Source organism: Wolffia australiana, chromosome 5 (genome assembly GCF_029677425.1).
Source record: "Wolffia australiana isolate 7733 chromosome 5, ASM2967742v1".
NCBI classification, from domain to species: Eukaryota; Viridiplantae; Streptophyta; class Magnoliopsida; order Alismatales; family Araceae; genus Wolffia; species Wolffia australiana.
Genome location: NC_135839.1, coordinates 15,099,833 through 15,169,619, shown reverse-complemented (window position 1 = coordinate 15,169,619; position 69,787 = coordinate 15,099,833). Strand labels below are relative to the sequence as shown.

The following is a 69,787-nucleotide window of genomic DNA, read 5'->3' as shown; positions in this document are numbered from 1 at the left end:
ATCTGCTGGGTCGCCGTTTTTGATGAAGAGGAAGAGAGAGAGGTTATCCTGGGAAGAGTGTTGGAGGCCATGGCCGAAGAGAGGATGGGATTACTCTGAAAGGGATGAGTAGAATTGTCGAAGGGGCTCGTTGCTATTTAATGGACCCTAAGGTCAACGAAACGGTGTGTTTACATGGCGACGTTTCTATCTTTTTCACACGTGTTTTTCTTTCTCGAAGGTCAAATGAGGTCGGCGTAGAGGAATCCTCCCTTTTACTCTCGCTGCCGACAACTCGCATGAAAACCTGAGGAACACGAATCGTTAGGCATATCCGGGGCGGGACGGACAGAAACTGGACGGCGCGCCAGACCCCCTCATTTAAGGGCATTTTATATATAATATCTTCTTGTTTGATACTTTAATCTAGTTTTCTTATGACATGCCATATGATTTACTCTAATTTACGCCAGTTAACATCACTAGAAGCTTGAAGTCGTGGTGGCAAATTGATATGAAAGAATAAGTTGAAATTGAAAGTATCATTGGAGGGCCATTAGAAGTCATTTTGAAAATACCGAGGAGTCCGTTCGAGAGTCAGTAAAACCAAGGGGGAGAATGTAGGAATTTAACTTGTGGAACCCCGCCCCAGGTGCTTATTTTAAACCATTTATGGACTTCCAAAGGCAACAAACCTGAGTGGTAGAGTTGGTCGTGCGGTGTGGTGCAAAGATTCGCACTGAGTGTGCAAATTTTCGCATGCACAAACTGGCCTGTGCGATGTGCGGTGCGCATTTGTGCGGAAAAGCGCACCGCACAGCGCACTAAATTCGCACATTTTAAAGCATTCTAAAGATGTTTTTAAATGTGATTTGGAAAATAAAATAACTGTTTAATTCTTAATATAAGTGGTAAAATTACTATGTTTAATTATTAATATAATTAATAATCAAGAATTGAAATTACTATGATGGGGCGGCACCATCAGACAGCGGGCCAGGGCGGTGCCAGAGAAGACGGTGCCGGCGAAGTCGGGGGGTAAAAGGGGGGACGCAGGCGGAGGAGGGGTGGAGAGAAGGCGGCGAGGGGGGAGGGCAGCGGTCGAGCTGCGAGAGCGCGATGAGGGGGGGCACGGCGCTCTCCTGCAGCACGAGGGGCACAGCCAGGTGCTTCCCATGCAGAGCTTCAGCAGCACGGCAGCAGCATTCTCCTTGGCCTTGTTGGAGCCCGTCTCAGCCAGCTCCACGATGAGGGTCACCCCCCACCTGAGCAACCGCCGTCCGCCCCTCCCCGATGGCCAAGTGGTTGGCCAGCAGCACCACCGCCTTGTCGGCCATTCTGCCCTCGAGGTCCAGCAGCCGCACCAGGTGCCCCATCGCGCCCGCCTGCACGATCTGCGCCTTGTTCTTATGCGCAATAGACAGGGCAAACAGCGCCGCAACCGCGTCCTTGCTCCCTCGTAGCGTCGCCTCCCCTCGTAGCAGGTCCAGCGCCTGCACTGCCCCCGCGCTGTGGCCAATACCCCCCGGGAGCTCCTCCATCGCCTCCAGGCTCGCCAGCATTGCAGCGGCGTTCTCCTTGGCCACCGCGCTTTTCGTTAGCAGCACCCCCACCAGCGCCTCCACAGCCCCCGCCTCCGCCACCGCCTTCTTGTTCCTCTCGTCGATCAACATGTTCAGCAGCGCCATCTCCGCGTCCTCCTGTCCGGCACCCCCCGCGCCCAGCAGCGCCACCAGCGGCCCAATGGCACCATACCTTGCGATGGCCACGCGGTTCTCCGCACTATGCCTGGCCAGAAGCCTCAGCTCGCGAGCGGCCGCTGCAGCCCTGTCTTGGTCCTCCTCCCAGCTTCGCAAGTCATCTACCAGCCGCTCTACGCAGAGATCCGTCACCCCACCGCCACATCTTCCCACATTTTGGAGTGCGGGGTCGAGGACGGCGTCCGCTCCTCGAACCCCACAGTCCACCAACCCTCTCATCGCACCAGGGGGGGCGCGGGGACGGGTAGGGGCACCTTCAAAAATCCGCACATCCGCACAAAACCGCACCGCACCGACCCTTGCGCGGTGTGCGGCGCGGTGTGCGAATATTGTCTGCGGTTCATCACACAACCGCACTACACAACCGCACGAGCGCAAACTGCTCGCACGGTTTGGACCATCCCTACTGAGTGGGGACTATGTGTTTGTATGTTTGGGCCTTTGTTTAGCCCTATATGTTTGTGTATGTGTGGCTATGTGGGCTTGTGTGTGGGCCTCTCCTTTCTAGAGGGGTCCATTGTACCCAAGATGTGGGCACTCTCCCTTTACTTCTAATAGAGGCGTGCTGTCGTTGCTGCTTGGCTCTGTTGCCTCTAGTGCATCCAATGCCGCTGTTCATGCTTGACGTCGTTCGTTCATCTCAGCCTGCCGCCACTGGACTCGCCACCTTCTCGTGCCAACCTGCCCACTGCCAAACCGCATATAGAGCCGTCGCCGAGCTGCCGAATGCTGCCTTGTCTTGCCGCGCTGCAAGATGCCGCCTCACCATGTTGCCGAACACCGCCTCCCCTCGTCACGCCCCAAGACACTGTGTCGCACTCACTGTGTCGTTGGACGCAGCCTCACCTTGGTGCACTGCAGACGCCGCCTTGCCTCGTCGTGCTGCGGATGCCGCCTCACTGTTGAAGCCGACATCAAGGATGCCACGTCATCGTCATCATTACAGTCAGCATCAGCCTCGCCGCCCGATGAAATCTCCCCGTCGCCGTCGTCTGCACCAAAGATATCACAGGGTCCCAAGACAAAGCAACGGCTCACCAGCTGTCAAACCAAACCAGCGGTTTCCAAAACCTCTGGGTGGTCTTCCGCGGCCTATAATTAGAGGCCAATGTATCTCTATCACTCACTCTCGATCTATTCTACTTCTCTTTATTTTCATTTTATCTTCACATGTCTTCTTCTCAGTTATTCTCTCTCTCAGTGTGTTCTCTCGAAGAACTTAGCCTCATCTTCTCGATCCTTCTTCAAGAGCCAACTTTCAACACTCGCCTCATCATGTCACTGGACGGCATCTCGGCCTTGTCGCACTGCCGGTTGCTACGTCATCCTCACCACATCATCTGGCACCCCTCGTCGCCCTCATTGTGGTGCCAGACACCCGTCTCGCCGGTGTCGTTGCGTTGCCACCACCACCACGCCGCTCACCTTGCCATGCCATGGCCACCTGTGGCCACGCTGCACCGCTGCCGTTGTCGCCTTTGTCACCGCCACATAAGCATCTTCTCCACCATGACCGCTACTGACCGCGACGAACCAAATCGTCGCATGACAAGAGAGGCAATGAGATTTCCCTCTCAGAACCCCAACCCGCGACCCCGGTAGCCAACCCCGTCCTACCGCATGTCGAGGCTACGCGGATTACACCCGACGACACGGGTGCTCCTGGCACATCGGGCCCACTGGAATTTCTCGGTGCGCCACGCGAGCCGGAGCACTCTCCACGCGGCTCACCGCGATTCCTCGACGATGCCTCGCCGAGTGATTACGAGGATAGGGCTACGGTAGATCGACGCCCACACGGAAAATCTCTCGTTGTCGAATACACCCCCGAGCGACCCCCACACGGGGTCGAGGACGACGACGAGGAGGAGCCTCTCGTCAGTACCCGCCAAGAGAAGAACTTCCGGACGACCAAGGAGCTTACTTCCGCGCCATGGCTGCTAGGATGGAACGCATGGAGCGCATGTTCGCCGACCAACAGGCGTCAGAGCACGGAGTTGAGGTGGGACCGGCCGCCCGAGGGCGACCTCGCCACGCATTAGGGGTTGTTCGACAAGGACCCCAAGGCCGACGTATCCACGACCTCAATACCGATTAAGAGGTTTTTGACCATCGATCAGACGGCGCCCCTCCGCAGGGACGCCTAGTTAGTGAACCAACGCGAGAGCCCAAGGATATCCGCGCTTGGGATATGCAGCACTCGCGGGACGACTTTGCCCACGGGTACGACGTGGACCGACCAGTTCGCCCGGACCCTTACGCTTGTCAGTATGAACGAGATGTGGGCCATGACTACCCGGTCCAACGATATGACCCCATCTCGCCCCGAGATCCACGGATTGTTGACCCACCAGCGCGCTGTGACGACTATTTCCGGCCGCCTCCACCACGATACTATGGGGTTGACGACGTCCCCCTACCTCCACATCGCAGGATGCACATCGACCGCGCACCTCGGGACGGTCCTCCCCACCTTTGGGATGACCGCGGTCACGAGCCGATCCCGCCCCGTCGTCACTTGGACCTGCAACGAGGAGACTATGCCGTGCCCGAGTGGCACTTTGACGACGATGAACGTCGGCGAGAGGAGCACCGTGCGCGCATCCAGAGAAGCGTGTGCGCCGACATTGCCATCTTTGAGGGCTCTCGGAAGCCCAAAGAGTTCATCGACTGGGAGTCGAACATGAACTCATACTTCAGGTGGTATCGCATGGATGACAACCTATGTGTCGAGTACGCGGAGACACGACTTGGCGGACAGGCCAAGATCTTTTGGGAGAACGAGCGAGTCGCCGCCGAGCGACGAGGACGACCCATCACGTCCTGGGTGGAAATGGCGCAGAAGCTAAGGAGCAAGTACATTCCTCTGCAGTACCAGATGTCCGTCTTCCTCTCGTGGCTCGACCTCAAGCAGGGTCGACTCGCGGTGACAGAGTACATCGAGGCTTTCGAGGAATGTCGGATGCGCTGCCGCTTCGTGGAGGACCCACGAATCATCATTGGACTCTTCACCCACGGCCTCCGGCCGGCCTTGCGCAGCAAGGTCCTCAAGTGCCAACCCGCCGAAGTCGACGCGGCATATCACTTAGTGGAGCACATGGATCCACCCGTCGACGACACCCCGGCACCTAGCGCGAACACCGTGCCACGGACCCCACCCGTTCGGACAGTACCCGCTCGTACCACACCACCCGCGACCACACGGGTCACCCCGACCACCGGGGGGCAAGGGACCGCCCCCGCCACTTCTGTGGGGTCCAGCCAACTAGCTCGGGCCGTCGCTAGCGACTTACCGGCCCAGAGCGCCGCCACAAGCCAAGCACACATAACGTGCTACAAGTGCCAAGGACGAGGGCACCGGGCCAACCTATGCCCCTCAGCACTTTTGATCAACGTCGGCGATGTCGAGCAGGATCATATTGATGGAGCGGACATACCGCAGGAGGACCACTACCACGGAGACGAGGAGTATGCCCTCGAGTATGAGGAGCCCGATGTTCAGATCGGATATATACAGATCATCGAGGCACGAGGGACCCCCTCCGTGGCATCCAATGTGTCCACCCGGCCGTTGGCCAACATCGTCGTCGACACGCCCGGCCCTAGCAGAGCTCGACCATCTCCGCGGGTTACCACTCCCGCTAGGACACCCCCAGTTGCCCCACCGCCGACACCGTTCGTTGATGCGGCCCTCCGCACCTCGATCTTCTATATGTACGTCAAGATCAATGGCAAGGCGTGCAAAGTGATCATAGATAGTGGCAGTTGCATCAATGCCATCTCAGACACGATGGTCACCGGACTAGGGTTGGCAGCGATAGAGCACCCCACGCCATATGATGTCTCATGGATCGACGCTTCTTCACTACCCGTGAAGCGTCAATGCCACGTCCCGTTGAAGGTGAGCACTTATGCCGAGGACGTCCTCTGCGATGTACTTCCCATGAAAGTGGGGAGCATCATCCTAGGCTGCCCATGGTTGTATGACCACGATGCCACCTTGGCCGGACGTGCGAACACCTGTTCGTTCATGTACCAGGAACGACGGGTTACATGGCACCCATATGCCATGAAGCCAGCGAACAAGCCGGCCACGACCAAACCCGTAGGGTTGATGGTCGTTCGAGGACCCTTGTTCACCCGTGACCTGGGTCACGAGGGTGACGACACGCCCTTGTGTCTCGCCGTTACCCTTGACGTCCTCGCCGACCCTCCAGTTGCCCCTCGTTCACCTGAGGTCGAGGCTCTCATATCGGAGTTCGGAGATATCTTCCCGGACGAGCTACCAGGTGGATTGCCCCCAATGCGGAACATACAGCACACAATCGACCTAGTACCTGGTGCATCGCTACCGAACTTACCGCATTATCGGATGGAGCCGCCGAAGTATGAGGAACTACTAGGCAGGTCAGGAAGCTCTTAGAGAAGGGCCTTATTCAGGAGAGCCTTAGCCCATGCGCGGTTCTGGCCCTCTTAGCTCCGAAGAAGGATGGCACGTGGCGCATGTGCTGCGATAGTCGTGCCATCAACAAGATAACGGTCAAGTACCGTTTTCCCATTCCACGAGTCCAGGACTTATTCGACATGATGGCAGGATCTACTATCTTCTTCAAGATGGATTTGATGAGCGGATACCATCAGGTTCGGATTCGTCCCGTCGACGAATGGAAGACCGCCTTTAAGATAAAGGATGGTTTATATGAGTGAGAGTCATGCCACTCGGCCTCTCCAACGCGCCTAGTACTTTCCGGCGCCTCATGAATGAGGTACTACGCGCGTTCATAGGGAAGTTTGTAGCCATCTACTTTGACGACATCCTCATCTATAGTCAATCGAAAGACGAGCACCTTCACCATCTCCGGCAGGTTTGCACAGTCCTGCGGCGCGAGCAGCTCTACGCTCACCCAAAGAAGTGCAGCATCCTCACCTCGGAGGTTGCCTTCCTCGGCTTTATCGTCTCTGCTCAGGGCGTTGCTGCTGACCTGGAGAAGGTCCGGGCCATCACGTCATGGCCAAAACCGGCCAATATGCACAACGTTAGGAGTTTCATAGGTCTTGCGACCTTCTATAGGCGATTCATACAGAACTTTTAGTTCCGTCATGGCACCCATCACCGACTGCCTCAAGGAGGAGTCGTTCACTTGGACATCGGCAGCAGAACGAGCTTTCCAGCAGATAAAGCTCATGATGACACATGCGCTGGTACTACACCTTCCCGACTTCGGGAAGGTATTCGAGGTCACATGTGATGCCTCTGGCATCAGGATCGGAGGCGTCCTCAGCCAAGAGGGTCGCCCAGTCGAGTTCTTCAGCGAAAAGCTGAATGACGCCAAGCTGCATTACTCCACATATGACAAGGAGTTCTACGCCGTCATACAGGCCTTACGGCATTGGCGGCACTACCTCCTATCTTCGGAGTTCGTCCTCTTTTTGGACCATGAGGCGCTGAAGTATCTGCAATCACAGCAGAAACTGAGCGACCGACACGCCAGGTGGGTCGAGTACCTACAGGACTACACGTTCGTTATCAAGTACAAGAAGGGCAAGGATAACGTCGTCGCCGACGCCCTTAGCAGGAGAGCCCACGTGCTGAACGGCATGAAGGTGACAGTCCTAGGGTTTGAGACTGTCCGAGACGGGTACGACAACTGCCCCAATTTCAGCTCTATCATTGCCGAGGTTCGACGAGGCCCGTCCCAGGACTATAGGGACTACTTCATCACTGATGGATATCTGTTCTATAAGAACAGATTATGCATGCCACGCACGTCACTGCGTGACTTCCTCACTTGGGAGTGTCTCGCCGGGGGACTTAGCGGCCATTTTGGCCGCGACAAGATGATAGCGGCCATAGAATACCAGTTCTACTGGCCTTCTCTGAAGCGCGATGTCGGCAACATAGTTACCCAATGCCGCGTATGTGCCTTGGCCAAGCAGGTCAAGAAGTTACTTATATTAGAATACGCCCTTATAAAATTATTTCTATTTTGATTTAATGTCATGCACTTTCTCTGCAATTTCAATTCAATCAACTCCTTTCTCAGCCCTCTTCCAATGAATGAATATCCTTTACAACACACCGTTCTAAAAATATTATTAATGTTTTCACTCTGACAGTTAAAAACTCTGCATTTCTTAATCGCTCGAAGCAAGCGATAACCTCCTCTTATTTCAATCGCTCGGAGGTTGATGTGATTCATTGTAAAAAATGATATGTTCATGGTTTTGTTTTTAAATATTTTTTTTTTTTACCTCGGCATGTCGGGGTATGAGGATTTTTTCCCCTAAAGAGAGCCAAGAGTTATAGGTGTATTTTTTTGCGCCGGATTGTATACCCCACTACCAACGCCCAAGCGTCCGTGGTATGACGTGAGCATGGATTTCATCTTGGGATTGCCTCGCACCGCGAGGCACCACGACTCCATCATGGTAGTCATGGGCAGGTTTTCGAAGATGGCCCACTTCGTGCCTTGCGCGAAGACTTCGGACGCCGTGAAGGTTGCTCAGCTCTTCTTCCGGGAGATTGTGCACCTTCACGGCCTGCCATCCTTGATCGTGTCCGATCGTGACGTACACTTCACAAGCTACTTTTGGAGGACCTTGTGGAGCCTTTTGGGCACAAAGCTCAAATTTTTTACTGCCTACCATCCGCAGACCGACGGTCAAACGGAGGTAGTCAATCGGAGTTTGGGCAACCTACTCCGTTCCCTAGTTGGCGAACATCTCGCGTCATGGGATCTTATCATACCACGCGCTGAGTTTGCATACAACTCCTCGGTGAACCGTACCACCGGGTTGAGCCCATTCGAGATCGCCAACAGCCAGGCACCACGTCGACCACTAGACCTAGCTCCTATTGGTCCGCATGTTAGGGTTTCCAAAGACGGTCTTGCATTTGCCCAGCATATTTCTGCATTACATCATCGCATTCATGATAGGATCATGCAGAAAAATGCATTGTACAAGCAAGCCGCCGACTTGCATCGCCGACCCATAGAATTTGACGTGGGAGACTTAGTGATGGTTAGACTTAGGCCAGAGAGGTACTCTCCCGGGACGACTACGAAGCTGCATACTCGTAGTGCCGGCACGTTCACGATCCTCCAAAGAGTGGGCGACAACGCGTATGTCGTCGAGATTCACCCCACTTGGGGAATAGGCTCAACATTCAATGTGGCGGACCTAGCTCCGTATCAGGCCCCTTCTCACCCCCCAGACCCAGCCTCTCTAGACCCCATCAGCGTGAGTGAGTTCTTCGCGACCACTCCCCCGATTGTTTCACCCGATAGGCACGAGGCAATCGGTTGTGTACTACAGGAGGTAATTGACCACGCAGATGAGGGGATATCGAGGAGGTTCCTGGTGCGCTGGGCGGGGCGGACTTGCGCAGACGACACTTGGATTACGGAGCAGGAGCTCCAGCGCCTTCGGCCAGATCTTCTTCACCCGCTGCCGTTCATCCACCCTGACTCGCCGGAGTTGAGTCCTTCCCACCCCGGGATGGTTGATGGCGCGGCATCACCCGACACCGCAGAGCCATCACGCGAGGAGTCAACACCGTCATCAACCCCGCCACTGACACGTGTCCAGCCAACACGACGAGCCGCTGCATCGACGCGCGACCCCATGTTCAGATACTCGGCATGACGACGCGCCACCCCATCGTCGGAGCATCCTACTTATCTGTTTTTATATATATTTAATTTCCTTTCGTCGCTCTTTGTCTTTCATGTTTGTCGTTGTAGTGAGGGGAAGAGCCCATATGAGGACATCTTCCCCTCCCACAAACCTTGATAGGCCTGACAAGCCCTTATTATCCTCTCATTTTCCCTTTCTTTTTGTTGCTTATGGGGGCCCATTTTCATCCATCCTATATAAGGAGGGAGGGGTGCCCCAAACACTTTACTCTTGAATTTATGAAATTATAACATATTGAGAAGTTGAAGAATCACGTACGTGAGAAGAGGAAGAAGAAGAAGAAGAAGAAGAAGAAGGAAGAGGAAGAAGGAGAGGAGGTAGAAGAGGGGAAGGGAGAAAAGAGGAGAGCTCCGCCGCACCGCCGCCCTCTTGCCGGATCTCCGTCGTGCCGCCGCCCCGCTGCGCCGACGCCGCCCCTGCCGGAGCTCCGTCGCGTCGCTGACTCTCCTCCAGAACCCAACTACGCCGCCATCCTCCCGCCATCACCGACCGCTCCTGCTGCCGCCCGAAGAGCCTTCCACCGCCGTTACCGCTCCCGCTATCCTTTGCCGACTCCACGCTGTCGTTCAGTATCGCGCACCTCCGTCACCTTTTCTGCCGCCCACCAACGCTCCTCGGACGCTGCCATCGACCTGCCGAGCGCTGCGCTTCGCCAGCACAAGCTGCAAACCGCCGCGCGCCCCCGCGCTGTGGACGACGCCTCCGGCTCGCGCAGGTCAACCGTCGACGCTCGCGCTCGTGCTGCTGACCGCGCCTACCTGCTCGCGCAGACCATCCGCCGCCGCACGCCCCCACGCATCAGTCAGCACCTGCCCGCATCGCCCACCCGCAACTACTTCGCGCGGTGCTCAAACCCCTCAGTGTCGGAGCCTCGCCCTGCGGCACACCGCTAGTACCTAGCCGCGCCCACCTAGTTCCTCACGCCGCCTGCGTCGTCTCAGATCCGGGTGTCGTAGCCTGTGCCGTGCCCGTCACCAGAATACGCTCGGACTATGCCCATCACTGCTCCTGCTGTCGACCCTAGTGCTGCGCGGCGACCACGCCCCGCACCGCTCCTTCACGCTGCCACCTAGTCGTGCCACCGCTGCAACTTCCCCTCCGTGCCACTCCATCCCCACGCCCTCGGTCTTACGGCTCCTCGAACTCCTGTGTTATGATATTGATATTGCGGTTGCTGGACGCGACAAAGGTACTCCTCCACCCTGCTCTTTACGTCTCTTACTTTCTTCAGTGCTCTTTCGTATTGCCTCCTCCACGCTCGGGTTAGATAGGTGAGAGCGAGACAGGTTGAGAAAACGACGCATCTTGCGAGAGTCTTACCTGCCCGGTACGAGTAGGGTTCTCCCGACGCATGTGAGCATTTCAGCGGGGTTTCCTCGTTCGGCGACGTACTCGCCCTCGACCCTCTCGGGCGAGGTTCGGGATGTCCGTTTGACCTCACCCATAGCGACACCGTCATTCTCTGGAACGGCAACACTGCTCTTCGGCGCACGCACGTACTACACGTAGGTTTTCTCGCATTCATGTCATCATCCTTACCTGTCCACTAGCATTCTCGGACGACACTGCCCGTCGACGTCCGATTGAGATCCAGATTCGATACCCTCAGTGTCGACCGGACGACGTCTTGACGACGTCCAGCATCAGAGAAGGTTTTTCATTGATTGATTTTCACATGTCTTGATCGTAGTAAGACATTCTTCCATTTCAAGAAACAAGAGTGACCCCGACCTGATATGGGAAATAAAGCAACTAAAATGGAAAGAACCACTGATATTTGCAGCATATCAGTAATTCTTCATTATAAACTTCACAATCAAGTGACCATGAATTAATATTGTATTCAATGAACTTATGTAATATATATTCGTGTGATTTGTCTTTAAGGTCACATATTAGCCATCAAACTATTATGCTAATGAGAACACAACTTAGATATGACTCCCAAAAAATAAATGTGATAGCGAACAAGACAAGATTACAAGTCACATGAGGAATCAAACATGTCTCTAGTGACCAAGAGCTCCCCAAAAGAGGAGAGAATGTTTTCCATTGATTGATTTTCACATGTCTTGATCATAGTAAGACATTCTGATGGCGCAGCCCCGGCGACAGCCCCGGACACGCCTTCGGAGTCGTCACTGTCGCCCCCGACAGCACCAGCTCCAGCCCCAGATACGTCTTCGGAGACGTCAGCACCGCCCTCGACAGCACCGGCTGTTCACGTTCAGCCCGCTCGGCAAGCCAAGGCAACGGTACGCACGCCCGGATTCAAGTATTCCGGGTAATGGACATCGTATCGCTATCTTTACGTCTTTTCTTTACTCGTCGTTTGCTTTAGTCTTCAACATTCGTCGTTTTAAACTCGTCATGCTCACATGTACGGCGAGAGGATACTCCTGTCTGGGTCCCCTCTCCCTTCCCTCTCGTTCAGTCTCTTCTTCCTTGTTGTTCCATCTCCTTGGTCCTAGGTCATAGGGTTTCCCTTTATGATTGGCCTTGGGTTTTCTTTTCTTCTTTTGGAGTAAGCAGGTCACCCCACTTCCCCGCCTATATAAGGGAAGAGGGTTGCCCTAAACCAGACTACAATGTTTTTTTTTATGAAAGAAAGTTTCCCCTCGTTGGGTTTGAGAAAAAAGAAGCTGTAAGCAAACGGAGGCAGACAGGAAGGGTGGAAGAAGAACCCCTCCCGGCCATCGAGCATCGGCGGTCCTCGCGCCTGCCCCGGGTGCTCCTGCGCTGTGCGAGCCCGCCGTTCTCACGCCTGCGTGACCGCGCGAACTCTTGCGCTGCGGCGCGTTCCCACGCCGCTAGCGCGCAACCGTTCCACAGGAGGCCGCCCGCGTACTCTGCTGGATCCTTCTGTTGAAAGAGCCGCGCCCCGAGTTGTGCTGGCTCCAAGCGCCTCCTCCCCTCGCCTGGAAGCTCCTTTGCAACCACCCCGGCGCCGCCGATTGCACCACCGGCTTGCGAGCTCTCCTCGACTGCTCCCTCGCCCACCGCGACCAGTTCACACTGAGAGCACTGTGCCTGCACCCTGCAGCCCTTGACGGCGCCGATTCTCACTGCCCACTGCGCCACTGCTCAGGGTCACTGCCGTGCACCAGTCGGTGGAGTCGTCACCACTGTCGAGCTCCCGCGGCGCAGCGACTACAGTTACACCCTGCCAACTTCTCCGCCGTCACTCACGGGGCGTACCGGCCTTCCGCTGCAAGTCCCCTCGCGCGGCATGCTCCTCTCACCTGCTCCGATCGGTCCTCACTCACTGTCGTGGTCTCGTGTTGGCACACCCTAGCCGGAGCCCCCGATCAGTCCCGGCACCTCGCGGCTTCCCTAGCCGTCTCCTAAGGTGCAGTCAACCCGTAGGCCCTACCGACGGAACGGTTCAGAGGTTTCCCGCCGCGACGCCCACCTCTCGCTTGCGACAGGGGCCCACTGAGCTCTCTTCCCGCCAGCGACGACGAGGTACGCCGCACTACTCCGTCTCTTATTTCTTGCAGTACACTTTGGTTTGCCTCCACCGCGCTCGGGTTAAACGTAGGGAGCGAGACAGACTGAGTGAAAACGGACGCCTCTCGAGTGTCTCTCCTGGTTTGGGAACGAGTCGGTTTGCCCGCCCTGTGCGAGCAACCTCCGACGGAACGCATCCCGTTCGGCGTCGTAGCAGCCTCGTCCATCTAGACGAGGGTCGGAAGGTCCCCTACCCGTCTCGGGGCGACCCCGTCAACCCCCCCCATCGTCGGCCCCTCTCTGTTCGTCGGCAGCTGCACGTATTACACCCCCGCCTGATCCTTCCATCATAGGTCATCCTCGTAGGAGACCCGTGCCCGACGAACCCTCGGGTACTCGTCACGCACCGACGCGCCCTCGACACCGAGTACGAACCCTTGGTGACGGCAGGACTTCCTCTCGGACGTGGTCCTACATCACATTCTTCCGTTTCAAGAAACAAGAGTGACCCAAACCTGATATGGGAAATAAAGCAACTAAAATGGAAAGAACCACTGATATTTCCAGCATATCAGTAATTCTTCATTATAAACTTCACAATCAAGTAACCATGAATTAATATTGTATTCAATGAACTTAAGTAATATATATTCATGTGATTTGTCTTGAAGGTCACATATTATCCATCAAACTATTATGCTAATGATAACACGACTTAGATATGACTCCCAAAAACCAAATGTGATAGCGAACCAGACAAGATTACAAGTCACATTAGGAATCAAACATGTCTCTAGTGACCAAGAGCTCCCCAAAAGAGGAGAGAAGGTTTTTCATTGATTGATTTTCACATGTCTTGATCATAGTAAGACATTCTTCTGTTTCAAGAAACAAGAGTGACCCAAACCTGATATGGGAAATAAAGCAACTAAAATGGAAAGAACCACTGATATTTCCAGCATATCAGTAATTCTTCATTATAAACTTCACAATCAAGTAACCATGAATTAATATTGTATTCAATAAACTTATGTAATATATATTCGTGTGATTTGGCTTGAAGGTCACATATTATCTATCAAACTATTATGCTAATGAGAACACAACTTAGATGTGACTCCCAAAAAATAAATGTGATAGCGAACCAGACAAGATTACAAGTCACATGAGGAATCAAACATGTCTCTAGTGACCAAGAGCTCCCCAAAAGAGGAGAGAATGTTTTCCATTGATTGATTTTCACATGTCTTGATCATAGTAAGACATTCTTCTGTTTCAAGAAACAAGAGTGACCCAAACCTGATATGGGAAATAAAGCAACTAAAATGGAAAGAACCACTGATATTTGCAGCATATCGGTAATTCTTCATTATAAACTTCACAATCAAGTAACCATGAATTAATATTGTATTCAATGAACTTAAGTAATATATATTCTTGTGATTTGGCTTGAAGGTCACATATCCTAAGTCTCCAAGTGGGCCCTTATCTGAAGACAACCTTGGCTTTTTAGAGAATCCCGCTCCTGTGTCGTAGGACTTGTAGCTCGGCAGTCCACCGGGGGGGTTTGTTTATCCTTCCAGTTTCGAGTGTCTTCTTGGATAGTTATAGCGTCCCATAGGCGCGAGAATTATCCATATAGTTTAGGGACGGGGACGGGACGGGACGAGGACGGTTCGGGACAAATTTTGTCCTATCAAAAGTCCTACGTTAGTGTTAGGATGAAGGACGGGATGATTTTTTGTCCCGCGACAGAAAAACCGTCCCGTCTAGTAATGGCGGGACGGGTTTTCGTCCCGTCCCCGCACAAAATCGTCCCGTCCTTCGTCACAGGCAAAAAAATATATCGCGGGAAAAATGATAAATCACCCGGCGGGACCAGATTTGGAGCCCTAGATCTCCAATCTCCGATCTCCGCTCTCCACTCTCCACTCTCCCGCGCCCGACAGATTTAGGTCATCCGCTGGAAGGCTGTAACTCTGAAGGAAGGAGGAAGCACTCTCGAGGCTGAACTCGGGAACTATCACCCGTCGTCTTATTCTGAAACGTGAAGCCTCCCAACAGGCGCAGGGCGCTCTTCCGCCGCTTCTTTGACGTCAAGGTATGTTCTCATCTCTTTCTCTTTTAATGGCTTTATTATAATGTCGTTGTGTTGCATCCCATTTTTCTTAGCTTGATTGATGTCATTTCTTTGCACCATTAAGTGCATTTGTGTTGTGAACTTGTGATAATCGCCTATGTGCTGTGCGTAACGCCTTTCTGTTGTGTAACGCATTGGTTTTCCAGATGTCGTGCTCACAGTTAGCAAATCCATTTTTCTCCTGCGTTGGCCAGAAAAATGGGTCTGGAAAGCTTAGAACGGTTGTGTAACGCACTCGTTTTCCATTTGATAGACCCCTATTTCCTTAATAGCTAATTAATTATTTGAGGGGATGGTTGTGCATGATGGGGGCTTTCTTACATGCCAACGGTGAGGTATCGCTTAATTCCGACTCGTAGAATAAAAGATTTCTTGATTTCTCCAATTCAATTTCCATGTAAGGTTCTAGGAAATACCCCTTATCCACTGAATCTATCTCCCTTCTAAATCCATTGAATCGATCTTCCGACTTTATCTCCTATCAAACTCTATTGAATCTATCTCTGGACCAGTCTTCTTCCAAAGTTTACTCAATCCGTCTCCTATTCCTCACCATACAATAACTACCGCCATGACCAGGATACAGCTGCGCCCATGGAAATTGAATTTTATTTCCCCTCATATGTACTCCGTTAAGGAGTCATCCTCAATATGCATGCATCATTATGAATTTTAGCCGTTGTTTATGATTGACTTTTCTGTACACACCAATTTATAGACTCCTTAACATTCAGCTATGAGACTGTCTATAATAAGCATCGTTACTTTGCTGAGCCAAACGACAACGAGGAGAGAAAAATAACAGCTTTTCTTCTACGGTCATCAGCTCCGTCCCACTATCTTTGCTGCTGTTGTAAGTGTCTGTGATCTTGTCCATGACCACTCTTTTTTCCCCTTGTCCATATCTGATCCCAGTTGAACAGATTTCCTATAGTGGATAATAAAAAAATTGGGAAGTTGAAGAGTATTTTAAACTTCATTTAAATATCCTAAATCTGATTTTTACAACCCTAAGTCCCATACAGTCTAGAGATCTTCGTATCCTTACTCCTCCTCTGGATAAGATTTAATTATGTTGTGTAAAAATCCTTTTCCAATATTGGTCTGCTCAGGTAGATATGTCTTATGCGGAGATCGATCGTAGGGGTAGAGGAGTGTTTAATCATTGCGATACGAAATTACTCTCTTCTCACTAATTCCCAAGTCTGGTATATACTACAGAAATCTTTTTTTAATCCCTATAAAATCTTGAAATGAATGCTCCGTAGTATTTGTGATGGATCCCTTTGTCTTCAACAGTCTATCTTGTCTCTCCTCCTCCATCGCATCCCTCTCTTTCTTCATCATTCTATCTTCTCTCTCTTATTTCTATATCTCCCTCTTCTCTCTAGATTGACCCATCCTAGCCTCGGCTTCCTCCGTAGAAAGCCCCCCTGGAAGTTCTTAGTCGCTCCAAAACTTCCTCCAAACGGAAGGCTCTATTGCTCATCAGATTCACCAAAACTAATCAGTTTTACTCCAACAATTCATCCAATGGAAGGCTCCCATGCTCATCAGATTCACCAAAACTGGTCAGTTTTACTCCAACAATTCATTTGATGGAATCTTTAGCAGAAGGCATCCAGTCTCGCCACACGATTGACGGCCGATGTTTTAACACTTGCTCCCCATTTGTGGGACGAGTACTTTGCAGGTACACTGGAGTCGCGGGCTAGACCAACAGCTATGCCACAATCATCATTGACACCCCAGCACCACGCCAAGTCATGCGAGGATACCCTGCATCGTAGTCGATCCGCGCCGTAGTGTTTGTCTGCTCCTCCAACGCCTGGCCTATCATCACCCAAATGAAGACGTCATCGACATTACCTCGGATTCGGACTCCGACACCCCAAAGCCTTCCTCGAAGCCACCACCGGCTGAAATTTTCCTTCCGTCCCCAATGTCCTGCTTCCGCATGGCACGCACCGACAGCACGCCCTTATCATTGAAAGTTCACATCGCATTCTCTCCCGTCTGCGTCCTTTCATTTTCGGGGTTCCAGATCCCCCCCAAAAGGTACCAGAAAATTGTTTCTCGGATACAGCTTTTTGGGAAGCCCATAACTTTTCTCAAGAGATGATTGCCATTGTACGAGTTATGGTAGCCCAACATTTTCGCGACCACCATGTCATCACCAGTGCTCATACAACTACAGTCCCCTTGGCGGATAGCGGTGGCAATGGGTGACTAGTCAAGTAACGACCATGCCATGTTCAAAACCAAGCTTAGTTGTTTAAAACTTTTAAGACTACTATTTCTTTAAATATCTCCAGTAATGGGGAAGAACACAGTTGTTGTTGAAGTGAAAGTGTTTTCCTATGTCTAGTGTTCTCCTCTCCTTATCTAGCGTTCTCTCTTCTCTCTATCTTTATCTTTAGCGTTTTAAATGGAGTTACCTATTGGGACAAGGATATAATGATTATTTTTTACTAATGTTTTTACTCCTTTACTGCGTTTGATGGATAGCGACGGTATGAATTATTTACGCCGATATATTATTCGACTTTATGGATTGCGGAGTTTGATTTTGGTTATGGAATTCCAGGGATTTTTGTAAATGTTCATTAAGCAACCATGGTAATGGAAAATTTATTTATGTATGAGGAAAATATCTGCAAGTTTTTATGTGATTGCAAATATTTACTGAATTTCCTGGTCGACCGAATTTACTCGTTACTGTAACTCACACGTACTTTATAAATGATTGCGTCTTATTAATTGCCCAGGTAGAGGAATGGAATCCACTTTTGCTACTAACCCAAAATCGACGGCTAAGGCTACGCCGTCGATGTCCGCAGATTGCATCGCAATCGAGGTTGATGATAACCTATCAACTCGTAGCGGCCAACGTAATCGGTCAAAAGTTTTAGATCATTTTTTTGAAGTTGGCCCGGACGAGTATCAGTGCACGCTATGTCAAGCAGAGAACCCTATCCGTAAGGTCGTCATCAAGAGGAATAAAGACAAGAGCACAAATGTATTTTGGAGACATCTAGAGAAGGTACACCGCAGATTTCACAACAAAATTAGGGGACGCAAGCTGAAGCAGAAAACCATTCTCCACTACGAACTACTCTCGCGTAAGTTATACTTACGCGACATCAGCATGGAGCAGACAAAAGAAGAGTTTGTTAGGTTCATCTGCGACAACGATCTTCCTTGGCGTATTATGAAGAAGAAGTCGTTCCGAAGGCTGTGGTTCTATGGGACACATGTGGTGGGGGACATCCCTGGTCTGGATGCGGTCAAGGCGACGGCCGAAAGGATGTACGCCGATGTCCAAGGGAAGACGGTGGAGATGTTTGCGGATGCCTCCAGCCTATCACTTACCGTGGATGCTTGGACATCCCAAAACAACATCACCCTCTTAGGAATCACTACCCACTAGATCGACAACGACTAGAAGCTATGTGAGCTTCTTCTAGGATTGCGAGAGATCAAGGGATCACATAGTGGCTCGAACTTAGCGACGATCATCGTGGAAGTTGCATATCATTACGGCATTGAGTCGAAGATATATGCCATCACCACGGACAATGCGTCCAACAACAGAACAATGATTGCTTCCATTGTGGATCAGTTGAAGACAGCAAACCCCCAATTCACCATGGACCGACATGTACCATGCTTTGCCCATGTCCTGAACCTCGTCGTCCAGGCTGGGCTCAAAGTCATTCGCAATCTAGAACACCATACAACTAATTTACTACGTGTCCGAGATTTTCGCCCAATAACACCATTGGACACAGAAGACCCGACTGATTCACATGTCGAGGAAGATATTGCGGCACTAGTTGCACCTTTGGGGGAAGTTGTTTCACGCGTGAGAGCCATTGTGAATGCCATTCAAGGATCCACGCAGCGTATGGAAAAATATGTTGACATGTGCAAGATGTTTGATTTGCTGGATTCGAACAAGATAAAGATCGACTGCCCAACGCGCTGGAACTCAACCTTCACGATGTTAGAGCGTGCTCTTGGTACGAAAGATGTCCTGGACCACATGGCTATGCGGTTCCTTTCCACGCCCACCAGAGATTACGGCCTGTGTCAGGAGGAATGGGAGTTGATAGACGAATACATGAGCGTCCTTGGGCCACTATGCTAGGGAACTGACTTTGTGTGCTCGGCGAAGAAATTGCCAATAACTGAAGTAACGTCATAGACGCACCTTGAGCATGCCACAAACAATGCAGGGGCAGCATTGGATGCCGATCGCCAGAATGTCATGCGGTCAGCGTGTGGTGCTATGCATAGCAAATTGACACAGTATGCAACGGTACTTTGGGGCAATAATACCTCGCTACAACAGCGTCATTAGATCAGTTCTCAAAATTAGATGTGGTTCATCTTTCGTGTAGACAGAGTGTGCTTTCCTATCTTGGCAGTCTATTGGAGTCTACAGCTACGACGCAAGCAGATGAATGCAACCCAAAGCGGGTAATGTTGTCGCTAAGTCGGCATCCAAAGCAAAATTCATCCAAGCGGCAATATATGTGTCCGTGTACTCGTCAACGGCCACGTTCAACGCCGAGGCAAGAGCTGGATACATATATTAACATCCCATGCAGTGAGGAGGAAGACAACCCCCTAGGTTGGTGGAAGGATGTTGGGATGCGGTACTTACCAAATCTGACAGTAATTGCTCGCCAATTCCTCGCCGTTAGTTCGACCAGCGTACCGGTGGAGCGACTTTTTTCAGTCGGCCGAGGCATCACAACGTACCGAAGATCACGTCTTGATGCGGAGAGCATTGAGATGTTGATGATGCTTCGCGCATGGTTCCGTCATGTAGAGAGGGACTCCGACGAATCTGATGATGACTCTGACGATGATGACAGCTCGGGTGATGGTGGGTTATGCTCTATCGCTTTCCATTTTTTCAGAAACATGTTTCTCTTTTATTGACTCTCTACGTTTCATGTTACAGAGTAACGGGGGAGACAATATGATCACGTTGTGTCATTCATTCACAACACATATCGTCATTGTAAGTACACTATGTCTACAAATTACTAATTCAATCTCTCTCTCTACCAATTACTATTTCAATTTTGATTAAAAACAAATACTAAGTTAAATTTGCCTCAGCTTTGCTCTGTGAATTTTGCCATATACATGTTCTGATTATTCTTGAGCACCTACGGTGTACAGCAGTGGAACGTGGCGTTTAATTTTTCCTTAACAACTAGTTGAAATATGTTGATTTGTCTTATTGCTCAAAGTTTATATTCTTCGGCATGACTCCATGACATTTGCATTTTCGTTAAGATATTCCAGCATGAATTTATCGCTCAAATGAATTACACACTTTTCAATGCAATGATCAACCTCCTATAGAAGTACATAAACTCCATAGAAACAACACATCATCATGCAATATTCATAAAAATATAGCGAGAACAAGATATTGTTCTTGTTTCCCCGAGCTGGTAGATTGATAAGGGCGCCAGATTCAATCAAGAAGGGCACAAGCTTTCCCCCACCGTGTATGGCGGTCAAAGCTACAAACAAGTCAAAGGCAATGCAATAAGACGAGTCAAAGTCAATGATCCTAGCACATAAGAACATGGGGGCCAACGGTGCTTATTGTCGCACCCACCAATGTGCTTCCCTCCGATGAACACACTCCGAACTATTGAGATATATTTTGGTTCAGAATTATTTTGTCATATACTTTAGTTCTTACTGAACAGTCAATTATAGCTCACAATTATCATTCCATGTACTTTCAGGAAGTGGCTGGCCTTTGGTGGGGGGGAGGCGGCTATGGTGTGGGTACGGTGCGGCTACGATGCATTTACGGTGCGACTACGGTGCGGCTTCAGTGCTTACCAGTCTTCTGCGTCGTATTATTCGTCCACTTCCTTCGTACTGAAAATACTATAAATACTTTTTGAACATTTAAGTTGCTGTCTACAACTTTTTTGACTTGGAGAAATTAAGGGTTTGCCATTTTTATTTTTATTTACATACTCAGATCGAGTGATTAAATTGAACAAGGAGCAATATAAAAAATAATTAGGGAACCACCCTTCTAGGTATCGGCTATCAATATTAGTTGACTTAAGTAATCAAAATTGAACCCATGAACATAATATTTTAATAGGTCAAGAATAATAAGTAATAGTGCAATTTCTTAGTTTTATCAGCAATACTACAATTAATTTCAAAGTATATATAATTAAGCATTCAAAATTCAACCCATACACATAATATTTCTCCAGATCTATAATTAATGTTCATTTAGTAAATTACCCAAATTAATTTGATTCAATATAATGGAACTGAACTCAATTCTAATAATAATTAGTTTGCTGTATTAGGAAGTTTAGTTTAAATCATAAACCTTACTTTTCGTAGGGGATTAAATATTCTGTTTTCCTTTTTTTTCCTTCCAAATTCGTCCGTCAACCGTCCAAGCCTTTCGGACGAACGAATTTTTCGTCCAAGCCTTTCGGGCAAATTCCCAAGTGATGTATCGTCGACCCGATCGGTCAACGCACCCGCATCGCGGTTCCATGCGTGCGCGGACCGCATTCCAGCTGTTCGGCCAGTTTTTCCTATGACTCACATTGCGACCGGCAAGCGCGGATATGAACCATTACCCGGTCGTCCTCCACTGCCGCACGCGATATTCCATCGGTCGACCTAGCCAGTGTGCTTCTACCACACCCTACGCTGCAAACCATCGCGCTATCTACATGATTCAGGCAATGCCGATCACCTGCACAGGCTCTCGGGGCCAACCTGCACATCCGCCCAATGACGTCTCGCCCCCACGGGAGTCTGTCCAACTGACGTCACTAGTGCTACTGTCTCAGTCGATTGGCCACGCTTGCACTTGCATGGTATGGCCTACGCAAGACCACCTTATCGTAGCTGGTGCATGCTACAACTGATACGGTTGCTCGGGGCGCTGTCTACTCGACTGTTGCGAGTGTGATCTCGCTCGATGACAAGAACGTGCACCCTACGGATCGTTGTGCTCAATTTTTGGTGCACCAAGGAGCCTAGGCACTGCCCATTTCTGACTCCCTCCGGTGCGCACTGTTGGTTGTGCCCTACGATAACGTCCTACATGCCTACCAATCTCGGCACCGTGAAGATTCAGTCCGAGCCTTCGATCTCCATCCTCCTCCCGGTCTATTCCTCACCTCCAGCCTTTGGTATTATGCTCCTGCACAGCGACTCCGCCGCCAGTCAAGCCAAGCCGTGCCCATTAATGGCGCGCCTTCGCCTACTTGCTCGCACCGGCCCATACACCAATGAGACCACGACGACGAACGCTGCCACCGATGATGTATGTTTCCCTTGCTTGTCAGTTATATTACGTCTTTCAGTATATTTTTGGCTGCACTCCACCGCACTCGGGTTAGAATTAGGTTAGATAAATATCTATCAAGAATACTATGTCACAAGTGCATACTTAGATACGGGTCGAGTCCATCCATTACGTGCTAGCTTCAATGAAATTATTCCATTCGGCGCTGTAGTCACCGTTGTCGCACCGAAAAGGGTTAGAAGGTTACTGCCGTCGTCACTGGCCACCCATCCCAGAGCTTGGAGCTCGGCAAAATCCCACGAGTCAGGGCTTGCACGTACATCCACCTAGGGTTCACATCGTCACGTAGTTACATATCCCGTTATGGAATTATCCGCTGGACAACATCACTGACAACGTCCGGCACCTCCCTCTCCCTCCCTCTCTATCCCTCCCCCTCTCTCTTTCTCCCTCTCTGTCCCACCCTATATCTCTCTCCCTCTCTCTCTTACTCTTACTATCTCTCTCTCTCTTCCTCTATCTATCTACCTATCTATCTATATATAGTATATGTTAGGTTCCGACACTGAAAATATTTTACATTAACTGATGTCCATTAAATAGATAAAATAACCCTTGTTATATTGATTTGGCTTATTTCCCTATCTATTATTTAAGGGCTAACCAACAAGTTACCTAGTATTATTTACACAAAATAATATATTTTATGCTGTAAAGATTACACAAACATACTCTTGAACACGCACACACTCATAATGTGAGATCAAGAAATTTCATTAAACATGCTTTTCGAAGCCACACCATATTAAAAATAATGTAAAATATTTGATGTCTTGGTGATAAGCAAATAGAAGCATGTTTCTGAACATCAAGTTACTGCAAAAAAACTTGTGCGAATGAAGATTCAATAAAAGGATGCTGAGTGACCAGTCAATCTGGGGCAAATATATGGCTAAAAATCACCAATAAATTAAGGTATGCAAATGAGGATTAATTGATGAGGATAGAGAAATTAAGATATCTATGATGTAGGAAATGCATTAATAATATGTTCAAGGTTGTAAGTAAAATAGTTTTCTTCAGTCCATATGGAAACATTATAATGTTACCATTACAAAAAATTATAAATAATACTTTGATTTCAGGTGGCATCTGTAATTTTTAATGTCAAGATATATCTCCAACTATTTTTTGAGGGTGGTTGGTTGATGATAATGTAAATATTAAGATTTATAATATGTAGGAGAAGCAATGATCGTGAGGTCTAGCTTTTGAGTAAAACATTGTCTTTGATACATACTCAGGGAAAAATTTATAATTTTACCAATACATCATACTCTAAATAATAATTATATTTCAGTGGCCACCTGCACCTTTTAATATGCAATTATATCTTAAATTATTATCATTTTAAAAGTAAGATATCTATGATATACGGAAAGCATTTATCATAAGGTCAATGTTCTAAGTAAATTATTTTTTCTTGGATACATACTCATGGAAAATTATAATGTTACTGATACATCAAATTCTAAATAATGATTTATTTTAGTGGTCATCTACCTTGTTAATGAAAAAGTATGTCTTATATTTTTTATTAAAATAAACAAAAAAATTATGAGTAGATATATATGTAGGAATTTGTATCCATTTTTAGCTGTGTTATCATCATTAGTGGTGTTATCTACTTACATATAAGTATACCTTTTGTCTTCTAGGTTCTTGATTAACAATGAGGGTATATTCAATTTTTTAATTTCAGAAATAATTGTTTTTCAACTTTAAAAATGAGCATCTTACTTCCTTGTCAAAAAGACCTCATCATGGAATTATATTTTCTATGCTATTAAATGAATACAATAATTCTTAAAAAAAGGAACTATAACTCTATTATTCTCTATTTTTTCATTGATATGTATTCTTCTTGAACATTCTTTGACAGTCTTCTGCAGATATCTTTTAAGCTCATTTGAAAACAGTGATGAAATACATCAACGCCAATGTCTGTCATAGATTTTCCAGTAGTCTATTTGATCTGAAAGGTAAATTAGATATTCGTTTCAATTCAAAATCATCAAACGTGTTTTAGGTTTATATCTTTATACTCTTTGGGTTTCAATACAAACAAATACCAACTGAAGATCCTCAATTTACACATAAAAATAATTTGACAAGTTTAGGAAAGTATTTCTAGTATTTGTTCTAATGATATCTGGTAAATAATACAAGACAACTTCAGGCTGTTTGATAGCATAGATTTGTATCAAATATAAGTCAATGCAATCAATGAAATCGTTGATCATTAAAATTCTTAAAAAATAAACATTAAATCATCCAATTTAAATCACTTTGTTTGTGTCATCTTAACATAAGAATAAATATAAAATACTTTATGGGGAAATATATCTGACTCAACATTTTTCTAATATTGAAAACTCATATAATGTATATAATGGCCTGCCATAGATTTGGATAGGAACATAGTAAATGGTCAAATCATATGAACAATATAAAGCTGGTTAGTCTACTCTTTTGAAAAATGTATATATGTGAATCAAACTGAGTGTGAGAAGTTTATCCCAAGCAAAAATTTACAAAATATCTACTGCCTTACACAAATGGTAAAAAAGCATTTTGTGTGCTGAAATTACATCATCATAGTTAACTGATGCCTCTATGTGCCGAAAGAACTTAGATGTACAAGGGTTCAGACAATAGGCTAATGAGCTGAATAAATAAAAATGCCTTCTTTTGCTGCACATTAAAAGCATTTTTCCATGTATTTTACTTAGTCCGACTTTGAAGTTCACTATTCTTAAAACCCTTAGTGTGTCAAAAAGCTACATCAGGTATCGAGTCACTAGCATTTCCAAAACCAAGCTAGAATCGGAGGGCCATCGAGGAGACCAAGGGCCTATTCAGGCCGGCAACCTTAGGTGACTTGTAGTTTCAACATGGGGGAGATTCAAAGGTTCAACTGTTTTAACTAACAATCTAATTGTTTCAAAGTATTCCAATCAATACTAACCTTCTAATTGTTTCAAAGCGTGCAGGGTGATTGGGCTTTGGTGGATACTTCTCACTGTTAATACATTGTTATTAGTGAAAATACTCAGACAAATTATTGGGATTATAGTAGGATATATATGTATGAACTAGTATAAAAAAGTTTTTTTTGGAAGTAGAGACTTTGGTACAAATACATAAACGAGTACAATAACAAGTGATGAAAGATTAATGCAAAACCTTTTTGACATTCTCAAAATTATTTCATTAGACACCAGAGTAAAATCAAGCAATGGTATTTGCGACCTCTGACTCCTCTAGCTCAAGAATTTTATTGAGGAGCATCGTCTCTACTCAAACTTTACTATAATGTCCAGCGAACCAATTGTTCCATTCAATCTCCAATATATAAATCAATTTGATGATATGGATCATATTCATGTGTAACATGCATGGAGCTTATCCTACATGTGCTCCAACTTGAGGCCATAAGTTGATAGGTTTTGTTGGATAGTTTAGCTCTGAGGCTAACCTATCCACCAACTTGAGTCCAGTTTCTTCAGTTAGCTCTAAGGCTACTGCTTTTCTTCAAGTGCTAGGCTCACAACAGTCAAAAGGACAACAATCTCTTTCATTTTGATAAATAGGAACATTCAAAACTTAAATCAAAGCTATGTTCTAATAGTGCTAAGTCGCAATATTGGACATGAAGAATAAGAAAAGAAAATCAATAAAATGGAGTTATTATTGGCAATTTATTAAGTTTTTTGGGCACAAATGCTGACTAAAACATACACAAAATCCTAGTTTTTCCTCAAAAGTTGCCACTTGAGAAGAGAAAGCAGGAAAAAGCAAGAAGCAGTGATACAACCTCAACAGGGTTCTACGAGGGAGCGCCAAGGTAGGAAGCCAGCCGGAGGAGGTCACAGAAGATGCCTCCAGCGGTGACCTGAGCTCCGGCGCCGGGCCCTCGGACAATCAGAGGCTGCTCCTTGTATCGCATTGTGGTGAAGGCAATGATATTATCAGACCCTGAGAGCTGCGCAAATGGGTGGCTCTTGTTGTATCTTCTGAGCTCCACTCTACCTCTACCACTGCTCACCTCTACTACTCCAACATACCTCATAACCTTCAAAACCATAAACCCATGGAGAGGGATTTAGTTTCATAAGTGTCGAGTAGTTCAAAATGGATTTCGAAAATTGCTCTGTGGCTACCTGCCCTGAAGCCTCAGCTTCAACGCGTTTCTGTGACATTTCTTCATCAAACTCTGGGAGCTGGCTCATGAATTCCTCAGCTGATGAGCTCGACTGCAGACCCATCATGAAGGTTAAATTAAATAACTAATTTACTTTCCCAGAGATTATTTATCAAAAATGATACTCACCCTCAAGCGCTCTGGTACGAGATTCTCTACTGATATATCAGTCAACTCCAGCTTTAGACCACATTCTCTCGCAAGGATAATGACCTGAAAGAAGAAAAGTCAACAAGGCAAGAGAGAAGAATGCAAACAAAGCCAGTTTCTCTAAAGATCACTCACTTTTCTTGCCACATCGGTGCCTGAAAGATCATCTCTCGGGTCAGGCTCTGTGTAGCCGGACTCTTTCGCTTCTGTAACGACAGAACTGAAAGTCCCATCCCCGGAAAAGTTGTTGAAAATGTAACTCAATGTTCCACTGTTCCAGAAAAAAAAGAAACAATTAGAAGACTAAAATAAAGGATGAGAAAATAAGAGTAAGAGGCTTGCCTGAAGATCCCCTCAATCTGCAAGATCTTGTCACCGGTTTCCAGAAGACCACGCAAGGTGCTGATGATTGGGAGGCCGGCACCAACAGTGGCCTCATAAAAGTAATGGGTGTAGGACCGCCTTTGCAGCGCACGCAGCTTCAGATACTGTGAGAGGAGGCACATTTATACTTTAACCTTTAGATTAATTGTCTTTATTGTCAACTGCCACTCACGTCACAATCATCATTCCCGTTGAAATTAGGATATGGACAATGATATCATCATCGTCATCCTGGCTATGAACAAATGAGGATGTCAATAATGAAGTCGACATTGTCATCATGCACACCAGACCAATTATGGGGAAAATGATGAGTCGTATCATTGTCTTGTCATCAGAAAAGGGTGAGACGGAGAGTCAGATTTGGAAGGAAAAATCTACAGCATACAAAACAAATTCTTCCTCTACTTGTCATGATCTAGTCCCTGACATTTGTCTGCCTTAAGGATCTGAAGGGCAAAGACGACTTCTCCACATCAACCTCTGTGGATGAAGGACCATGACAATGTCCTTGTTGTCATCATCTTTGAGGTAAAAACGAATGAAGAGTAAGTAACTAGGGTATGCTTACCCGATCAAGGGGCCCGGAATTAGCCTTCTTGTTTGGAGTTACTACGTTTATTCCTTTACGGAGCCAGTCATAATAGTGATTTGCTATGTGGGTGGCAGCAGTACAGTCGATGAAGACTGTGTTTGGGATGAATTGGTTTCCATGAACGTGGCTGGAGAATTTCTCCAGGTTGGCCTCTTCTGCGTTCTCGCTGAGGATTTCCCTCCATCTGGTCAAGTCTAGCCCCCTACACAGAGACGGAGGAAGGAATATTTAATGAGTCACCAAATAATGTACGGACTAAAAAAGGAAATATATATCAGCTTACGTGTCGCTCAAAACCATGCTTCTGGAACCCACAATTCCCATAACCCGCAAATCAATGTTGAATTCCTCCTTAAGAACTGCCGTCTGCCATGGAAATTGTTTGGAAAATGCTCAAGCATACTCTTTTTAAATCAGAAAGAGAGTTTTCAAACCCTATAATAAATACAACAAAGAGGTAGAAAAATAAATGGAAAAAATAAGAGAGCTTTCCGTCCCATTTGCACCTGATCACGAAGTTGATCAAGAAGGGTACTCCCAATCAGACCCGGTCCAATGACTCCAACCGCTATTGTTGTCTTTGAAAGGTAAAATCGCGAGTGAACAGCCCGCAGAGCCCTAATCCGGTCGTCACCCTTGAGCACCACCGTGATATTATACTCGGTGCAACCTTGAGCTATAGCTCGTACATTTATGTTAGCCTGAAAGTAATTAGAAGTGAATATAAACATCAGGTAACACTAATTTCCACAACGCATGTTCTAAGTAGAAGCAGAGTAGCAGTCATACCTTTGCTAATGCATCAAACAGTGTGGCACAAACACCCGGGGTGCTTGCCATTTTCTGCCCGACAGCAGCCAAGATGCTACAATTTGGGATCACCTCAACCTAAGAAGAGTTGCATGTGAGAACATATTCATCGCTTAAATTTCAAAAGAATCACTGAAAAAACCTATCCTCATTAAAATTTCACAAGAGCTAAGAGGAATAATTGCAAGAGTGAAAGAATGAAGAGTTTTTTTAAGCATGAAATCAGGGAACCCAGATCTTTACAGCAAGCCTCCACAAAGCAGTTCAAGCACAGAGATCTTAGGTCTACATGAGAGCAGCTTTGAGAGAGTGAGAGATAAAGGCAAAATAATTGAGCGATGTATACTTTTGGAGAAAGCCCTAATTAATACAGGGAACCGGGTTCACTATCCGTTAGTGAGATATGTGTTCAACAGTCACAAGATTATACAGTCAAAAAATGGAAACAAGAACTGTAGACTTTATGTATAGTTTATGATAAAAAGGTAGAGACAAGGAAAAAAATTATTTGTCAGCACTCCACCACAACACATGCCACTATCCTATTTATGGCCCACGTGTGCAGTGTTTTAGTTCTGGGATTTGAACCTGCTACCTGTCTCTGATAACATTTTGGATTCAAGCGCTTACCAACGGTGCTAAAAGCTATAGCTGATAACATGGCCACTCCTTTCATCTTTAAGACGGATGGTGTACTTTACACTCCCCCACACACCTGCCGCAGGCACATTTATGGCCCAAGAGTGTGCAATGTGTTGCTTCTAGAATTTTTAACTGATTCTTCAGGAGGTGAGAGCATTGGTGCACCAAGTTTGTATCTCAAGAATTAACCAAAAATCATGATCCGTATGCAATATCCAAAACAGCCACAAATGCCCAAATGTCTGGATAAAATCCGTCTGATGAATGAAAGGTAGATGAAGAGAAAGAATATGGACTGCCCTTGATGGACGAGTCCCCTCCATCTGTGGATGGTCCCTCCACTGCTCCCTCCGCATTCTGGTAGACTTCCAAGAAATGTGTGATGCCTTTCCCGCACAGGTTGCCTTCTCTTTTAAACTGGTTCACATGTATTCTGTTTGGCTTTCCTTTTTTTTTACTCCGGTGACAAGTTCTTGTAAAGAAAGTATCAAGACCAATAACATGTAAGAACAAATACGACACGAGGTTAAATTCAAGCTCTTACCAACTTAGCTAAAATCTTACAACTGATAGCAAAGGCTCTGCATTTCAACTATAAGCAGGATGTTGTACTTCAACAAGATGAGACCGTGAAGTGTATGAGTATGTAGGTCGTTCCTTAATAAAGTGTGTATCCACCTCCGACTGCTTGGTTCTGTTGTGTTAAACTGGATTCCAAACAATCTCGTTGTTGCAGAATAGCTGAATATGAGTCTTTAATAAGATCGTCAGTTCTTTCAGGATGGACAGGGAGGGCTTCATAGATGCCATGTGCCATGGCCCTGAACTCTGCCTCCACATAGTACTGCGAAATAACAGGTAGCTTTTATTCCAACCGATCAGGTTCCTTCCTAAGAAAGAACAATACCCCACAGTAGATCATCAGTCAATGATCTTCTCTGCATAATCAACATCAGCATAAATTTTGAGATCAGAGTGAGTACTTTTCTCTAAAGTAATCTCATATGCTAGTGCCCCCTTTAGGTAGCTAAGTATGCGAGAAAAGCTTTTTCATGTATTTCCCTGGGTTCTCGCATGAATTGGCTGAGAAGACTGATAGCATGTGGAATGTCAAATCTGGTGAGCAAAAGATTATGTCTTCCCACTTGGCATTGACAGATGCCCTTGTCAATATGTGTGTCATCCTTCTCTAACCCCAGTTTAAGGTCAGTGTCTACTATTGGACATGCAGTTTTGCACGAAGCATCCTGATAAGATCACCCAATGGGTGCATGATAAATATTTCAGCAAGGCATACAAAAGACGACGATTCCGTAGGGCGGGAAATGACGCAGCACATAAATTTTAAAAAGACATGTGCGCCTATAAATAAGACTGCAGGGGGAAGAAGGCAGTTGTGAGAAGTCATTTTCCTCAAGAAATTATCAAATTGTGGGAGCAGGAGCTGGAGCAGTCGGAAGGGACATTCCCGACAACCAGGAGGGGGAGATCCTGACCGGATCTCCATCGTTCCATCTTTTTTTTCCTATCTTCTTGTTCTACTCTGATCAAATATCCTTCATTTGAATCAATAACGAACTGCTGGATCCGTTGTTACACTGATGCTATAACAGTGTATCAAAGGAAGCAACGAGAGACGGCTATAACTAGCAAAGCTGAGAGTAAAGAAAGGCAGGAAGTAAATCTTGGTTATGTTTACTTTTCCTCTCTCTCTCTCCCAGATCTCTCTCTTTCCCTCATCCCCTTCTGCTACTTATTTGACCTCCTTTCCCACATCATTAGGAGATACCATCAGCAGAAATCTCCTTCGGGCAAACATATCTCCAATCACAGGAGTCTCTGTCCCTTGTCTTGCCGTCCTCTCATCTTCTACCTCCTCTCATCATCCCTCTCATGCTACGTGGAATCAACACATCCTTGTGAACTGCGGATATCTGGGATCGTTCCAGGAATGCATCACATTCCAGTCTCATTTAAAAGATCCATCATTTATTTAACCAACGATAATACTATCTTCCCCTTTGAATGTGACAGCTCTAATCCCAGAAAGTATTGTAGTTTACCTGATCTCTTTTTTTCAAAGTCTTTGCCAATCGATCATTTAGCCTTTCTATTTGTTTTCTATCAACTCTAATTAGAACCATGTCATCCACATAGACTAGCAAAAGTGCAATAATAGTTGACATATGCTTCATAAACAAAGTATCCAAATAATTATATCAGCAGATTCCAACTTTTCTAGCATTAAGTATACCCATTTAATTTCAGTACAGTCATCTATAAAGGTGATACACCATCCATCGCCTCCGGTAGTCAGCCCTGGAGAAAACCTTCTGAAACAAGGATATAGCCATAAGTTAATTCAAATGGATGCAATCTTCTGAAAATGAAATAGGAAAATGAGCACATATGTGCTTCCCCTAGTTGACAAGTGTCAAATACAAGATTCAAATCACTTCGTTGACTGATGGTACATGCCAGAGCTTGCACCTGCGGCAACCTCCATGGGAGCTCCACATGCATCTGACTAATAAAGACTTTCTCCTGTGGCTGGGGCTTCTGGTGGAGTTTCCAACATGTTTCCTTAGGGCGTAGTCATTTGCCGCAACACCAGAAGTAGGCCTTTGGATCATTGTCTGTAGGGATCATGGCCCCTCAACTCAATGGGCCCATTACGAGGAGGTTTCTTAGTAAATGTCTTGATCCCAAAGGTTATAGTCTCCTGGGCAGTGTCCATGTTCACAGGTTGCAGGCAAGTCTTCTATCCAATGGCAATTCTAAATGCTTCCCCAAAAATAGGGATCATTTACTAGTTGATCAGTAGCATCTTGAGGGTGCAATAATGTGAGTTAAGTCCCTAGATAAACTTGTGAACTGAATCTTCTACGACATAAAGCCACAGATAAGTCACAGTTCTCCCCCTAAACACAGATTCAGGTGATTGAAAAAAAGATCATGGATTCATATAAGATCAAAACAATCAAATTTGGCCTTCCCACTCTGATACCATGAAGGAACGGAGAGTTTTGTTGAGCATCAAACCAGGGAGAGACCCCAGATCTTCACAGAAAGACTCCACGAAATAGTTTGGACACCGAGATCTTATATCAACATGAGAAAAGCTGAGAGAGAGAGAGAGGCAAAAGAATCGAGTATTGAAGTCCTTGCATGAAATCCCTATCCATTTGTGAGACCCATGTCTAATAGTTACGGCGGTAAAAAACTGAAAAAAGGGACAGACAATTACATGCACTTTAGGAGAAAAAATTGAAGAACAAGGAAAAATTGACTTCGCCAACAATGAGAGAATGATCTCATTCTGGTTTTCTTGTTTTAGGGATGAAGATACGGGCATTCCCCCCAAAACGGAAAACTTTAGCAGCAGAATTCTTATAAACAGTAGCAACACAGTACTCTTCGGAGCATGGTTACTGAATAGACTGAATCAGAAACTGTATAAATTGAATTTCTAATCTACAGACAAATGACTAAAATAATCTTGGCAGGGATTCAGGATGAACATTTAGCGCAGGATTACCTTTGAAAGTCGACCAGCATCCAAAGCCTGGGAAAACTGAGACTTCAGCAAATCTTCAACGGCCTTCACCTCCTTCTCTGGGACCGCAAAGCATATGGAATGCTCGCTACTTGCCTAAAATTAGGATAAGCGTATTTAAAACATCTGTCCTCGGAATGATAATCCAGGGTAGTGAGACACCTGAGATATCATGATGACATTTGCTCCCACATCCTTCACCGCACTGAAAATTGCACTGGCAGTGCCCGGCACACCAGCCATTCCAGTTCTGTGGTAGAAAACCCTCGTAATACTTAGATTTTGGAACAAAAACAGCTAATAAAAAATCAGGAAAACAGGGCCAACACCTACCCCTCCACGTTGACGAGGGCCACATTGTCAATTGTTGCAAACGCCTTCACAAAAGAATCCAGATTATGTGTGTCGGTGTTCTCATTTTCTGGTTGACGACAGATCATTGTTCCAGGGGCAGAGAGATTGAAAACGTTTCTTATCATGATGGGAATGTTATATCGCATCACTGGGATTATAGTACGCGGATGCAAGACATTTGCACCAAAATAAGACTGCAAAAACAGTGCCAAAGCAAAACATCAGGGACATTGTTCTATAGAGAGCTACAATACATAAAGAAATGTTGTTCCAAGCGATCACCATTTCCCAGGCCTCTTGATAAGACAAAGTCTTCAGAATCACTGCCTCACTAACTGCAAAAGGTTCATACACATCAATTAAATTGATGTGGGAAAACAGATTATTAACCAGAGAGAGCATATTGTATTTGGCCCCCAGGATGAAGTCATCGTCGACATGCATAAATCATCATCATCATTATCATCCTGCCTCAGACGAATGAGGATTCATCATCATTATCATGCCATTTTTAACAAGGATAAGAAGCCTTCAGGAGCAGGCAGATGGGGGATTTGTCCCTCCATCACCATTGTCATCGTCATTGTCAACCGATCAGATGATGATAATGTTGATGATCATCCTCGTCGAAGATGACTAACACTGATGGAGATGACTCTAGACTGCCTTCTCATTACCATCATTGAGGGTGGCAAACACAACATGCATAGGATATCACAAGTACCGAACAGGTGAAAGAATACAATACCAATTGAAATGTGAATTAAATCGGATGTAAAATCAGGTCAATCAGTGATCACCTTTTCTGGGATCTGCGCTGTATACACCATCAACGTCAGTCCAAATTGTGACTTGACCGGCCTTAAGAAGAGCACCCATTATAGCAGCAGAGAAATCGCTTCCATCTCTTTTTAGAGTAGTTGGGATATGCTGAGGAGTACTTGCAATAAATCCAGTAGCAACTATTGTATCCACTGAATTATGCTGGAACCAAGTTTCGAGTCTTTTCTCTGATTCCAAGTAGTCGGGATCAGCTTGATTTGAACCAGTTGGATTAACGATGATGACTTCCCTGGTATCCATCCAAGTGCAATCTCTTCCACTCTACAACGCATACTTCAAATCTTACACATCTTCGAGCTATAAAAGAACAAAAAACCCTAGACGTCATCATGCAAAGAACAGAACCTTTTTAATGACGGCCGACAACAGTTGAGCAGACCACAACTCTCCGTGTCCCACAACGAAATCAGTGAATGATTCGGTGGCATGCCCAGCTTGAACAAAAGTTATCATTTCAGTTTGATACTGAGAAGTACATGAGTAAATTAGGACAAAGTCATGAGAATTAAAGAAGAAACCTTACCTATGTAAATGGCACGTAGCATTGCTTTGAGGTTGCTGATATCTTGATGTAGTTGAGATAAAAAGTGCTCCAGAACGTCCCCATCTAAAAGATCCTTCGCAGTCAGAAGATGCTTCTCGTACACATCATCCACAGCAGACAAGTAAGTGTCATCCCTTGACTTTGCCTTGTCAACGAGATTGTACATCATATCTGTGACTTTAGACATAGCGGAGACGACAACCAACTTCTTTTCCGAAGAATCATTCAGAACTATATCTGCAACACTCTGAATTCTCTTTGAAGTACCCATGCACGTTCCTCCAAACTTATGAACAGACCATGCGTGGCCTTTGGGGAGAGCCACATCGTCGACAGAATGTTCCACAGAGATTTCTGAAAAGACACGGATAATGAAAAAAAAGCAAATTTCATGCCTCTTCCGAATTCTATTCACTGACACAGGTAAGAGATTCAAACGAATATCAAAGGAATAAGTCCAAAAGACAAGGAAACAGATTATAAGTAGGATACCTGCCACGGATGCAAAGATTCGGTTCCCAGATGCATTACAAAACAATTCCTTTGACCTCTTCGATGAATAACCATCTCTGGAAAAAGAGAATATTCAAACATTAGATCAACACAGCGACCCAGTAAAAACTTAATTACAATCACAGATCCAACAAAGAAACCAGTATCCAAAGATGTCATGTTCATGACAACCCCTTAGTAAACAAAAATTAGTTCATCTCCCTCAAATATTTCACTTGAATAGACGTTCGACGAATCACGGTTTCTAACTTCTCCTTTGAACCCTTCCAATCAGAGAGCTCAGAGGAACACAAGAAACCGGGAAGAGAAATCATGAAAAAGAAATAGAATTCTACCCGCATATAATAAGAGAACTAGCATATATTAAATCAAAAAAGAATTAAAAGCCAAAAGCACGGTCAAAAAAAAGAAAACCAACACATCCGTACTTGAAAAAAATCTTCGACGTGAAATCATCAGAAACATTCTCCATCACTACTGTGACAGGGATAATATTGGAACCTTCCCCCAAAAACACGGACAGACTTCATTCAAAAAAAAAAAAACACGGACAAAGCAAGGAGAAAGAGAACGACGTTAAACGCGGGATGAATCTTCAGAACCCATTAGAATAATCAACAACAACGATTGAAAAACAACCTCTTATCCCGCAGAAATGTAGGAAGAGAAGAGGCTCCAGCAGCACAAGCACTCAATCGGCGACGCGGGAGCAACGAGCCACGGGGAACGCATTCCGAGAAGGGCACAGTCAGGGAAGCCATCTGCAATCACCAACGCGCAAATAGGTGGAGGAATTGACCAGCCAAGAAGCAATTTGAAGGCTCAGAGAGCGACTGGATACGCTACAGCTGCCGGCCTCCTCGGCGAGGCAATAATGCTTGATGAAGTAAGCTCGAATCTGAGAACCTCCAAGCCGAAAGTGAAGTTTTTGGAAGATCACACCAGGCAGAGCAGAGAAATATCTGCCCCTCCTTCACTGTCGTCGACAGCGTCACCAACGGCGAGGAACGCGACGAACTGCACTGAATAACTCGTCTCTTAAATTTTATCATAAATAAATCAATAAATTATACTCTCCCCCTTTAAAATATCAGTATTGTTACTATGGCCCAAATTCGACCGTACTCGAAATTAAGGCTCAAGGACAGTCCGTCATCCCATCCGTCCTGTAGCGTCGTCCGTCATCCGTTTCGTTTCGTTCTTTCCGTTTCTTTTCATCATCGGGTGCAGCTATAGTTCTGGATCGTCCCCAACGTGGACGATGGATGGGAGGGGACCAATTTCTTCCCGTCCAGATTCAGTGCAGGGACGAAGGATGGGACAAATTTTCGTCCGACGGTTAAAAACCCGTCCCGTACAGTCCTCCTGGGACGAATTTTCATCCCGTCCCTCATCCCGGACGAAAAAAAACCCATTTTATATTTTGAATATATATTAATATAGATTTTTCTAAGTTTTTTTGGGAATTACGGAGGAGAGAATGTGAAGGGCCATATGTACAATTATTTCTGAGTGGCCTACGTTTGCACGCACGTAAAAAACAGGGACTTTCATGCAAATTATCATTGTGAGGCCACGTGGCTACATGTCAACTGTCGGATGTGAATCCGGCGGTTTTCCGTCCAATGTCCGAGACCTCCGGACGGGCAGTTTTTCGTCCCATGGGACAAACACCATTCCGTCCCTTGGTCCCCAGGATGAATTTTCGTCCCGAAACTCGTCCATATCTTTGGACGGGATGATTTTTTCTTCCCGGGATGAAAAAGTCGTCCCATCCGCCTCCCTGCACTATATGTGCAGCTGAATTACTCTAGTTAAGGCTTGGTGCACATGCTTCGTGTCCCATCCAGACCTCGGGGGGGATGATTTACTTTTTAAACGTGAAATATCTCACCCCACCCCCAATGCCTGAGATACATAAAACCCTAACATATAAACCCTAAAATTATAAGTTTACGACCATTCTCTACAAAATACACCTTATGTTCTGACCAGCATTTAGAAACAAAAACCTTTCAGAAACTAGTGTCTCAGTTTTTGGTTCCCAGGTTCTTAACTTACCTTATTTTATCCTAATGGACTATAGTTAAGTATCCTGATTATATATCAAGTAGGTCATTTTCCATCATACTTAACATTTTTTATTTTCAAGTATCATCCCAATGTTCATTGGTATACCATCATTTTCTCTTTTACACTCCATGGACGAGGTAGTAGTAAATCCAGCCATTACTTTAAAAGCTATTGAACATGAATGGATTGGATTTAAGAGCAACAAAACGGTACTTCGCGAAGCATCTGGCTCACCTGTAATCTCCCATTCGCACCGTCGAGAGAGAATAAGAAGTATAGCATGCCAGAAACGGCTGTTAGTTTAAAAGCTATTAGTTTATTTTAAACTAATATGAAAAACATATTTAGAATATATTGTAATTATTAATTTCAATATTGGAAAAAAAAACTACATCAGCGACCAATCGAAGGAAGACATGACGGGTTGGGCAACACTACACTCAGATGGAAAGGGAACGAAACTACAGACTCTATACAGATAATGGACGAAACTGGGATCCGTCAAGTTCCGTCCGTCCAGTACCGTCATCCGTCTTCACCCTAGAAAGGACTCTATAATGGGCTTACAAAACGTCGGCCTATTGGGCTTTTGCTTTAGCCCGGCCCAGGGAATCTTTCCAACAAAGGCAATCCAACGTGGCAATGGCTACTTTCGGCAGCCGTGGCAGCGTCCTCGCCGACCAGCGACGTCGCATCTCTTAAAGAAGAACCTTTAAATAAAATAAAATATAGTCATCCGACAGCTCCGTACCGTCAGATCTCTAGCAGCGAGAATCGAACGGCGAAGATTAAATCCGTTGCATTCCGACGGTGTTCGCGGCTAAAGTTCTTGCCTATACATAGTGCTTGCTGGTCGATGGTCTGGTGCGAAGTGACGAGGCGTCTGCGCTCTGCAGCAGTCGTGGCGGATCGGTTAGGGTTAGCGAGCGATCTTCCGGGAAGGTCCGGCCATGGCGGGGCACGTCGAGGAGTCGGTTCATGCCGAGGAGCCGGTGGCGTCTGACGTCGAAGGAACTTGTGATTGCCTTCACTCTTCATCGTCCGATTCAGAGGATGAGAAGTTCGAGGCGTTGGCGACCATCGCCGAGGAGATGATCTGGCGTTTTTTCGGCCGCCAGCGTCCCATCCACCATGTTCTCGGCGGCGGCAGATGTAAGAGAATAAATTGTTTTGTTTTGTCCTTGACGATCTGTTTCTTGTATGATGTCGGATTTTCTGTTCCTGATGACCTGATGATATGTTGAGGATTTGAGGATATGTTTTCTTATTTGTTGATGTCCGTATAAACAAGCTGCGGACGTTTTTTCTAACGATCTGCTTCTTATTTGATTTCGGATTTTCCATTGTTTCCATCTCGGTAGTAATTCTTCTAGACAACTCGAGGAAATGCCAAGGATTTGAATAATGTTTTCTAATTCTGTTGATGTCCGTATGAACAAGCTGCGGACGGCTTTTCCTAACGATCTGTTTCTTATTTGATTTCGGATTTTTCCATTGTTTCCATCTCGGTAGTAATTCTTCTGGACGACTCGAGGAAATGCCGAGGATTTGAATAATGTTTTCTAATTCTGTTGATGCCCGTATGAACAAGCTGCGGACGTTTTTCCTAACGATCTGTTTCTTATTTGATTTCGGATTTTTCCATTGTTTCCATCTCGGTAGTAATTCTTCTGGACGACTCGAGGAAATGCCGAGGATTTGAATAATGTTTTCTAATTCTGTTGATGCCCGTATGAACAAGCTGCGGACGTTTTTCCTAACGATCTGTTTCTTATTTGATTTCGGATTTTTCCATTGTTTCCATCTCGGTAGTAATTCTTCTGGACGACTCGAGGAAATGCCAAGGATTTGAATAATGTTTTCTAATTCTGTTGATGTCCGTATGAACAAGCTACGGACGTTTTTCCTAACGATCTGTTTCTTATTTGATTTCGGATTTTTCCATTGTTTCCATCTCGGTAGTAATTCTTCTGGACGACTCGAGGAAATGCCAAGGATTTTGAATAATGTTTTCTAATTCTGTTGATGTCCGTATGAACAAGATGCGGCCGTTTTTCCTAACGATCTGTTTCTTATTTGATTTCGGATTTTCCATTCTTTCCACCTCTGTAGTAATTCTTCTACACGACTCGAGGAAATGCCAAGGATTTGAATAATGTTTTCTAATTCTGCTGATTTCCGGATGAACAGCTGCGGACATTTTTCTATGGCGCAACAAGAAGATCTCATCCGGCATATTGGCCTCGGCTACCGCTACATGGATCTTTCTTGAACTGCTCCAATACAGTTTGCTTACTCTCGTCTGCTACGGTCTCATCCTCTCCATAGCGATTCTCTTTCTCTGGTCAAACTTGTCCGGCCTCTTCAGAAAGTAACCACCTACTTGCTCAGTTCTTCGTTGATCGCGGCATAATCATTTGTTTAATTCTCACAAAGATTAATTTACCTATCAGGGCTCCACCAAGAATCCCCCAGTTTATTATCAGCGAGAATCTCGCTCAGAACATAGCTCTGGATTTGCGATCTGAGATAAACGGCGCCGTCTCTCTTCTTAGGGATGCTGCTCTTGGTCGGGACCTGCGAAAATTCATTTCCGTATGATCCGTATCCCGACTAACCTTATGCTTTAATTTTCATTCGAATTTCCGCGGTATAATCTTCTCTTGACTGCGCATCAGGTCGTAGGCAGCCTCTTGGTGCTCTCAATAATCGGAAATTGCTTCGATTTCCTGACCCTTCTCTTCACAGGTGAAAAATCTCCCTCCCATCGAACTTTCACCTTCGTTCTAACACTTTACCTCTCATTACTTTCAACAGCGATCATTCTGTTACATACTTTACCTGTCCTTTATGAGAGGTACGAAGACATCATCGACGGTATCGGCGAGAAAGCCATGGCGGAAATTAAGAAGCAGTACGCTAAAGTTTTGAGTAAGATCCCTTGCGGGATATCAAAGTTCAAACGGCAGTAATCGCTTTTACCTTATCTATTGTGGCCTGTTAACTTTCAAAGTTGTATTTCAGTTTTAGTCTCGCTTTTAGTAGAATGTTCTGAAGAGCAAATAGAACCGTGCTTGGTTAATTAATGTCTGCCTATATTCTAGTCAAGCTCTTAGTAGAAAGCGTTGATAATTCATCAAACCTGATCTGCTTAATACTACTACAGGAAGTAGGAGAGTTGTTGCTTCTGCCTTGACCCGCCTTCCCCGTACAATTCATTCCACTGTTTTAACTCACCCATCATCGCCCCCTCAGTGGCAAAACTGGCGGCAACCTGAAACGTTGGGCCAGTTTATTACCAAATTATGGAAAGAAATGAAAGAAATTCCAGATTTATATTGCATTGTCCTTACTTGGTTTTTCGCTTGCCTCATGTCCTCCATGTTAAGCGGCCTTAGCGTGATTTTGTCTTCCTGCCCCTTCTCAGTAGAACCTTCGCCTGCCGAAGCGCTCTCACCCTTCTTCTTCTTCTCCTAATTAAAACAATCGAGTTAGTGCTAATGGCGATGGCTGGCTCTCCCCTTGCTGGTGTCAAAACCTATGCTTACCAGTTCCTTTTTTCTTTCCCTCTGTAGTAGCTCCCTGACAGGTCTGTAAGCAGCCGTTGCGCATAAGTTCTGTGATCATCATTTGCACATTTGAGGTCAAAATTTTGTAGTCTTCAAGATGAAGAGCTAAAATATTAACTTAAGAGATCTGTGATGGATCAGGAGTTGGAAGTCGGATAGGATATCAGATGGTCCAGATTGGGATTCGATCAATTGCGCCAATTCTGATCATGATCGTGATCATGGGTTGTCTTTTTCCGATCATGTGAGATCTTGATCACTCGGGCTTGATCATGATTCGATAGTTATCATGATAATTAGAGGGTGATTGGGACCCAACCTGACCAATCCCGGTGCTATGATGAGTGAAACATAACAATGATTTTAAAAAAGTACCTTGAGATCACTTCCACTGTAACCTTCTGTCATCGTTGCTAGTTCCCGGTAGTTGAGCCCTTCCTCCACCTTCTCTTTTGCGAGAAGCGTTCTCAGGATCGACTCCCGGCTTTCTACAGCCGGCAACCCGACCATGATCCTACCAAATGGCAAAGAAAAATACTTTAACCGGCCAAATTTTTAATGGGGCATGTTAAAGAGATAATTGACTTATACCTGCGTTCAAATCTCCTTATAATGGCTTCATCGAGGTCAAAGGGCCTGTTCGTAGCAGCGAGGACCAGAATCCTCTCCCCCGGCTTTGTAAGTAGGCCATCCCAGTGGGTCATAAACTCGTTTTTGATCTTCCTCACCGCCTCGTGCTCTCCTACTCTGCTCCTTTGTCCGAGCATGCTGTCCACTTCGTCCACAAATATGATCGTAGGAGACACCTTGGCAGCCAAGGTGAACAGGGCCCTCACATTCTTCTCATCTTCTCCAAACCATTTCGATGTGATGGTGGACATGGAGACATTTATGAAGCTTGCGCCCGCTTCCTTGGCTATGGCCTTGGCTAGCATCGTCTTCCCCGTGCCTGGTGGGCCAAACAGTAGTATTCCCCTGCATGGCTTCAGCAGCCCGCCTTTGAACAGATCTGGTCTGCGGAGTGGAAGCATCACCAACTCTTCTAGTGATTCTTTGATCTCATCCATTGAACCTATGTCGTCAAACGAAACTCCGATTTTGCTTGCCGGGATAACCTCAGACCTTATCCGCTTCTCAAACTCGTTATCTGGGGCGACTTCCTGAACAGTGGAGAATGATGTTTGGTCTTTTTTTTCAAAAATTCGGAAGTGTATTACTTGAATTGAAGTGTATATCTACCAACCGCTGGTTTTGCTGCCGGATCTCCACCCTCTTTCTTCTCAGGATTCTGCCCATCTTTCTTGCTTTTGTTTTCCGGATTTTTCGCATCTTCCTTTTTCGGATCCTACGCAATTCATAAAAAGATGAAGTTCAGGAAATTTTCAAGAAATTGAATAAACATGGTGACGAGAAACCTTTGAAGTTTCTGCGGTGCCTCCTTTTTGAAATACGTTTAGTCCGTGGGAGAGACTGTTTCAAGACCAAAACAAAATATGTGAAACTGGAAACATATGTGAAATGATAATGAGTTTTTACCTTTTGGAAGAAATAAGGAGCTTTCCATTTCGATATTCGGGGACTTTGTTGTTCATGAGATGGTAGGAAACGGCTGACATTACAGCCTCTTCTATATACATGCCTAGAGCCATGGTATCTGCCAAGCAGATGGAACCCAAGTCATCGCATTCCAGGTCGTTCGCAGCAAGTACCTCCAGGATATGGTTTCTGTTATCCTGCAACTTAATCAACTTCATATCCGCTTCTAGCTTATAATTCCAGCTGACCATGAGTTCGTGATCTTCTGGCGGACTTATGGCAATGTTGTATGGGAACAGAATCTTGAATCTTTCCTCCACCTCCTTCTCGTCCGGCTCGTAGTCGTATATTCTTGAACCAATCACTAGCACTGGTCCTGTTAACTTGTGCAGCATTTTTTGGAACAGTGAATACATTCTTTGCGACCGAGATAGGACCTTCTCCACGTTCCGTACGTATAGGATGATGGGGCTGACCTTGGCCACCGAGAGTAAAACCTTAACAAAGAAATAGTTATTTGTCCTCAATTAGTCTAGTAGTGTCGACAATAAGGGTTTAGAAGGAAGAGAACAAGCAGACCTTATAAAGGGATTGTACAAACATTTTCTCGTCGAAGCACCAACTGCTGCAGCGCTTCAGGGGAACGACTGGAGAGTAAAATTATGAAGGAGGAAATTAGTTTTTGGAACTGGGAAAATGAAAGAATCGCGTTTATAATATAAAATTCTTAAATAAAACACCCATATTTTATTTTTATCTGTTACCTGGGCTTCCAGTATGGGTTTGAGAGGCAAGACTGCTGAAATTAGCAACTGCAGAAACATTTCTACGCAGCTTTGGCGCGTCAGGTCCCTCATTCCCCCTATGAATTGTAACATCTTGCCGGGATTAGGACATGGCAATACCACTCGCTAAACTTTATAGAATCGTATGGAGGATTTTACTTTTTGCTAATGTCGACCCCACTGCTCTGTCTCCGTAAGGTGCCTGCAATTCGAAAAAAAAGGGAAATAAAAATGAAATGACGTTAAGTAGTAGCAAGACATTTTCATTCAGAACTGCATGGAGATGATACTGTGTACCTTTTGGTTCCTCCTTTTGTGGGAGAATAGCGAATGAACCAAACAAAGAAGACATTTTCTCAAGAGTGGTCTCCGATATCGATCTTTTAAAACCCTGCAGCAATCATATTACAAATATAAGTTGTAGTGCATATTAAATGCTTATGAAAAAAGTAAGATTCATACGGAAGGCGCTTGGTTGTTACTCCCGTACTTGCTCTGCATCTGTAAAATCAATAATGGAAAACTTAATTACCGACGTTAAAACACTCGTTCAGGCGAACGAAATTGCCACCTTTAATGAAAAGTCAGTGACATCAAGCAGCAACAACTTGGCCTCGACGAAGTGGGCCAGAGCCTTGGCAAGCATCTGAGGGAAAAGCTCTTCACGAAGAAGAGAATGATTTTTATTTAATAATCAATCAATGGATAAATTAATACTGATGAAAAAGTTCTGAGCATGCCAGTAGGCCCTGATAGCAGAATAGCGCGGCTCGCGGGAGAAAGATTCCTCGTGTACTTGGAAAGATCCCCTGGTTTGAGGTGGACGTAGGCTGCGCTTGTGAGTATAGTACGTGTTTGGTCGCTGCCATCATGAGATAAATAACGGTCAACCGACGAGAGAGTAACGGGGTGAACGCTTGAACGCAGACCTGAGATAGTACGGGAACTCGTCGAAGGTGACGCTGCTGTCCTTCATGTCTGCTACTTGTCTCAACAACTCCTGCTCGACGCGCTCGGCGGTGACGCCGGAAGCCAGAGAAGCATGCGCTGACGTCGTCCATTTGTCGGAGGCCAGCCCTAACCCTAACCCGACGCCCAGCCCTACCGCAGAGATAGCCGTGATGATGTGCTTTTGCTCCATCTCGGCGAATTCTCGCACTTTGAATCCGTTAACCTGAGGATTTCACCGTTAAACACTGCGTAAAATTCATCCACAGATGATACAAACCTTGTTTAAAAGAAAAACACTGGATCGGAGAAGAGATCTCGAAGTAAGAGATCGCCGCAATGGTATGCTTCTGCTTCATCGCGACGAATCTCTCACTTCAACGCTTACATCAGTTAACCGGCGGATTTCACTGTTAAACAGCGTCTGAAATTCATCCGCAGATGATTCAGACCTTGCTTAATCGGGAAAAACAGGATCGGAGAAGAGATCTAGTAGTTTGGAAAAGATCTTGATCGGCTGTTGAAAGAACGCGAAATATGGAACCGACTTCGCAGATCGGATTCTGTTAATCGTCTCGTTACCTCCGCGGGATTCACCAGGCGTATGAATCAGATTCAGAGATTGGTGTTCGCGTATCGGCGCTGCGGGCGGAGTGCAGCGGACAGGAAAGTAGGGAGAGAGGAAGACGACGCTCGTTATATACTACTTTTGGCGGCGAAGTCGGTTACGAATCTCACGCTAGTTCGTCTTAAGACGGGGTGATCAACTTTTAAAATTCACAGAGCGGTGACCGTATCGCATCCCTGGTTTAAATTTCAATTCGCAAGAAGAAAACTCGACCCGATCGACCAGATGGACGGGATCTTGACCGTCCATCTTATCCCCTACAGTCATTCGGTCACCCGTAAACTTTTCGATCTAATCGATCGGCTGGCCGTGAATGTCGCCGCTCCAATGGGGAGCTGACACGTGGACGTGGGGTTACCGCCTGTTCGAGCTTGAATGCGGACGGATTTGCTCGATCTGGTTTGAAATTCTTCTCTAGGGTTGGCGATCAGTGCGACGGTAGAAGATTATCGCCGCTTGAGAAAGAGGTAAGATAGAGATGAATCTGTAGGATTCCTTTTTTTTTTTTGAGAATTTATTTGGCATTTGATCCCTCCGCCGCGCTGTGATTTGTCGCTAGTTCCGATGTTTTTGAATTTGCTGTTTGCGTCCGTTACTGCTCCTCGATAATGCAACCAGTTGGCAAGAGACGGCAGCTTTTATTTCGATCCCCAACCGGAATTCGAGTAGCTTTCGATCTTGCCAGAAATATAATAGAGACAGTCAATGTTCGTCTCAAAATAGAACTCGATTGCGAAGACCGCTTGACTGAGCCTTGATGCGCTGAAGCACACTGGCGCAGTGGAAGATCCGCCATTCACTTTGCGAATCGATGGATTTTTCTAACAATTTTTGGCTGTCGAACGATCGTTTAATCATCCCAGAAGTCCCCAAATGGACTCAGCACGGGGACGGTCTTCGAATATGGTTGTATTAGGATGTGACTACAGTAATAATATCGATGTTTTAATTTGGGAACAGTATATATTCATTTATTTACTACAAATTTTACGAGATTGACCATTTTGTGCAGTTCTTCTCGTTCCTCATCGGAGGTGACGCTTCGACGACTGGGGCTAGGTAAGATACTACCCAGATCTTCCTGTCTGATCTTCCAAAAACTTCGCTCTCGGCTTGAAGGTTTCAAGGCGGAGATCACTTTCGCTAGCAAACAGGTTGTTTGTCAATCTTTGTTTTCGATCAGTCTCAGAGATTCTGCAATCCCCACATCAATATAGCTTATTTTTTGAAAAGAAACTTTCAAACTTATGTTTCTTGCGCTCTTTAGCAGACGTTTCGCCGATGTCCATCCTTTCTTTCTCCATGCCTTGTCCATAATTAGAGAAGGATAATGTTCTAATCGTATTCCGGAAGAATAACATGTTGTTTCTCTAAGGAATATATTCGGTACCGCGCGTTGTTTTTGTTTGTCTGATTTCTGATAATTTCATTGTAGTTTCATGGAATCTAGTTTAGGGGAATTTTTATATTGCTAAAGAACAGTTCCTCGTGAATTTTCATTGCTTTTGTAGGCCACTTTTATTAGAGTATGTTTCCAGTATCATCATCCTCTGGGCATTCTCACCCATGGTTTCAAGCGTTACACCCGGCTCAATCAGATTTGGAGTCGATTTCTGATGCTGCGACTCTTCACAATAATCTGAAGAGCTTGAAAGAGACTCTCGATCTAGTTAAAGCAGTGTATGAACCATCTTATGTCGTAAATTTCTTTATTTTTTTTTATTATAGGTTGGTAACAAGAACCATGTTTCTATGCAGGCTTAAAGAAGTCGATGCACTCCGTCTAATCAAAACATCAGAAGCCCTCGATGGTCTACCTTCTAGCCTATCGGATCAGAAGTTTGTCAAGGGGATGATTGATTCGATGAAGAGTAAAAGACTGGATTTAGATATTCAACAGTCTCTAGCAAAAGAAGCTGTGAGATCATTGACGATAACGCTGAGGGATCAGATTCATCGTCTAACTCGTATATCTTCTGAGAAATGCTCCTGGGAAGAAAGGTCCTTGGCCACAAGGTTATCTCAAAAGCTTCAGAAGTACCAGCGGAATAAGAGATGGAAGAGAAAACGGCGAAAGTTAATAGCAGAACAGCTCTTCAAGGTCAGGCATTTTGTGAACATCTCTGAAAATATTCTGTGATGGTTGATAGTTTTTCTTTATTTTTTAAGCAGTATTTTTTCTAATTCCAACAGGAACGTGAAATGCACGATAAAGCTGACCAAGAGGTCGACGAGTGGAGAGCCAGAGAGATTGCCAAGGATATCGCGAGACGGAAGGTAGTGAATCCTCTTCTCACATAATTAATGAAGTACTCTGTTTCCCAATATGTCTGTGGGCGTTTCATATCGTCATACTTTATGATACTTCTATCAAGTTATAAAAAACGGATTGAATTCTTTTAATAGCAAGGGATGTGCAGATATTCCGAGTTTGGGGCATTTAAAAACTGGAGTTCTTGATGTGAGTTATTAGTCAGCTGCATGCAAAAAGCCGCTTGGATCCTCCTTCCCGATTTTTCAGAGTGTTTGAATTCATGCCAGTATAGAAGCTATTTTTGTTGAATATTGACTGCCTTTGACTTGATTGGTCGCTACCTTTTTTCTTTTTTGCGTAATTTTCTGTGTACTTTTTGAGGAAAGTATCCTCATTTAATATACTGTAGTATTCATTTCATTTTGTGCTACATTTTTTTGATTTCCCGGTATTATGTAGCTCTCTTGGTGTTTTTTGGGTTTCATGTGACATATTCATAGCCAAGTACTTGAATTTTCGATGAAAAGCCAAAGGAACTGTTGATTGCAGGTAGAGAAGATGAAGGCCGTCGCAGCAGTCAAAGCAAAAGCAGAAAAGAAAAAGATAGAATCTGAGGTGATCGCTTTGGAATTTATTTCTTCACTGCTGACTTCAGAATCAACTAAATCGTTTATCTTTACCAGTTGACTTTTTTAAAGGAATTTGTCATTCCTCAGATAATCTGTGTTTGGTAGATCTAACTTTGCAACTCAAAATTACATCATCTTCCGAAAATTCTGTTCTTCATATTCGTGCTATCTATCTTGAGCTAATAATAAAACGTGCCATATGTCAACAGTAATTGCCCTTTGGAAACATATCGCTATTGTTGAATATCTTTTGTTTGCCCTCTGAAGCCAAGCCATGTTTCTCATTTCAGCTTGAACTGATCTTAGTTGTTGAGAAGTTACAAGAGCTTCGCTCCATCAGGATAGAAAAATTGAAGAAACAAGGTGAGATTTTAAATTTTCTTATGCTCAAAATAATATGCGGGTCAATAATGTCTCCATTCTCTCAATATATAAATGTGGCATTAATGTGGATCAATCATAGCGTTGGTTGTGTTGTCACCGGCAAGCCCAATGCTTCCTCCAATTCAATCTCAAAACTTGAATCTTGTGCATATTGCTCTTAAGAAAAGATATCTTGCAGGTCATTTCTTCCCTGAAGAAGATGATAAGTTTCTGGAGAGAGTTCGAGCATCTGCGGAAGAAGAAGAACGCCAGGCAGCTGCTGCGACCGAGACAACAGCTGCTAAAAATGCAATTGCAGCAGCTGAAGAATCTTGGAAAATTGCAGAGGGCCGAGATATCCATTCAGACATAGCAGACGGTGAAAAAACTAACTTGTCATCACCTGCTGGAGAAGATATAAAAATACCCACCCTGAAAGAAGATGATGGAAACTCGGCGATTGCATCACAGAGGCCGGGCCCTGACACCAGTTATGATTCTTTAGCAGGCTTGCCCCTTGAGTTCTATCATTACTACCATGGCAGTAACAATGATATGGGCACACTAATCGAGGTAATTTTTTGAAAATCATAGACTTGCTGACTTGAGAATGCCTTCCTTTCTCCTTCCATGGCTGTATTGCGCTATATGTGTGCAGGTCAGACGAAATTGGGATGCTTACATCAGGCCTGGGGGAAGGTTTGCATTATCTTGTTTAATTAAATAATCAGTTAAAACTTAGAAAACGGGTTTTCTAATTTTTTTTTTCTATTTGATGTACACTCAGTCGTATACCCGGACACTGGGTTCAGCCCCCTCCACCTTCTGATGATGTATGGGCGTCCTACTTGGTTAATCATCGCGTGGTTTAGGATCTGAACGTGGCATGTAAAGAGCAGGTGGACAGGTCAGTACATGGATATTTACTTCTTGTTCTACAATTGAACTATATTTTTAAGCATGCCATTATTGCTGTATGTGGCTGTTCGTTTTGGGGTTTAATTAAGGCGATAATTTCTTAAAATGTTGTCTCTGAGCTTCAATCCTAGAAGTCGATAAAAACCCGTTTATGAAAATTTTCACACTAACTCCTTCAAATGCTGAAAATTTTTATTATCATACTAGATTAATTTTCACACTAACTCCACCAATAGATTGGAATGTTTTTTACTGGCCAGACGTCACTGAAATTTTCTTCTTGGAGCTCGGACTTCCCTCTTGATCGTAGCATTCGTTTCTTCTGTTGCATTGACAGATCAAACTGGATAGACGAAAGTACCATAAGATTATTTTATACTTCCATGAACCTCAGAAATAATTTGCCTGGTATAAACCTTGAACATTCAGTATTTCTTTCAGAAATTAATCATCCTTAGTTCACTCACTAAAATGCTCTTTCGGAAGTGATGTGTACTATCTTTAATTGATGTTTCCTTCAAATTCGTGATCTTTCAGCTTATTCTTTTGAGGGAGTGTGACGAAGCGGCTTCATTGAAAGGAAGAGATAGACTTGAGTGTAAAGTTCAATGTTGTTAGAATTAGTAAAGTTAGAGGTGTTTAAAAATTTTACTTGTCTTGCTAGCAATATTTTGCCTCTGAAAATGCGAGTTATTTGCAAATGACTTATTTTGGAAAATAAGTATGAGAATCCAAAAAATACCCCTAATGTAATCGTGACAGTACCAATATGTGGTCATGGAGCAAATTTAGCTTGATATCTCCTTAATTTACGGAGTCGCTTGGAGCTGAGATTGCCAATGGGGAAATAGAGGTCGAGCTTATTATACCAAGGAGCAAAACCTTTAGTGTTCAGTTGGGGTCCTCATATGTACAAATATCGTCATGCCATTTCAGAAAAGGGGTCCATCTTAGAGCTCTTTAGGGGTTCAAAACATTGATAGCAGGAAAAGGGGTCCATTTCAGAAAATATGTCATTTTCTTTAACATTGATATTGGCAATTTTACCTCTTGCGCTATCTTCTCCTTATCGAATGCACTCCAATGTATTACATTAAATTTTACGGACTTAGCTTCGAAATGAGTTTCTTAATCGTGTGAATGTATATATTGAATATATTTTATAACTGATGTCAAGCCCACTTTTTTGACTCAGGTTTATAAATGGATCATACTAGAAAGTTTTTATTCTTATTTCTCGACATTTTGTAGCTGGTACTAATATACAACAGTAGAGAGTAGAGCAGACAAGATCGCACAGATATTTAGATGATGCTACTGCACCTGGTTATATATTGAATATATGCTACTGCACCTGGTTACTCAATAATAAGTAAATTTATCCATAATAGTTTGCTCAATTGGTTATAATGGTTATCTGGATAAAGGGGGTCTCTGTTATTGGTTCAACCTCCCGTTATTTTTAACATATTCTTACTTACACTATTAATACCTAACGCTACTTACACAATTTATAGGGTGAAGTTTTTTGAATGATTTCTGCTTTTTTAGAATACTCCAATTTTTTTATGTTTAAATTTTCCCACATGAAATAAAGATAGAAGAACCAGATACTAAGGACGGGGTGTTGCTGAGAATGAAATGTGGTGTTTTTTAGTATAATGTCCACTTACAGGAAATATGTCATTTTCTTTAAAAAACAATATCTTTTTTAAAAAATGAAGTATTTAAATAGTGTGAAACCCGAAGCTTAAAAATTCTGCTCGCTTCCTTGTAGCCTAAAATTATTGCCATTTCAGGTTAGTGATGAAATATAGTAAGGCGTTATATAGCCATTTCAGGTTAGTGTTTTGCCCTTCTGATCTCCGGAAGAAAACAAGGGGATTTCAGATGATGGATTTTAAATATCTGCGCGACATTAAATTTTGGATCGATATTGTAGTGCTAAGGACGCAGTGGATACTAGTATTAGATATCGGAATCCAATATCCAGATATCGATTGATTTCTCTAGCAACATGCTGGCCACATGGAAAGAAAAATCTGTATGGAAATGATGTGTTAATATTTTTAACTGATATGTGAATATGCTAGGTAACATTGAATGCCTATCACCTGATCCGGTGATGGCATACCCGAGTACATTTCTGGGTCGGTCATCTAAGTCCCCCTGTTGACATTGACTTTGGTGGTTGACGTGCCTCAGTCCAGGTTCCTTTTTGGTCATAAAACAGGCAAATTATTTTAATGGTACAATATATTAATATAATTTCAAAATATGTAGCATGTAATTAAGGTATCTTACAGCCTGATTGGATATCATGTTGGATATCGAAAACAAGCAATGTCAAACACCAATATCTGGTATCGTAACCCAATCTCTTAAGCTTCTTGAAGTATAAAATGTTTTATATATCAATCCAAACAACATGCCTCAGTCCTCTCGAAATCTTTTTCTCCTCAATTGGTGTCCCTTATTTGGAGTTCAAAGTAAAAGGACATTAATTTCAAATTTATGTTACCTTGTTTGACATTTGAAATATAAGAATGGTATTCATCTCTTTGCACTTTATTTAGTTGCAGGTTAATCTTAAAATGAATTAAACATAAACAAATGGTAGGGCCTTAGAATAATATTAGATAAAAAACAGTTCAAACAATAAGAACAAGGTACATTTTATTATGCTCTAGAATGTATGATATTGCTCTTTGATGGACCAGAAATAACGGTTAAATATATCGTTTAATGCTTCTGGTTTATACAACATTATTTGTAATTTCCTTACGAGCATAGAGTGAGTAAGGGTTGAATCACAAAGAGCAAGTATTGAATAGATGATTTTTATCTTTAATTTCTATTTTTTTAGAATTTTGACATTGAATTAAGGGGAAAAATCTAACTTAATGAAAGCAAACTTGATGCCGGACGTTGTCAAGGCGTCGTCCGGTCGTCACCGAGGGTAGTCGCTCGGTATTAAATAAGGATCTCTATCGGACAACGACGGGAAGTGTCGTCCGATAATGTGGATGAGCAGATATGATGATGGCGGAAAGTGCGAAAGTCCTAAGTATGGTACGTGCAAGTGCCGAATCATGGGTGTGCCGTCCCCGGGGAGCTGACGGGGTCGCCTAGGGGAGGATAGTCCAGACCACCCGAACCTCGCCCGAGGGGTTTGAGGGCGACTATGTGGTCGAACAGGAATGTCCCGCTAAGTTGCTCACACTCGTTGGGCGAACCCGACTCGTACCGGCCAGGTAAGACTCTCGAATAGATCGTCGTCGTTTTCTCAACCCGTCTCTGTCACCTACGTCTAACCCGAGCGCGGAGGAGGCAAATCGAAAGTATACTGAAGTAGATAAGAGACATAAAGGGCAGTAAAGGAGGGTACCTTTGTCGCGTCCGGCGACTGCTATTTCGGTAACCCGCAGGAGATTATAACGGAAGGCAGCACTGGCACGTCGGCGAGAATCAGGACCCGCGGAGGTGCTGGCGGGGTGGTGACGTGACGGCGGGCGAGGCGTCAACGGGTGGGCGTGTGCGGGGTGACGCGCACGGGCGCACCGTGGGTGGCACGCGCAGCGCGGGCGCTTGAGCAGCGCCGATCGCGGGCGCGGGTGCGGTGCACGCGCTGGTGCACGCCGGCGAGGCGTGCCGGGGAGCGGGCGGCGACGGGCGCGGGGTCGGCCGCGTCGGTTCGCCGGTGCGCGGGTGACCTGCGCAAGAGGCGGCACTCGCGGGCGCCGGGACAATGGATCGCCGATGCGTGGGCGGAGGAGCGCGCGCGGCACGCAGGCGAGACCTCTCGCGGGCGCGGGCGGCGGCGACTCGCGCGCTCGCGGAGGGCGGTGCAAGCCCGGGCGTGCGGGTGGCTCGGCTGCATCAGCTGCAGACGGAGTGGGAGTTGGCGGGTGGCGGCGCAGACCACTGGAGGCGCGGCGGCGGTGGTTCGCGCGGCAGAAGCGGTACGGCGGACGTCGACCAGCGGGCCGTTCGGCGGCAGCGGCTCGTACAGCGGTGAGTGGCGGCGCGGCGGCGCGACGGCGCGACGGCGACAGGCGTCGCAGCTTCCTCTTCTTCCTTCTTCTTCTTCTTCTTCCTTCTTCTCCTTCCTCTCCTCAACGAGAGTGACTCTTTGACTTCTCAAAACGTTATAACTTCAAAGAAAATATCAAGAGTACTTTGGGGGGGGGGGGGCGCCCCACCCCTCCGTTATATGGGAGAGAGGTAAATGGGCCCCTTAAACTACAAAGGGAAAAAATAAAAGGGGGTTTACTAAGGCCCACTAAGGGAGGGGAAGATATCCTCATATTGGAACTTCCCCTCTCTACATCGTAGATGAGAAGACAGTTACGAAAGACGAAAAGTGCAAGAAAATAAAAGATAGATGGGATCAAAGGGGGCGCATCGTTACCCGGGATATCTGAATCCGGGTGCGCGCGTCGTCGCTTTGGCTTGTCGTGCGGGCTGGACGCGAGTGGGTGGTGAGATCGAAGGCGGTGCCGACTCCTCGAACAATGGTCCTGCGGTCTCGGACGGTGCCGCGCCATCAAAACTAGAGAAAAGAAATTTAAAATAATTTTAAGAAGGTCAAAGAATATTAATTTCATTCAACCTAATTTATTCAGATTGTATAAAATAATTTTGAGAATTTTAATATGACTTTTTAGTAGAAAATTACTAATTAATGCTAATTGTAAATATCTTAGTCGACACTTTGGGAACATTAGGTGACAGTAGACGGAGATGGATGTGAGTGGACTGGAGCATTTGTAAGAGATATTGTGCTGATTGCATTGGAGACGATAGTGGATACACACTAACGAGCGGATACGCACTGGTGAGCGGCGGAGTGGGGCGAATGACGATGATTTTACTTTCGCTGATGTGATGGAGAAGGAGGTGTATACACGGAGATGAGCGGTGAAGTTGACAGTAGAAAAAATTCAAAGACGTAAGTTAGAAAAAGACCAAGATCACATTAACCTCTTCGTCATGTGCCCAAAAGACCGAGTGGTTTTTTTACCTTCATGTGTCTTGATCTGAATGTCGCTCTTTCAATTCTTTGCTCTTGGAGTACAAGAACAGACCCAAATGAGATTTTGAATGAGCAAATCACTCCACCATTTGTAATTTGGAACAAAATTCAAGCATACCTTTTTTACAATGACGGGGGATTCTATTTATAGATCCAATATGGAGGACGGATAGAGGGAATATGTGTAACTACCCTCAAAATTTCAGACCAAAACTCTTTTTGGATCATCAGATATCCACATTTCGATTTTGAGCAATGTGAGCCATCCAATCTTCTCTCTCCTCTGATTTTATCTCTCCTCCTAATTGTATGGCGTATTTCAAGCCTCGCACAAAATTCTAGAGGTATACAAAGTCTATTTATTTATAATTTTTTGAATTATAAAATTATTTTTATTTATGAATTTTTAACTTCATAAAATTCCAAAAAAATACTAGAAAATCCATAAAATTTTAAGAAACGCCTTTAAATATTTAGATATACCTAAAAAGATATTTTCTGACTTGAAAAAGTATTTTATTCAATAAATTTACAGGAGAAATTCTGTTAAAATATCATAAAATAAATAAAATCACAATGCTGACATCCCAAGAAGATTACTTAGATTCTAGTTAATTGACTTTCAAATAAGAACAACCACAATGCTGACATCATCATTTTTAAAACCTTCAATTATCCAATAAGAGTAAGTTGCCCTTTAAGCGTTATAAAATCAGGTATAGACTATCAATTTTGCCTGAATTTTCAGTCCAAAAAATTTATAAAAATTATTGGGTAAAATAGGTCTAGTAAAAAAATTTATTATTTATAATTTATTCTAACGGAAATTTATATATAAAACTCACAATATTGAAAAATAATATGAACTAGCATTTACCTTGATATGCTAGTTCATATTATTTTTCGATATTGGGAATTTTATATACACATTTCCTTTAGAATATTAAATCAATTTTATCATTTTTATAACCTTTTCAATGATAAAATATGAAGCATGATTTCATGAAAACTTCATCTCAAAAGTAAAAAAAATGACCCAACAACTTGCTAACAATCGCAAATGGTGTTTTCAATGACTTCAGGACGAGCATCTTTGTAAGGTAAATTATTTGTAATGCTCATATCTCTCAGATTTATCTGACATTGGTTCATTGGATTCATAACATGAAAGTACATTTACCTAAATGATTCATTGGATGATTGATTAATATGGTCACAACCTATGAGTTGACCTCAAGTCAGCTTGTTAACGAGCAATGCCATTTGCCACCTAAACTGATAGATCTTGTACATCATTCTATAGGGTTTTCAAGAGCATAGTTACCCTTTAACTATCTTCCCATCTTTCTCATCCCTATAATGCACCAATATTTTGAGAAAGGCATCAACATATAGATTAACTAATATTGGATCGATTTAACCCAATCGATAGGGCGAGTCTCCAACACGTAGGGTGCCAAGCTACACCTCGTGCTCTAGAAGATATGAAGGAGAGCATATCAACTCATGGAACTTGTTCGTCCTCGATTACCGTGTACGTATAGTCCCTCATTCATTGACACTCCTTGGACGACTTAAGGAATAGTCAACTGGTAAAGCCTAGTGGGTCATCCGAGTTAGTATTAATACGTTAGGAAATCATCCGGCACCTCTTCTCTGATATTTCATTGCCTAGGCCAAGGACTTCATCGCATCATCTTCTTTGAGTTGTCACCTCTTATATCAAGGGTGGATGATCCCATTTTGACCACTCAATTGTCTTCGTGAACTTCTTGATGCACCCGAAGTAAGACCGTTTAGAATCCCATGATTAGAGACTCATTGGCCATAGTCAAAGTACAACTGTCCATCCACAAGACATCTTTGGTGTTTCAGGTCTTAAGGACCACTTACACAATCATGACGTGAGTCAACCTGATTGACAGTTTGGTATAATATCATTCAGGGATTTGTACGGATCAATTCAGTGAACTCTTTCCACTAAAGAACACCCACTATCTATCCGTTGTGTCTCCACACTAATGGATACGGGACCGGCCATGCTCATCATATGAGTGAGGCTAGCTAGTGATATTCTATCCTGATACTTTGATATCCTTATAGCATATCCTTCAAATATGAATGTTTAGAACACATGCTTAAAGACTAGTGATCTCCGTATTATGATCTCATCATAATTCACTAAGTTCGATTGATGGGGGACCATCACACTGACAAAGCCATGGAACGCCAATAGACCTCGTCGAGCAGCTCAAGCCAATGTCTGCGACCCTCTCTCAGGTGCTCGACATCGTCAATGACTGTGAGTTTTGCATTTATTTTCTTGTATTTCTATATTTATGAATAATTCAGATTGGGTGTCATGTTTGGGCTCGTCCGTTGTTGTTTTCTTTCATGTTGATTTGATGTACATTTTAGGGGAAACCATATCACGAGACGTTTTTCCCCTATTTCAGCCCCACTTGCGCATCCTCCCTCTAGTATATAAAGGGAGACATGCTTAAGGAGCCACTTGGAGTTTAATTGGAAAAAGTGAAAGTTCATCTTTGATTGGGCTCCCACCTCCTCCCATTGGAAGTTATCTTTTATCGTTTTCTAGCCTAACATAGATCGTGGGAACTGCCTGCCACAACTTCCTGCCCACATCGAGAATCCCATAGAGGAATCATCGTCGCCGCGTCCCGTAGCTGCTCTTGAAGGTCTCCATCAAGAAGGTCAGTTTCTTGATTTGGATCTGACTCAAGAAGTGCCAAGAACCCTCTTATTGGACTGTTCTTGAGACCATCATCATTGCCTTGGTCGTGGCCCTTGACGTTGCCGCCAACGCCGCTGCCATCGCCCAGCCTGCACACCCGCGCGCTCCCAAGCCATGCCCATGTGCCTGTGCGCACCCACGCCGGCGCGCCCTGCTTGGTTGCCGCCCCCGCACAAGTCGTGCAACCGTGCGCCTGAGCACCCTCGTGCCCCGCACGTGCCACGCCCTCGTGCACCCCTCATGCCTGCGCGTGTCGCGCACCTCGCGCGCCGTGTGCTCACGCGCACACAGTGCCACCACTGCCCTTCATCGGTCGCGGCCATCGCCATCACCGTCCAAGCGTTGTCCCGCGCGCCATCGCCATCGCTTGATCCTCCACCAATGACGTCGGATATCACTTGTGAGATGACTCCTTGCCAAGGACTTCTAAGTCTCGACCCATCATGTACCGTCGTTCCCCCTTTTCAAATTGCAGTATTATTACTTCTTTCAGTGTCGTCTTCCGTAATGTGCTCCTCTGCCTAGTATTAACCTTGAGAATATAGGACTAGCCACCTACTTGTCGAGGGGTAGGAATTTTCTTGTGATGACTTTTAGGTCACCCTTCAACAGAGGTCGTGGACGCCTCTGGACACGTCGTGTCCCTCACTACGTAAACATCTAGTTGATCCTATCGGGTCATCGGGAGTCCAGCTGAGCCGGTCCACTTTCGATACTTCAGTTGATTTACAAACTAATCAATATATTGTAACGACAGTTCTCATTGATTTTGCTCAAAAAACTGCATACTTTGTAATCTTTTCATTCATTGATCGTTAATCTGTGTTGTAACACGAGCCGACCGATCCCGGCGCTCTCTGTGTTACATCATCGATCATGTATTCATCGACTTCATTATAAGCATCACAGGTACACTATAAGGAATATGTTCTATTAATGAACATGGAACGAGATGTGGAATATGTGATTGGTTTGTCGACCACATATATTTTCATCATATAGTACAAAATCCTGTTTTGTCTGTAAATTCTTCAAACTTTCACCAAATAGCATGATTTGAAATCCTTTGGATCTAAGATGATTGATGAGCCTAAAATTGACGTGGTAAAATGCAAATTTAATGTGGAAAGTTTAGAATGACAAAGGGATGCAATTGTCCACAAAATATGAATCTCTTTTGTTGTTTTAGTAAAGAGAAATCAAGCATGTAAAAAGGTAGTATCTAAGAAATAGAGAAAAGATGTAAAAGGAAAGAAGAGGTCCAAGTATTTTGAACTTTCTCCTAATGATTCAGGTCACCTGCAATACTGACCTGTTGGGTTCAGTGCATTGGTTCGTCCATGGAAATCACATTTCCATGGATGCGGAAGCGTGTCGATCGATTCACAATCAGTCTTTAAAACAAAATATTGGGAAACTTATTAGGAAACTTATTCCACCCTTGACATGATCACTTTGAGATTGTTCTGAACTCGTTCACCCTTACAACCTCTAGAAGTATCCACGCGATGACTTAGTGCTTGGATCTCCACTTATTTCTCTTCAACTCTTCTTGGAAACTCTCTCCTTGGTTGATCTTGAGAATGAAGAAAGGCGAGGCTCTCAAATCAGGCTTGCATGGGTGCTTAAAATGAGACCCCTTTCCCTATTTATATTTCACTTAAGGTTTTTTCTCAAAAACCCTCCAAAGTAAAATATATCCACCAATGCCCTTATGACCTTGTGTGTGTGACCCTCTACGCCCATGTATCGTTCTAGTTAATAACTTTAATGGCCGAATAAAATTTATTGACCAACCTTATTAATTAACTATATCAACATATAGATTGATTAATAAGGATTCATTTAACCTAATCAATATATTAAGTTTCCAGCCTGTGGGGTGCCAAGCTACACCTCGTGCTCTAGAAGATACCTAGTAGTCTCTCGAACTCTCTCATGGAACCTTTACCATCATCAGTTACCGTACATGTATAATCCATCATCCGCACGAGACTCTCGAACGACTTAGGGTATGGTTTATCGTCAAACCCTAATCCGTCATTCGATTAGTACTGATGCGTAATAGGGATCATTGGAGAACGCCTTCTCCAATATCCTCACTACCTTGGCCATGTATTTTTCTGCATCGTCTTCGTCAAATCAATCTCCTCTTATACTGAGGGTGTATGATCCCATCTTGACCACTCAATCATCTCTATAAGCTTCTTACTACATCCGATCCATAACTTATTTGAATCACATGATTAGAGGCTCGTAAGTCATAGTCAAAACGTAGTTGCCCACTCGCGAGAATTGTTTGATGTCTCAAGCCACTAGATCACTTATACAACCGTGACTTGAATCAAACCGATTGACATTTAGGTATAATACCATTCAGGGATTCATAAGGATCAATTTAGTGAACTCTTTCTCCAAAGAGCACCCACTATCTGTCCTTAGTGTCGCCACACTAATAGCCACATGATCACCTATACTTATCGTATAAGTAGGATCAGCTAGTGCTATTCTATCCGGATAATTTGATGTCCGTCTCGACTATCCATCGAATAGGAATATTTAGAATACATGTTTAAAGACTAGTGACACTATATTATGATCTCATCATAATTCACTACATCATTGCACGTATTCATGGACTTCATTATAAACAGCACACGGAATAATAATGAACAAAAATATTTTATTCAATGAACTTAAATAAACATGGTAGTGTGATTGGCTTGACGGCCACATAATATCCATTAGATGGTGATACGTGTAGTGAAGTTTATGCTCCATGAAGAATAAAGACTTAAGGGACGAATAAGAGTGATAGAAGTTATAGACCTTCTTGATCTTTCTACTCACTTGGGAGGCAAGACCCTAAAGAGGAAATAAGCAGGAACATCTAATGCAAGGTTAATATCAGGGTGGTAAAGCCTAAAATCGTGATCTAGACAAAGAGGGAAACATTACCTGATTTGTTTTAGTTTTTGAATGCAATCTTGAATGTGAGATGCTCTCCCTGCAATACTATCTCTTAGAGCATGAATATTTTGCCCATGCTTGGCATTTTTGCAATAAATAAGAAGAGAATCAAGAAGGGGAGAAGAAACTCACCAAAACCATGCAAGAAAATTCAACTTCAGAGACCTGTTGTGCCATAGTTGGACAACTAGGGTTGGGGAAAGTTTGAAATGTTTCCCCCCTCTTCTTCCTGACCTAATTTTAACAATACAATAGAATGTATGGACATATGGGGCAAAAGACAAAAATACCCTGAAAATTTCAGGTTGATCCAAGCGATGATTCACCCAAAATGAAAACTGATGATTCATGGTCCTCCGATTTCTTCTATTTCTTTCTCCTTCAATTGCTCCCATCACTTGTTTTCCATGTATGACATCTCACTTGTTTGTGCGATGATTGGTGCGAAAACCGTCGAGATTACCCATTTTAGTTCCATAGATCTTTGCCCACATGTCACAATCTCACCAATCTTAGTTTGGTATGTTTTGATATTAATTCATAAAGAAAGAAGTAAAGAAATTAATAAACCAAAATATATCATTTCTGACTAAAAGTTACTGACTTAATGAATCTCCCGTCCGAAAAATTTAAAAAAATACGAAAAAAATTCCAAAGAAAATATATCAAGATTTTATTATTATTGATATGCTTTAGGTTGGTATGTTTTGATATTAAGGGAATTAAACCTTCAACACAGATTTATTTCACATTTATATGCACTTATTTCTCTCTCCATTATCTGATTGTTTATCTTCTCATTTTTGCTAATTCATTATTTAGTAGGTATAAAATCATTAATCCTTATTCCATAGGGAGATGAGCTTTACTATTCCATGTGTTCACATTTAGATGATCAAATAAAGCACTTTTTTTATCAAACTTGATTATGATTGCAACGACAAATAAGAAAGACTGATACACTTTTTTCTATAACTAGTTTGATACCATAGGGAATCATTTTAATAGTTATGACATAAAATAATCCAACTAAAAACTTTCAAAATCATAAAATATTCCCTGGTTGGCTGGATTGTAGACTAACGCCACTGATTTGAGAGGCTAACCATTGTCCACATGGTTGATGTGGGTCTCTTTCAAGTCTGTTAAGATATCCTGACTCCACGTTAGGCAGAGCTCGAAACTGCTTGGTAGTGCATCTGATATTTATTTAACTACCTGCACCATCAATAACATTTTGTCCTCACATAAATTTAACGGAAGATGTACAATCATTCAAAAAAATAAAAACAGAAAAACTTGGCTGATAATTATTTATACAAATCTACCCCACATTGTAAAGAGAATAGTGAGAAAGGAAATGCATGAGCGTACGTACAAAAAGATAAAATAACTTAAATTAGTATGATTAATTCATGCATATGGGGTGGGGTCCATTCTTAATTCCTAGTTTTATATGGTTACATATAAAATTGCAGTGATAATTTAGACGTACAAAATTACAGGTCAAGCACCACCTCTTTCTTTTGGATTATGAAATATGTTGAAATCCCTACCCAACTAAAGTGTATCGGCCTCGGCTAATGAAATCTCTGGATTTACAAATTTCCATAGACTCCTCTACGACTCTACCGAAGTGGATAATTTCTTCATTTCATAATTCACATTTACGAGGAAAAAATGAACCCAAAGTTCCAAAATTATGAGGACCATTAGTTCAGACCCGGACCCAACTGTCCATGACATTGCTTAGAGAAGACAATGTCCAGGGGAGCAAAAAACGCTACCAACCGGACAGCCGGCCCGCCATGTTCCCCACAGTTAGTGAAAGACGAATCTCACGCAATCAGGAAGGCTTTTTAATAGACGTCTATACACTTTTTTATTTAATTTATAAATAACCATGGGAAGATACAACTAGAGTAGAAGATGAGATCTTCTTTCTTTATATACTTAGATCACAACAAACGAAGATGCGATCTGGAGAGAGATATAAGGGGCGAGAGAGATAGCGAGAGTGAAAGAGAGAATTCAAGTGAGCCAGAGAGACAGAGATGAAGTGAGAGTTACAGTTAGAAAGAGATATAGAGATAGATAGAAAGAGGGAAGGGAAGAGAGAGATCGAGAGAGGGAATTCGAGTAAGAGAGAGATAGAGTGGGAGAGAGTTATGTAGATAGATAGAAAGAGAGAGTGTGAGAGAGATCGATGGAGATAGATAGATAGAGAGAGAGAGAATTCGATTAAGAGAGATTGACATAGAGTGATAGAGTAAGAGTTCGATAGAGAGATATGTAGAAAGATAGAAAGCGAGAGGTTAGAAAGATATCGATGTAGACTGAGTGGAAGAGAGAGAATTCGAGGCAAAGAAAGAGAAATAGAGGGAGAGCGAGAGAAAGAATTAGAGAGAGATATGTGGATAGATGGATAGATAAATAGATAGAAAGAGAGAGAGCGAACGAGAGATGGAGAGACAGAGAACGCGTGAGAAAGTGCGAGGGAGAGTTTGAGAGGGAGATACAGTAAGATAGAAAGAAAGAGAGTGAAGGAGAGGTGGAGAGAGAGGGCGTGTGAGAAAGAGAGAAATTGAGGGCGATAGAGAGTGTGATAGAGAGTTAGAGATATAGATAGATGGAAAGAAAGAGAGATGATGAGAGAGAGAAATTGTGTGTGTGTGAGAAAGAGTGTGTGAGAGAGATAGAAATAGAGAGGACGAGAGAGAAGAGGAAGTAGGTAGATAGATAGATAGATAGAAAAAGGTGAGAGTGAGGTGGCGAGGGAGAGAGAAAATTATAGGTAGAGAGAGTGATAGAGAGATAGATAGATAGAAAAAGAAGGTGGGAGTGAGGTGGCGAGAGAGAGAGATAATTATAGGGAGAGAGAGTGATAGAGAGATAGATAGATAGAAAAAGAAGGTGAGAGTGAGGTGGCGAGAGAGTGAGAGAGAGAGAGAGAAAATTATAGGGAGAGAGAGTGATAGAGAGATAGATAGATAGAAAAAGAAGGTGAGAGTGAGGTGACGAGAGAGTGAGAGAGAGAAAAGTAAAGGGAGAGAGAGTGATAGAGAGATAGATAGATAGAAAAAGAAGGTGAGAGTGAGGTGACGAGAGAGTGAGAGAGAGAAAAGTATAGGGAGAGAGAGTGATAGAGAGATAGATAGATAGAAAAAGAAGGTGAGAGTGAGGTGGCGAGAGAGTGTGAGAGAAAGAGAGAGAAAATTATAGGGAGAGAGAGTGATAGAGAGATAGATAGATAGATAGATATAAAAAGAAGGTGAGAGTGAGGTGGCGAGAGAGAGTGGGAGAGAGAGAAAATTATAGGGAGAGAGAGAGATAGAGAGATAGAGAGATAGATATAAAAGAAGGTGAGAGAGAGAGAGATAAAATTATAGATAGATAGATATAAAAAGAAGGTGAGAGTGAGGTGGCGAGAGAGAGTGGGAGAGAGAGAAAATTATAGGGAGAGAGAGTGATAGAGAGATAGATAGATAGATATAAAAAGAAGGTGAGAGTGAGGTGGCGAGAGAGAGTGAGAGAGAGATAAAATTATAGGGAGAGAGTGATAGAGAGATAGATAGATAGATAAATAGACAGAAAGAGAGAGTGAGATTGAGAAAGAGTGTGAAAGAGAAAGTTAAAGAGAGATAGATACATAAAAAGAAATACAGTGAGAGAGAGGTGGATCGAGAGAGAGAGACAGTGAGAGAGAAGTGGATCGAGAGAGAGAGACAGTGAGAGAGAAGTGGATCGAGAGAGAGAGAGAGAGAGAGAGAGGTGGATCGAGAGAGAGAGAGAGAGAGAGAGAGAGGGGGAGAGAGAGAGAGAGAGAGAGAGAGAGAGAGAGAGAGAGAGAGAGAGAGAGAGAGAGAGAGAGAGAGAGACAGTGAGAGAGAGGTGGATCGAGAGAGAGACAGTGAGAGAGAGGTGGATCGAGAGAGAGAGAGAGACAGCGAGAGAGAGGTGGATAGAGAGAGAGAGAGAGAGAGAGAGAGAGAGAGAGAGAGAGAGAGAGAGAGAGAGAGAGAGAGAGAGATAGTGGTGGATCGAGAGAGAGAGAGAGAGAGACAGTGAGATAGAGGTGGATCGAGAGAGAGAGAGAGAGAGAGAGTGAGTTCCGCATAAAGACAGTCTGTCTCAGACAGAGAGAGAGAACTCTTCTTCCTCTATGTCATTAGTATCAGAAACAACAGTTCGGCCGAGAGTACTCAACAAACATCCATAACGATCAACATGCCCCCTCCACCTGCCAATTCTCTCCCCGGCTTCTACTCTGAAAAAATCGCCAGCCGGCTCTCGCCGATCGATTTCTTGCAGTAGATAATGGCGTCGTGGATCGACTTCTCCGAGCCAGAATCGATCCCCACCGTCGGCGAACTCCCGAAAGACGCGGACGATCCCCCCGCCCTCCATCTCCGCTTCTCCCCCTTCGCCTTCCGGCAGCGGGGAAAGAAGAAGAAGAAGCACAAATACCTGACCAGAATCCTCTTCGAAACCGTCTGACGCTCCTTCCTCTTCCCCGCGAACTCGGGAGAACAACCCGGCCGGGACCTACGAAGATCTGAGCCGTCGATCATCCCCCCGGAGTAGATCTGCGGCGAGGATTTCGCGCCGTGGAGCCTCAATTCGAACTCGTAGAGCCGAGGATCGATCTCGATGAACGCGCCGACGCCGTCTCCGCCGTTGAGCAGCCATCGGTACGAGAAACTCTCGTTGCTCTGAGCTTCCATGGCCATTCTTCTTCTTCTTCTTCTTCTTCTTCTTCTTCTTCTTTTTCTTCTTCTTCTTCTTCTCAGAAGAAGAACAGTGGCTTGTTAGCGTACAATTCCAGAAGAAATAGGCCCTTGGCCGAAGACATGTCCGCAATCGGACAAGAACGTCCCAACCGAGGTGGGTCAGGCGAGGAAGAAGACGACATAGCTTTCGCCGGCGTAATTTTGAAGCTTAACCAGCTACCCACCAGCCACACAGAAAACCCGCGAACAGTGTTCCCCAGCGATGACGTTGATCTTGAGTAGATTCATGGTCATACTGTGCATGAATGTAACACATTTAATTTTACGTTCATTTAACTCGTCTTGAGGGGAGCTCTTTTGGATCTGTCTGTGGATGCACAAAAGAAGAGTCAAAAACCTTCATGACCCAAAGACCTGGTCTTTTGTTTCTATCGTGATAATTAAGTTAGATATCCTCTACTTGTTTTATTTCAAGTACTGGACTCGTCTTTGAGTATGATAATTTGAAGTCCCTCTAGATAATAGGCTGGCCGAAAGGCAATCTTTATGAACCAATTATCCCTCCCTTATCTATTTTGTAGAAACTTAGTCCCCAATCTATTTTGATTAATTCCATAGAAAACTTACTTTTCGATTGTGGTAATTGAGATATTAGATAGCCTCGACACGTTTATTTTCAAATTTTTCTTATGGATGCCTATAAGAAAAACCAACAATCTTTATTGACCCAATTACCCCTCCCTTGTTTATAGAAAGACTAGAAAGTTAATCCTCGTAGATTTATTTTAATTAATTCCATAGAAACCTACGTTTCCATGGCACTAATTGAGACCGATAGCCTCTACATATTTAATTTAAAATACCAGACTTATCTATAGCTTTGATAATTTGAAGTCTCTCTAGGTAATACGATGCCCATAAGAAAAATTAACAAACTTTATGAACCAAGTATCTCTCCCTTGTTTAAAGAAAGAGAAGAAAGTTAATCATCATCGGTTTGTTTTCATTAATCCTGTGATTTCTAATTACAATGGATAACCCCTAAATATTTATTTTTAAATACCATATTTATAAATATGATAATTTGAGATCTCTCTATGTAATGGGATGTCTGAGAGAAAGTCAACAATCTTTATTGCCGAAGGACCTAGCTCCTATTTGTGGAAAGAGTACAAACTTAATCCTCATCAGTCATACGTTGAATATTTCCATTATTATTAAGACATATTTGATTTTAAATGATATACTTATTTGGAAATATGGCGATTTGAAGTCCCTCTACATAATGGAATGCACAAAGATAAAATTCAACAAGCTCTGTTGCCCGAGGACCAAGCTCTTCTTTACAGAGAAAGGATAAACTAAATCCTCCTTGTTTTATCTTAGTTAATCCCATCATTATAATTACACTAGTAATAGTCTCTCCACATCAAATTTTAAATTACATACTTATTTACTAATATGTAAATCCCATTACAGCACACGCGAATAATATTAATTGTGATTAATAAACGATAGGCCACATAAATAATTGCCATAGATAAAGAAACTAACGACGTTGAGGACTCAATAATAGCTTTTTAAAGTTTCTTTTTTAGCGTGCAGTTATTTTAATTTGGGGGAACATTACGAAACAACATGAACTTGCAAATTTGTCAGCCAGGCAGCATAAACTTTCAGACATGTTCAAAAAATAGCACGCACCAATAAGAAGACGCCAAGTGGCGTCTTCTTATTTTTTTTGGTCAGCGATGGTGAACTGCTGATGTGGTAGCCAGGTGGCTTCCACCGTGGTAGCCAGGTGGACTCCACGGTGGCATCCACATCTCCGGCCGCCGACGCTGCCCGTCTCTATCTCTCCCTCTCTCTATCTATCCATCTATCTCTATCTATCTCTCTCTCTATCTATCTATCCATCTCTCTTTCTATCTCTCTCTCTCTCTATCTATCCATGTCTCTATATCTCTCTATCTCTCTCTCCTCGCAGATATAAATAGCATGTGAACATCCCATCAAACCCTAATTGCACCATTTTTCTCTCTCCTCAACGCCGCATCATCTTTCTATCTCTCTTGAGAGAGAGATGGATAGATAGATAGAGAGAGAGATAGAGATAGATGGATAGATAGATAGAGAGAGATAGAGACGCGCGGCATCGGCGGTGGCCGGAGACGGGCGGCGTCGGCGGCCGGAGATGTGGATGCCACCGTGGATTCCACCTGGCTACCGCGTTGGAAGCCACCTGGCTACCACTTCAGCAGTTGACCATCGCTGACCAAAAAAAAAAAAGACGCCACTTGGCGTCTTCTTATTGGTGCGTGCTATTTTTTGAACATGTCTAAAATTTTATGCTGCGTGGCAGGCAAATTTGCAAGTTCATGCTGTTTCCTAGTATCCCCCCTTTTAATTTTCCTCAGTATAGTTGATTTCGGATAACGGTTTTCGGATCTGATGACGTCACAGGGGAATAGGGAAAAGGCGGGAAAATGAGATCAAAACCGCCAGAAAGTGCCAGAGGAGAGCAGCTTCGAGCCATGGATTCTGAGGGGTTGTCGTCGATCTGCGCAGGATTAGGGTATCGGCGGGAGGATGCGGAAGGATCTCTGCTGGAATACGAGAAAGGAGAGTACTGCTTGGGTAAGAGACCGAATCTTCATCCTGAAACGATGATCTTGAGTTGTGTGGCACCGAATTTTTTGATTTTCTTTGGTCTCGTCGCAGATAATTTGAAAGATCTTCAGAGATTTCTGCGTCGTGATGATCCACATACTCGGGAGGTTTTCAAGGAGATTTGCAAGTGGAACGTGGTTTCTCGTGATCTCATCCCTCTCATGGAGGCTTATCAGACTGATCGTAGTCTGGTCATCAACGGGGGTAGTTCTTCTTTTTTGCGAGAATTTTGATATTTTTTGTTTTATTGTTCGTTGAAGATTTCTGGATCGATTGGCTCTAGTGTCCTTACTCTCCTCTTCTTGTAGTGAAGGTTCTGGTGTTTCTCACGATGCCAATTGATCCTGCCTCCGATAACATTGCGCAGCAGATTGAGTATCTGTGGCATATTAAGGCAGCGATTACTCGTAATGTCGTGGTTGGAATTATAGTTGCCCTGATTGAAGATTCCTTGGAACATCTAGAGCGGTAAGTTTCCGACGTTATTTACCTCGTGCACGAACAGTAATAGTCTCAATATAGTCAGTTGATTTAACTGAGTTAGGAGTATCCGTCTGCACTGTTTAGTCTTCGCCTATGATATTGGTTAAATGACCAAGACAATCATTAAGCTTTTTCGATTGAAATCTCGTCATGTAATTCACTATTTTAAATTCTGCGACTTCCAAATTTACATCTCGTCGTTGGAACTGCTGATCAATTTTGTGTTTCCCCTTTCGTATACACCAATTTCTTTATTTCTTTTCTTGTTGTTCTCCAAAGTTGTATTATTTGGGGGTTTATAACATTACATCGTGTAATCAGTGGGCATTTTTAGTAACCGTCGTTCTATTTTTACCGACAACCGAAAGATTTCTTATCCACGTTTTAATCCTCATTCTACCAGGAATGTTTTTACTGAAGACGACTGGATGCTGGTTCAACTAGTCCTTACCTTCTTCCGGAATGTTTTGGCCATTCAAGATATTTTGTCACAGCATAAGGCGTCGGGATCATCAACTCACTTTATGCACTTAAGGGATACATTCCTGGAGATCCTCTTCAAAGAAAATGTCATGGATTTAATTTTAGTTCTTACGCAACATCTTAATTGCTCATCTCATCTCCGCCAAGACAGTTCGTTGTTCTTGGAGATCTTTCATTACATTTTTCAGGGACAAGAACCAAAACTGATCGCAGAATCATCTGAGGAGCAACCTGAGGTTTGACCCTTTCAGCTTCATATTCTTATCAAATAATTGTGAAAATCGTTGCACTTTTGTGAACACAACCCGGTTTAGTGTGGAACTAGCCAGACACAAGACTCCCTAAATTAATTGTGTTCAAAACTCTTTGCAGGATATCTTAATTGAAAATTCCCTGAATTCTCTTAAAGATATAATGGAAGAAGAGCAGAAAAAGATGAAAGTCATAAGACTCAGGAATTCAGCGGCCTCTTCAAGATTCAGTGGAACTTTTACTCGCTTCACCGTGGTATATTTTAATTATACCAATCTGTTGGACTTGATTTTGATATTTGCCTTTTTATTTATAAATTCACCGACTGTAATTATCGCTAATAGTTTTTGATATCGATTTTGATAATAGTTTTTTTCCACCCAAGGATAAACGATTTTTAGTATACCACATATTTGAATCACGCGTCTTGATGTAATATAGTCTGATTCTTCTGGGTTACATGATGCGCTTAGTTCCGGCAGCTTGGATTAATATAATGGTTGATTGAATCCGTGAACTAGAAACCTAGTGATTCCAATCCAAAAAAGATGTGCGGAGGCCCTTCAATTTGTACGTTGAACCCCAAAAAATTCAGGATAAATTCTGACTTTTTTTTATTTGAAGGAAGTTCTAAATTCAATTAATCCTGAGTCCGTTTCACCCGATCAACATTTTCCAACGGTGTAAGGATGTATAGATAATAATGAAGGGAAACATCTCAGTTTATTGAGAGGCCTGTTTGAGACTGAAACAGTGGCCTGAAACTGAGAACGGACAAAAACATATTTTTCAAGTAGCGTTTTACTTGACTTGTTGGATTTACCTGTATTGTGTTGGTTTGTCCAGTTCTAATCTTGGGCATCGATATCCTGGAGCCAAATCCTTGCGCATCGTCTTGCTCTTCCGCAGTTTAATTTTCCCATGTTCCTGTTATTATCCTTCATCGATTCTGATGCTTTGGTTGTCGTTCTCCCGTTGTCATTCCATTGTTAATCTTCCAGTTTGCCTTTTATCGCTTTCTCTTACCTCGTGCATAATCTCCTCTTTCGTTCTTATTATAATGTGAAATTCGTCCATTATTATAATCTGGGCCTTCATATGGTCATTTCGGGAATTATTTGGCTTGTTCTTGTTGTCAGTTTTTCTTTTCCTCACGTTTTCTCAGGATGGTTCGAGAACATTATGCAAGGCAAATCCTACTACGTCTGGAAAGAATTTTCTGTATCTACCGCAGATGCAACGCGGGCCTTTAAAAAAAACTGTGTGGGATAAGAATTTTTCTGGAAAAAGGAGCAGAATTTCATCAAGGCTGCGCAATTTCTTGGATCAATTATTGACAGGGGGTTACAATGGTTAGATTTCCTGTTTTAATAATCTTTCGGCTGTTCTTACTGTGCGATGTCTTGTAAATCCATCCTTTTTAATAATCTTTCGGCTGTTCTTACTGTGCTATTTCTTGTAAATCCTTTTTATTCTTGGCATGTCCTTTCTTTTCAGTTATGATGCAATCTGCCTATGAGGACATTGAGAAAGATCAAGATGGATTCCAGACCAGTGAAATTATTATTTTTTATCGTGTTGCTTGTTTCGTTACCAACTTTCAATATCACCGAATTTTAATATCCACGGTAAGTAAATAGAGGTCACTCATACTTGGTCTATTCTGGGGATTTCTGCGTCACTCTCTTGTCCTTTAC

General features: G+C 44.0%; 6 protein-coding genes across 16 annotated transcripts in view; 3 read left to right on the top strand and 3 right to left on the bottom strand.

Annotated features, from left to right (window-relative positions):
• The window catches only part of LOC144703468 (allene oxide cyclase, chloroplastic-like), a 1,197-nt gene extending 1,101 nt beyond the window's left edge, over positions 1 to 96 (bottom strand). Inside the window, exon 1 of the mRNA XM_078575637.1 lies at positions 1 to 96. This exon is cut by the window's left edge and continues 149 nt beyond it. Coding sequence (XP_078431763.1) covers positions 1 to 71 — 71 coding nt within the window. The 5' untranslated portion in view covers positions 72 to 96.
• A 25,978-nt stretch (positions 97 to 26,074) lies between these two features.
• On the bottom strand, positions 26,075 to 36,029 carry LOC144703465 (bifunctional aspartokinase/homoserine dehydrogenase 1, chloroplastic-like). Of its 2 annotated transcripts, none has more exons than XM_078575633.1 (19): positions 35,851 to 36,029; positions 35,649 to 35,770; positions 34,989 to 35,065; positions 34,476 to 34,850; positions 34,298 to 34,386; positions 33,910 to 34,213; positions 33,392 to 33,444; positions 33,089 to 33,303; positions 32,918 to 33,005; positions 32,738 to 32,851; positions 28,537 to 28,635; positions 28,254 to 28,448; positions 28,031 to 28,113; positions 27,724 to 27,949; positions 27,111 to 27,256; positions 26,904 to 27,039; positions 26,748 to 26,831; positions 26,578 to 26,670; positions 26,075 to 26,489 (listed from the first exon to the last, which is right to left on the bottom strand). In XM_078575633.1, exons 2-19 carry the CDS (start codon positions 35,768 to 35,770, stop codon positions 26,244 to 26,246), a joined length of 2,745 nt encoding a protein of 914 aa, XP_078431759.1. In that variant the 5' UTR covers positions 35,851 to 36,029; the 3' UTR covers positions 26,075 to 26,243. The 2 variants fall into 2 exon arrangements, with proteins under 2 accessions (XP_078431759.1, XP_078431758.1); XM_078575632.1 differs by having other exon boundaries at positions 35,856 to 36,029.
• A 1,910-nt stretch (positions 36,030 to 37,939) lies between these two features.
• Positions 37,940 to 40,190, top strand: LOC144703463 (reticulon-like protein B1). Its single transcript, XM_078575631.1, has 5 exons — positions 37,940 to 38,234; positions 39,273 to 39,453; positions 39,536 to 39,677; positions 39,761 to 39,830; positions 39,900 to 40,190. Exons 1-5 carry the CDS (start codon positions 38,033 to 38,035, stop codon positions 40,052 to 40,054), a joined length of 750 nt encoding a protein of 249 aa, XP_078431757.1. The 5' UTR covers positions 37,940 to 38,032; the 3' UTR covers positions 40,055 to 40,190.
• Positions 40,132 to 44,711, bottom strand: LOC144703461 (uncharacterized). Its single transcript, XM_078575626.1, has 17 exons — positions 44,503 to 44,711; positions 43,902 to 44,146; positions 43,713 to 43,834; positions 43,544 to 43,632; positions 43,435 to 43,473; positions 43,270 to 43,363; positions 43,132 to 43,174; positions 42,952 to 43,049; positions 42,767 to 42,834; positions 42,188 to 42,684; positions 42,067 to 42,121; positions 41,895 to 41,996; positions 41,243 to 41,811; positions 41,027 to 41,165; positions 40,631 to 40,699; positions 40,436 to 40,555; positions 40,132 to 40,356 (listed from the first exon to the last, which is right to left on the bottom strand). The coding sequence occupies exons 2-17, from the start codon at positions 44,111 to 44,113 to the stop codon at positions 40,243 to 40,245; spliced, it is 2,430 nt and encodes an 809-aa protein (XP_078431752.1). The 5' UTR covers positions 44,114 to 44,146; positions 44,503 to 44,711; the 3' UTR covers positions 40,132 to 40,242.
• Positions 44,712 to 44,887: 176 nt separating this feature from the next.
• Positions 44,888 to 49,861, top strand: LOC144703462 (U11/U12 small nuclear ribonucleoprotein). Of its 7 annotated transcripts, none has more exons than XR_013581534.1 (12): positions 44,888 to 45,015; positions 45,561 to 45,607; positions 46,060 to 46,228; positions 46,307 to 46,649; positions 46,742 to 46,825; positions 47,352 to 47,417; positions 47,722 to 47,794; positions 47,994 to 48,367; positions 48,453 to 48,493; positions 48,582 to 48,701; positions 49,050 to 49,120; positions 49,250 to 49,420. XR_013581534.1 is itself a non-coding variant. In XM_078575630.1 (11 exons), the coding sequence occupies exons 3-10, from the start codon at positions 46,077 to 46,079 to the stop codon at positions 48,664 to 48,666; spliced, it is 1,218 nt and encodes a 405-aa protein (XP_078431756.1). In that variant the 5' UTR covers positions 44,888 to 45,015; positions 45,561 to 45,607; positions 46,060 to 46,076; the 3' UTR covers positions 48,667 to 48,701; positions 49,475 to 49,861. The 7 variants fall into 7 exon arrangements, 4 of the variants coding, with proteins under 4 accessions (XP_078431756.1, XP_078431753.1, XP_078431754.1 ...); XR_013581535.1 differs by having other exon boundaries at positions 48,973 to 49,120; XR_013581536.1 differs by having other exon boundaries at positions 48,949 to 49,120.
• Positions 49,862 to 66,688: 16,827 nt separating this feature from the next.
• Positions 66,689 to 69,787, top strand: part of ATIM (timeless family protein) — a 7,488-nt gene continuing 4,389 nt past the window's right edge. For 3 of the 4 annotated variants that reach the window (XM_078575623.1, XM_078575621.1, XM_078575622.1), the window contains exons 1-7: positions 66,689 to 66,839; positions 66,924 to 67,076; positions 67,181 to 67,340; positions 67,759 to 68,074; positions 68,211 to 68,345; positions 69,256 to 69,442; positions 69,588 to 69,718. In XM_078575623.1, the coding sequence (XP_078431749.1) occupies positions 66,689 to 66,839; positions 66,924 to 67,076; positions 67,181 to 67,340; positions 67,759 to 68,074; positions 68,211 to 68,345; positions 69,256 to 69,442; positions 69,588 to 69,718 (1,233 nt within the window). The remainder of the gene's footprint in view (positions 66,840 to 66,923; positions 67,077 to 67,180; positions 67,341 to 67,758; positions 68,075 to 68,210; positions 68,346 to 69,255; positions 69,443 to 69,587; positions 69,719 to 69,787) is intronic. The other variant, XM_078575625.1, reaches the window with a different exon arrangement.

Excerpts from the sequence above, each read along its gene's own strand:
- LOC144703465 (XM_078575633.1), bottom strand. The coding sequence starts at position 35,770 with ATGGCTTCCCTGACTGTGCCCTTCTCGGAATGCGTTCCCCGTGGCTCG. Across the intron at positions 33,006-33,088 it reads GCCCTCGTCAACGTGGAGGG|AACTGGAATGGCTGGTGTGC; the intron begins GTAGGTGTTGGC and ends TTTCTACCACAG. Across the intron at positions 27,257-27,723 it reads ATTCCGGGCCCCTTGATCGG|TATCTGAAGCTGCGTGCGCT; the intron begins GTAAGCATACCC and ends CTCCTCTCACAG.
- LOC144703463 (XM_078575631.1), top strand. The coding sequence starts at position 38,033 with ATGGCGGGGCACGTCGAGGAGTCGGTTCATGCCGAGGAGCCGGTGGCG. Across the intron at positions 38,235-39,272 it reads TGTTCTCGGCGGCGGCAGAT|CTGCGGACATTTTTCTATGG; the intron begins GTAAGAGAATAA and ends CCGGATGAACAG. Across the intron at positions 39,831-39,899 it reads CCTGACCCTTCTCTTCACAG|CGATCATTCTGTTACATACT; the intron begins GTGAAAAATCTC and ends TACTTTCAACAG.
- LOC144703461 (XM_078575626.1), bottom strand. The coding sequence starts at position 44,113 with ATGGAGCAAAAGCACATCATCACGGCTATCTCTGCGGTAGGGCTGGGC. Across the intron at positions 43,835-43,901 it reads GAGTTCCCGTACTATCTCAG|CGACCAAACACGTACTATAC; the intron begins GTCTGCGTTCAA and ends TCATGATGGCAG. Across the intron at positions 43,474-43,543 it reads TCACTGACTTTTCATTAAAG|ATGCAGAGCAAGTACGGGAG; the intron begins GTGGCAATTTCG and ends TTGATTTTACAG.
- LOC144703462 (XM_078575630.1), top strand. The coding sequence starts at position 46,077 with ATGTTTCCAGTATCATCATCCTCTGGGCATTCTCACCCATGGTTTCAA. Across the intron at positions 46,826-47,351 it reads AGGATATCGCGAGACGGAAG|GTAGAGAAGATGAAGGCCGT; the intron begins GTAGTGAATCCT and ends TGTTGATTGCAG. Across the intron at positions 48,368-48,452 it reads ATATGGGCACACTAATCGAG|GTCAGACGAAATTGGGATGC; the intron begins GTAATTTTTTGA and ends ATATGTGTGCAG.